Source organism: Numida meleagris, chromosome 1 (genome assembly GCF_002078875.1).
Source record: "Numida meleagris isolate 19003 breed g44 Domestic line chromosome 1, NumMel1.0, whole genome shotgun sequence".
Lineage (NCBI taxonomy): Eukaryota > Metazoa > Chordata > Aves > Galliformes > Numididae > Numida > Numida meleagris.
The window spans coordinates 84,044,405-84,116,493 of record NC_034409.1 but is presented as its reverse complement, the minus strand read 5'-3'; the positions used below and the strand labels follow the sequence as shown (position 1 = coordinate 84,116,493).

The 72,089-nt window shown below is 38.2% G+C and overlaps 1 long non-coding RNA gene across 2 annotated transcripts; it reads right to left on the bottom strand.

Annotated features, from left to right (window-relative positions):
- On the bottom strand, positions 42,740 to 60,943 carry LOC110392506. Of its 2 annotated transcripts, XR_002434438.1 has the most exons (5): positions 60,599 to 60,943; positions 52,347 to 52,438; positions 49,461 to 49,659; positions 46,358 to 46,435; positions 42,740 to 45,476 (listed from the first exon to the last, which is right to left on the bottom strand). It is a non-coding gene; the product is annotated as an uncharacterized LOC110392506 (long non-coding RNA). The 2 variants fall into 2 exon arrangements; XR_002434439.1 differs by lacking the exon at positions 49,461 to 49,659.

Here is a 72,089-nt window from a genome sequence, read left to right as displayed (position 1 = left end):
GTTGATATTGAAAACTGTTAAATCATGGCCTAGCTCCTACTGCTAGTGTCTATCACACAACAGGGAAGCCTACTGAAAGAAATCAGCACATGAGATTCTTGCAGCGTAGTTCAACACAAAAACAGAAGCTGGTCAGCAGAGTATATATGTCTGATAATGACCCTAGCCAAGTGTTGTCACATAAAGTCTTTCCGCTGTTTCAATCAACAGTAGACAGAAAAGAACATTTGTTTCAGAAGAATTAAAACTGAAAAAAAAATTACCCTGTCAGTATAAACATGGCCTTTAATTCTGTTTACAGTTTACCTAGTTCCTGAAAACCTCTCTTAAAAAATGCATCAATTTCCAAGTAAAATCATCTACATTTCTTTCTTTTCCTCGGCTTGCAAATATTTTCTGATTTTAGGATATATAGATATAATGCACTGATCAGTAAAAAATACTACCAGAAAAATATCATCAGTACCACTGTTGATCTAGGTATAGCTGCTTCCTTACCCTCTTCTGTGCCCAGAAACTACAGATTTTCAGAAGTACTATAGCACTCACAGAGAGCCATACTGAACGTGGGTGGGCAGAAAAGAGGTTCAAGAGGGATACAGTGCCAAGGACACAGCTCCCAGTAGCATGCCCACTGCATTCTCAAACACTGTATGTACAGTGACTTTAGAATCATATTCTGACATAACACTACAGCTCTGATTCAATGGCTACAACCTTGCACACTGTTTGCAAAAAAACTTTCCCTCTTTTGGATCAGAAAGTTAGATAAACAGATATGCAGGTAACCTAGAACTAAATTCTAGATACAGGTCAGAAATAGTACAAAAGACCAAAAACTGAACAGTCACATTCAGTGCTCTCATTTTCATTTATCTCAAAGCCATAGCAAAAATTTTGGAGAAAAAAGTAAAAGGCTAAAATTAAAGAAGACAAGGCCAGGAAAGATTTGCATTCTTATTTTCAATGCTAAGGCCTCCTGGTGCTTCTCTCTATCAGATCATAAACATTCCTAATCATTGTATTGGAAAGCATGATCACTCTGTTTAATAAGAGGGTTGCTCCAAAAGTAATGTATCCTTTTTTATTATGTTGGCCCACAATGTCAGAGGCAGATGTTGGTGGTATGGCAGTAGAGGTTGAACCTTCCCACCAGCACTCCGTTACTTGTTGTCGTCGTGTGACAGATGGCAACAGTGGAGCAGTCTGACAAAATGCGTGCACATGAAGTGCAGATGAAGCAAAAGTATGCAAATGAATGGCTCCAAGCAGAAAAAATGGTACTGTTTGATATTCACCAACGCTTAATGAGTGTTGATGGAGATCAAACAGTGGATGTGAGCACAGTGAGCTGGTGGGTGGTGTGTTTCAGCAGTGGTGGCAGTGACAGTGGGTCAACTCCACTGGTGTAGATTTTTATGAGTGCAGCATGCAGGCTCTTGTTCATCACTGGTGAAATTGCACAGCTAGTGGTGGTGACTATGTAGAAAAATAGTGTGTAGCTGAGAATTTGTTCTATCAAATAGTGTTTTAGTGCTTTTGTATCTGTTGTAGTTTCCATGGAAATAAATAGGAGGCATCACTTTTGGAGAAACCTATTTATATTCAGGAAAATAAAAGACAAGAAAGGGAAGATTTTTCTATAGCCAGTCAAGAAAGGACACAGCACTGTTTATCAGAATGTGTTGCTAAGCTTTTAACTCGCTATTTGCACTAGGACATGAAGAAGAATTTGTGGATATTTTCTACAGCATGTGCTCCTCAGCTTGCTATTCAGAAATTCTGGCTAGAAATGTGGATTTCTTTTCTCTTGGAAAAGAGATATTTTAGGAAATTTCCTGTGAGACCACAGAAAGGGGAATCATTTCCTCCAACCATTATGGAGGATAACAGCTTCCTCACTAGCAGAGTAAATGTTTCAGTTTCTGTTTATAAGCCTAGTTGTTCCTAACGTAACTTTAGCACAAGTTTTCTTAACAAATGCAGACTGGGAATTATTCTGAGAAGGGTGTTAGTAGAATCATTCAGGTGTGGCAAATATATTAAATAAAATCTTTATTGAAATAGATTCATGAGATGAAAAGCTACAATAGTACCTATCTCACTGAGAGGTTAACAGCTCAGTGTTTACAGGCAGGAAACAGGAGTGGGTGAGAACAGCTGATGGATTGAGAGATGCCACACCTGAACCTTTCTGTACACTGGACTCGCATAACTTCTATTTCCAGGCAGTACGAAAGTGATGCATTGTCTTTTGAGAAACCAGTTTCTCTCCACTTATAATATGGGCAACTAGGAAGTCAAGACCTTTTTTTGGGCACATAGTATCCTGAGCCCTATCTGCAGCCTTTCAAGTTTACAGGTCTTAGCACTAGCATCAAACCATGTCTTGAATTTACTTTGCTTACATTTCACTCCTATTATTCCAGATGCTTCCTAAACCACTGCTTCTAAGTGGTTTAGTTTAGACAGTGCTGATAGTGGAGAGAAAAAAAAAAAGGAAAAAAACCCCAAACTCTCACTTGTTTTGCACACAGCTTTTGTGCTAGTTTCTATTTTGGCCTAACAGAAAGACAAGGGTCTTGAGACTGGGAGACATAATACAGGGGAGGAGGTCTTAATATCAACAGGGAACAACCCTTCCAGAGTATTCCAGATAGGTCAATTGTTGCATGAATTAAATAAGAGCAAAATTTATACAGGTACAAACTACACTATAAAAGGGATAAACAAGGACACTACAATTCTGGCTCATTTTATTTCATTCTTCTCTTTTTAGGGAACTAAGGTAGTTAATCCCATCACTCACAGTACTCAAAAAGCTATGTAGGAGAGACAGATTCAAATTTTGACTCCAGTGACTTGCTTTGTACACACACAGCTCTAAGAAAATGTCTAAATACTAACCTCAAAGCAGTCAGTACATTAGGGAAGCACTAAAAGATGCAGGAGTCAGAGAATGAGTATTGAAACCTGAACTCCTTATACTGTAAATCTCAACTCTGATTAGAATTATTTTCTTTTAAAATTTCTAGAAGCATTATGGGAGTGGAAAGCAACTTCTGGCCCAGCCCACCTAGAAGCTAACACAGTCCTCGTACTTCTAATGTCTGTGTGCAGGGGATGTGAGAAATTGGAACGCTCCTACCAGCAATGTTCTTTGCAGGTCAGTATGGTTTCGTATCACAGATGGCCTCTGTGGCTTCCCTAAAATCAACAGCTGCAAGGCTATTTGTCATGAGGAGCTGATGTTCCCAAAATGGCACATGGTAAAATTTACAGGATTGTATGTAGCATCTCTGAGATTTCCAAGCATTACTCAAATTTGATGATAAAGAGAATTCTGCTTTCCATAGATACTGTCATTAATAGCAGCAATAGCATTAAAAAGTTAAAGAAAAAGAAAAGCTAAGTGAACAGATTTTTTAAAAAAGAACTTATATTGACAGAGATGGCATTGATTCTGTAAAATTTGAACAGAGGGGCACTGAGCACCAAGAGAGACAAAGAGACTGTAAGTAGAATAAAATATAAATAGAAAAAAAAGTGGCTGAGCTGGGAATTTTCCCACTGAACCTTCTTTCCCAACAACAGCAGCATTTAAAAAAACTATCACAGCTTTCCAGAGCACCATACACATTGTTAATTAGCAGTATAATTTGTCCTTCCTTTAATGATGGCTTATTCTGCTCTGGCTGTCAGGAGAAGAAAACAAAAAGGGCATTTGGAAACCTTATGAAAAAAACCCACAGTTTTAGGGGATTCAGGCTTGAAAAATATACAGCTGTTGATGGATTAAAACACACACACACACACCACTCCCATAAACATTCAAGGAATAATAGATGGAAGGAAAATAGATAATAAGAGTGAAAGATTTTGTTTATAGACTTGACTGGTTGACTAGGGTATAATTATGGGATCTGGTTCCAATCCATCCTATGTAAAATAATTGGTGTGTACGGGAGACAGATTTGCTTATAATAAATGGATCTCCTCATGATGGAACAGAATGATATTGGTGTGAATACACTAGAATGACAGCATAATTTAACAGGAGTGATGCTGGAGGGTGGACGTTATTAGCTTCAGCAATTCTGAAGGCACGTTGTACTTGCAGGCACATCTTACTTTCACACAGAAGGTGCACAAGGTAAAAGAAGCAGCAGTTTTATAGATCAGAAGTTTTAATTGAGTTAATTAGATTGCACTCATCTTTCAGCTGTACTGCTGCCAAGTTGTGCTAGGTGCTGCAGAAAGGTTCAGGCAAAGTTGTCCAGCCTTGGTTCAGGCAAATTTGCTCATGTCTGCTTGGTGAGAAACAGATAGAGAGAACAAAGTCAACCTCATGCCCAGACTGCTTAGCCAACCAAAGTAGGTGACAATAACAGAGAGTGCAAGAACTTGCTCCGAGTAACTGTAAGCAAGCATATACCACTATATGTTAAAACTTTCTCATGGACAGTCTTCATGAAAAGCTATCCCACTGATCCTACCAAAAACCACATATCACCAAATGTAGATCACCTACCAAATATCACCTTACATCACCTACCAAAAATCATACAGTGGCAGATTAGCAGTCCAGTACTACTATCACTACCAGTTTTTTTGTTTACTTGTTTTCTTCTAGCTCTGGGCAAAGCTATTGAAAACAGAAACAGACCATTAGGTCTGACTGCCCAACTTAGAGAACAGAACACTACTCTCAGTGAACAGAAACCTTTAAGTCAAGACTCCTGGACTGTGCAACCTACTAGTTAGCCTTTGTTTGCTTATCACTGTATGACAGAATCCATCTTGCCTGTCTTTTTTGGGTTTTGCAGATCAAACTAAATAGACACTATCATTATTTTATTATATTCACTGATACATTAGTAGACGCGGTACCAATGTGTTCTAAAATAAATGAAAAAGTTAACTATTCTGCAGTGTACAATAAATAGTAGTACTATTATTAGTAGTGACAATTAGTTGCTGAGCAGAGAGCTGATAAGAGTTACTTCAGGGAAATATAATGTAATCTATACCTATATTCAGTAGAAAGAAATAACAAAGTATCTCTGTGGAAAAGCCATTTAAAAATATATACTGCACACAAGAAAATGTGGTGAATGATTTATGTAATACTAAAGATATAAAATGCATAAGTGTAATATATTTATTTTTCATTAAATACCTGTTAATTTCATTTTGCATGTCTTTATAACCTACTTCCAATGCTAGGTTGACAAATCCTCTATAGGCCGGCATAGATCAAAGTAATAAGTTATATTTCAGTTATCCACACTCCAAGATACTTGCTCCAATTTGAATTTATTAAGAATAATTAAGTGTACGTCAGAAGGGAAAAGACATAAAACACACCACAGCTAAGTCACAAGCGTTGCCAAACATTAAATAAAAACATTCTCTTCCACCAGCTTTGCATGGAAGAGAAGCCAAATCTCTCTCTGGAGTAACTCCACTGAAGTCAATAGAATGGCACAGGGAATACATTTGGCTAGTGCTACCTGGCATATGGCCTTCTAGGAAACATTGTGATTTATTAAAAGTTGGCCACGTTACTGTCTTCAGTCTCTCAAGTGCATCACATCTATTGTGCAATATACATTTCTTCACTGTACGATCCTACTCACTTTAACAGAAAATCAGCAAAGATGCATGGTGGCAGCTATTGCCAGATTTCAGTCAGAGGATTTACTCGTTTCCTTGCATATCACTGTTTTATTTTTCCTTGTTTGGAAGATTTGTTTGGAAGAGCCAAAATTTACACTGACATGGCTGTTGGTTTTAGGTAAACTCTGGGCTCTTGTCAACAAGCAGAAACAGGTATGCAGGTGGGCATGTCACAAAACAGACCTATTTTTGCTGCACAGATGCCAGAACAGCTTGTGCTACAGCTCCTGAGTCATGGCAGCTTACAGCCTGGCATATTGGGTCAACACAAAACCAGTGGGTGTTCACTGGGCTGACACCTGACAGCAACAGTTGAAGTAACACACAATTGTCAGTGCAACAATGTAGATTTTCCTTTTTCAGAGCTTCTTTTGCCTGGGTTATTAACATAAATATCACCTCCTGGCTGAAGTGGGACACCCAGCTCATGTACTTCCTATTCATCTATCTCAATACAGATGCTTCACTGTGATCCGCTGGAGGGGAGTCCGTGTCATCAGAAGGTCTTCAGGAATGGCCATGAGCAAAGATGTCCCACCTCATGCCTACTTGCATACAGCAGTTATGGGCAGCCAAGGTGCCTAAGGTTTTGCAGCCATAAGGGGCGCAAGCAAATCTAGTATCAAGGGCAGTTTATCTTATTCATGACATACTGGCTATCCACTGAAAATCATCCTGAAGCTTCTTCTCCTTTTAGTCACTTGAAGGAGCAAAAAAAATAAAGGGACAAACAGTGAATGGTAAAACATAGAGCAGAAAAGAGGTTAGAGCTCTCCAGAAAAAAATGTGTTTTTTTTCTACTGCTGCTGACATATAAATATTGTAAAATATAGATTAAGTAGGAAAGTGTTCTACTAATTCAGATTTAAAAAATGATTCAAAGATAGATATGCAGGTGGGGTAAGATGGATTCTACCCTGCAGATTACTACGCGCAGTACGCTCTACTTAAAATTTGAACAAGAAACAAAAGCATTAGTTAAAGTGTTCTTCTTTCATTGCAGACCAAGTTTCCAAAGCAGATAAACACTCATGATACATGAGTAAACTCACAGTTACTTGAAAATTGCACTTAGCTGTCTTTGAGTCACATGAATGTGGGTGTAAGAGAAAAGGACATATGTTCTGAAAAGCCTCAAAAAGAATGAAATTTGAAGTCAAAAGCCTACATATTAGCCTTTACTGAGGAAGTGAACAGCAAGTTAAAGCCGAAGAAAATTAGGTAGGCAGCAAAAAAATTAAGGCTGTTATCAATTAAAGTTGTAAAATCACGTGTTAAACTATTTTTCCTATAGGTGATTCTTCTACTCTACTCAGTATTATCCATAGCTGACCCTTGGAGCAGTCTGAAAATGTGATGAAACACTTTGCAGATGATGTTTACTGTGAAGCTGTCCATAGATTCCTTGTGAAAAGTTGTCTATATGGACATTGCCATTGATACCCATTATCACTTCTTCGCATCATCTTTATTTCCAGGAAATAAAATGGAAAGAATTATGGAAAAATAAAAAACCTAGATCAACACATAAATACAACAGGAAATGCAAAGAAAGATAGCAGCTGACTCTCCACTGCTTCATAATCTATATACTCATTTAGGTCTATGCAGCATGATCTGAAAATCCAGCTGTGCTCTTTCAATTACACTGTCATCAATAATAAAAATTCTGCATTCAGAATTTATCTCAATTTTGTTGCCGATAGATGAAACAGCAGTGTACAGCTTGTTTTGCCTTTCTATCAAGCATACATAATATGCAAAATCTGAAGCATAGGCTCAAAGAAGAGAGATTTGCCAAATAAAAAGAGCCTTTAAATATATATATTTTTTTAAATAACTGGAACTTGTTTGGTTTTTGTCCTTGTGATTTGATTGTTTAGATAAGCTAAAAAGACAAAGGGCTGTAACAATCACTGCTTACACTAAAAGTAAAGGAAGTCCACAAGTACGCCGCACACACAAGAACAACCATAACAGTGGGAGGTATTGTTACCATTCCTGAAATTTTTTGATTAAGCAGGAGGCAGATTTCCCACACAGAAATATTATCAGAGCTCTGCAGAAAAAAAAAAGCTCATACAGCGTAGCTCAAACAAAGGGCTGAGAATGCACCAGCAGGTGGGAACATGGGAGGAGACAACTGCCTGTAAATAAGCAAAGGTATGGAGAATGACTTGGGAAAAAAAGGAACCTGCAGCATGACTCAGACAAAATTGGCTGAGTGTAGCACACACAGCCCAGGAAAGAAACATCTAATAGAAGGCATGGAGAGCTGTGTCATTTGCTCAGCCAACTAAATAGGTTGAGCAAATACCAGATGTGTCAACTGCCATGGAGCTGAGACCCAAGAGGCGATAGCAGGATCAACTTCTGCTAATAAAGAGCAGGCTGGGGCAGGGAAAACACAAGTGAACGTGAATCAATTACACTGACTGACCTGGGAGTGTACGTCCTGGACAAGTCACAGACCCTGTGCTGAATCCTATCCCACAAGAGTTAGCTGTGCTACCTGGTGCCATGCTTTGATATGCATCCATTATCTAGAATCACAGGTTTTTACTGCAATATGGTCTTTGTAAGCTAGTGAAAACCCATTATTAACAAGGGAGGGTTGATAATATTCCCTTCCCATCTCTTTTAACAGGGCACTGCAGGAGATGTTCTCCACTAGCAGATTACATGCTAAGGAGGAGAAAGCAGGGGGTCGCACTGTGATACATGATATGGGTGGCTCATAAGACTCCTGTGCAACCTTGTGGTTTCTCTCCAGCTCTTGTTTGAGGGCACATCATCCATAAATAAATCCCTTCCTCTGCCCATGGGTGAAGGAATAGTGTCTTTATGATCATAAATTGACTACACTGGTTATGAAAATTTTCATAATAATTCTTGATCATGGTAGGTCATTAACTATGAACTCTGGCAGATCATGGTTTACTGCAATTTTTTTTTTTGTCATTTCTTCTGCAGTGGCAGGTATATGCTACACTTTACTTTCACCTGCATGGCACCAGCCAGCTGTTACACTATGCTAATATTCCTTCATTGATGGGTAGAATGACCTCTAAAAGCCAGTTATGATTAATAATAACTGCTATTAGGCATCCTTCAACAAAGACAGTGACACTAAATCACCTAATGATTATAAAAGGCTTAAGAGAGATTTGAAGGGAGAGATACAATAGACATGCAAAATACTAAACTGAAAAGAGAACGCTGAAATAATCAGAATATTTGTTTTGAAGGCAGACATCATTTCAAGCACAGTGACTGAACAGTGGATTTCGAGAGAATTAATCTCCTACGTGTTAGTCAGCCTGATTGAATCATTCTGTAATATTTCACTTTAGCTTATAATATTCAATGTTGTAAGAACATCCGGAAATTTTCAATAAAGAAAGTTGTTTGGCAGCCCACATACTAGCTGAAATGCTAAATATAAATATATTATAAACCAATGAATGGAAAGACACTTTAAAATCCATTTAATAGCTCTTTTTTAAGCACTATAAATATCCTGTGGTTCTCTGCTGGGGGTTTTAAAAACAGCTGATCCATGATTTACAGCACTGTATCATCAGTTGCTCAGAAGCACAAACTCATTTGATATTTCCTCTCAAAATAAATCTGTATGACAATAGAAGTTAACAGGGAGGGAACCTTGTAAACAGATACCTTAAAGGAATTTACTGAAATTCTTGATTCCGTGTGTTTCAAGATTAAGTACAAAACTATCTCTATTTAAGATAACACTGGGTTTTAAACCAGAATGTACAGAAAAGCAAGATGGGTGTTAGCTGTAGAAATATCAGAGCTTTGTTTCATAAAGTTTCCACGGTATAACTTCGTAACTATAGAATAACAAACTAGCAGAGAAAGTTCCAGATAATTTAAGCATTATAGATTATGCACACAAGGCAGAATGCTCCCAGGATAGCTTATTCTTTTAGATTTAGAAATGTAGTTTGCAGGAAAGTTTTAAAAATGTACGTAGTAAGTAAAATCAACTTCCCAGACATGGGGAAGAACACAATCCCCAGTATCTTTCTCTGAAACTACTATCTTAATGGAAAAAAGGCCCAGGATATTCCCTCTTGGTGAGCAGGTGCATTGTAGTGCAGAGTTTTCAGAACTGTTTCTTCAGACTTATGCCTATAGCTTCCACTTGCCATAGGAATCACTGTTACATGCAACTACTCTCAAACACAAGCTCTAAGATAGGAATCAGTTTAGCAGCCCCTGCTATCAAGTTCTTAAGACGATACTGTTTCTCTTTGTCAAGAAGCAGTGATATATTTTAGAATTTCATCACAAAGTCATGCTTTTGGTGGTGGTAGTTGGCTGGGTTTTGATATGCTGAGGTTTTACGAAGGTAGAAAAATAAATGGCTTATCAGCTACTTACAAACCTTGGAGCCAAGAAAATCCTTTAAGAGACCTAGGTAAACTACTTTGGTGCAGCTAAGTAAATTAAGGCACATCTACAAAGACGCGCATTAAAAAGAAAGAAAAAAGAAAAAAATATTTCACAAACCTTAAATATCTATCCCTTTCACAGAATAGCCTACGGCATTATCATTACAGCATCCCTCTTCACTGGTAAGAAAGGAGACCTTTGAGGGAGATACATTGACCATGAACTCACTACAGACAGCCAGTTACAAGTTATTTAGCACAGATGTTGCTGTAATTGTGAGATTCTGGGAAAAATCAATGTTTAATGGCAGACTCCCAACTCTACCCTGGCAGTGCTCTTGAGTTGACATCAACAGGCTAGAATTTAAAACACATAGAACAAAACAGGCTGAAATAAGTCCACTAAAGTTGTCAACACTCACATCCCATGTTTTCTGATCTTTGAGTCACCTAGAGATAAATAGATTGTGATTTTTACACAAATGTAAAGTACATGTATACTTCCAAACATTGTTATTTACTGCCAGTACACGGATCAGGTTTTTGTGAAGTGCTGTATGTGCATGTAACATTCTTTGGGTTGAAACCTTCTTTCTGCTTTGTTCAACCAATATCTTCATGGTGCTTGCAGGTTCAATTTGGGGAATTATCTCAAATTCTGAGAATCTCAGTCAGCCATTATTAATGAAACACAATCCAAATGCTTCAGAGAAAGGTGAGTACAGAGAAAAACACAGTTGAACAAGTGGTATAAAATTTGGTAAAAACTGCCAAATACAGCATTCTACTCATACTAATTCTGCATAAAGAAGGATGAAATTGGTTGTGACAAGTGAAATAATTCATTCGTTGTTTCATTTAATGAGAACATCCAAAATACAATCCAACTGAGTTTCTGTTTCACGTCTCACCCTTTTACATGGCATTGTTCTCTTTCTCCCTTAATACAGGCAGAGGAGATTTATACATAAAATAGATTTTTATAAGCTCAGTGCCATTCCTACATGGCATACAGGAACCTTACCAACAATTCACAGATGTACACACCATTCAAAGAGGGTAAAATGTAATTTGTAAGGATGACTGACTGTTCTGTACCCATCTGTATATTCATCCCAGGATAAGCATTCCATCTGCTGCAGATGCTAACTACAGGGGTTTTGCAATATCAGCTTTCAAAGCAGGGAGGCATCTACAGTACACCTAAAGGACTGGATAAGAGAGAAAGTTACAAGGGTAGCTGAGCTGTACAGAAGGGCTTTAAGTGGGTCAGTCATCCAGCTGTAGAACTGCATGACATATTCCGTCTGAATTAACAACACTTAAAACCTGCATAATCAGTGAGAGTACTGAGAGGAAACACCCTCTGCAAAGGCTTCCTTTTCTTTCCTTTTCTTCCTTTTCAGGAGCAAATCTGTTTAAAACAGAGGGACTAGGATCTTTTTGTTGCTTTGTCCCCTTGCATTCTCTGCATGGAAGTGTTTATGTGCATGACCTGTCTGCCTGACCTTAGTTCTACTGAATCCCTCTCCTTTTTGCTCCCTTTGTCCTGTAAGTTAAAGAGCACACTGGTTAAAATGCTGAGGCTATCAACCAGGATTCCTATCTGCTGGCTTTAAGGCCTGCCGCTCGCCTTTGGCGACCAGGTGGTCTCTGCTGTCATTGCACGTAAGTACTTAGAGTAAACAGGAGAAAAGAAGGATAGAACTGAAATAGTGTCCTAACTACCAAAAAAGCAGCTGCAGTACTGAAACACAAAGCAGCCCAGTCTATGGAGTAACAACACAGCATTTTTACAACCTAGAACTTGAGTTCCCTCCCAACACGCCACAGCACAAAGTGAGTAATGTCTGCCGCGTGGTTTGCATTTTCTCTCACACTCACACCCACACATGCATGTATCAACTGTGTGACTTAGGGAAAGAAGAGCAAACCTGTCAATGCAAGATGTCTAAAAACTGAGGGAGAAAATATGAAACAGATAATGATCTATGACCAGAACTTATGGATTAACTAAAGAACCTATTGTGACTGCCTAGCTGCAAAGCATGTTTTGCACACTTCTTTTGGGAGGGTGTAGAAGGTACTCTTAAAGATAGGGCAAAACTCAAGGTTATTTCTATCGTGGGAGGAGTTGCATTCTTCAGCAGATGCAGTCACTGGTATAAAAAGCAATAAAATGTCATATATATCTGTAATACAATCCTTTGTGTGTAGAACCTATTCTCACAATCAGTGTCATATTCCAAAAGCTACCTCACTTACTTTTGGGGAGTATTAAAGACCTAAGATGTATTTGAACAGGCACAGTGTCACTACAATATATCTGTTACACAAATGTTTGGACAGAACCAGGCAGCAGAGTGATTAGGAAATTGCTAATTGCTGACCATTTCCCCTATGGAACTGGCTCATATAGTGAGATTTAAACTTCTTGCTTCCTTTTAGGAATAAATTGATTAACCAATTACATGATACCTCTGATGCTGTTTCAGAAAAATCCATCCAACCTTGCCAGAACTTTGCCTCCAACAAAATAGATGGTTCAGAATTATAAAAAACTCAGGAGTGAAAGATAAGATTTTGCACAGTAATTTTCCATCATCAAAGCTGGTCCTCAATGCAACAGGTTCACAGAAAGTTCTTTAAATGTTTAAGGGTGCCCACGCACTGTAAGATTCAAATGAGAAGGATAAAATGACCTCCAAATCAGTGAAAAGAAGAGACACTCTAGGTCCTTCTGTTGCTCTCATTCACTGAGCAGTACCTTACCAGCTGCCAGGATCAAAGCTTAGCAGCAGTTTCTAAAGGGGCAAGTGACTACCTAGTGTGACTGCTGATTACACCTTCCCCGGAAGCCTCAAAATGGGAACATTATTAAAACAGGATTATTTTAAGGCTGTGTTCTCGTTGTCTCTATCAAGCTAGACTCACACAGTAAAAGCTGTAGTTAACTGTACAAGTAAACCACAGGATGAGGTATACCAGATGTAGCTACCATCCGTACCTTTAATCAGAAAAATTCTAGCCTGAACATTTAGTTGCACATTACAGAGCACATACAGATATTTTGCATAATTTTCCTTTCCTTCTGCATTTGACTAAATCAAACACATGCTGCTCAGCAAGCTTATCAAAAGCAGTGGCCAAACCAGCTTGTTTGTGAAGATCAGCACAACTCTCACTGGTTGTCTAGCTGATATCAATTGTTGCTTTACATTAGGTCTACTACAAACCGCTGTGTAGAGCAAGTGGCAAAGTAACAGCATAAGCAAATGAAGGAACTCTATTTAACTGTGTCCTGAAAGAAATACTCTGAACATGTCTTGCCTGACAAAAAAAGTCTAGGCTCCCACATCTGTTCCCTCAGTAAAACTCTCTTGTTGAGGGTGAATCCTTAACAATGGGTGAATTTTAAGAAGTTTTCAGTTTCTCAGAGAGAACACAAACTAAAATGTTTCTTCCCCTCTTCTCTGACTTTCTTGTCCTTCTTGCACCTACAAGTATGAGATCCAACCCTTTGGAACAGGAATTTTCCTACTTAGCCATGAATGCTGAAAGAAGTAACTAGGTTTTATAAATTTTTTTTTGCTACCCTTCTGTCACAAGTAAAGCTAAAAGGTTTAGAGGGAAAATGTAGAAGGGAAAGAGTCCTTATTTTTTTCACAAAATACAGCAAGAATTCTTTGTTTAATGGGGAAATAAAAAATACGTGCCATACCCCATTAGACGTTACTGATATCTTACTCAAGATGTTGGGTATGATTGTGATGGTACTACTGTTCTCTATAATTAAACATTATTTTGGAAAGCTGCTTCCACCTACTGATTCTGAGGAAGAAGTGTCCTGCAGGTCTCTGAAATGTCATTTGAGTGCAAGTTTTAGCAAGGATCAAATTTGCCTACCTATTAAGATCCGATAATAATATACATTGAGATTCACAGAGTCACTGAATCTGTTCGTGGAAGAAATCTCTTACACTTTCTCTGTCTGTAGAAGTACACTGCATATCTAATACTTTTCCTCAGGTAAAGTTCTAAAATTTCAACAGAAAAATTTCCCACCACTTCACTGGGATGTTATTAGCTTCATAGATCTCAGTGTCAGGAAGTTTTTCCCATATGTATCACGTAAATTTCTACTTGACTTCATTCCACTACTTCTCTTATTAAGCTAATTAATTCTTTGCTTCACGAGTACAATCTTCCACTGTCTATACACGCACCCATCACCAAGTCTGCCATTACTTAAGCAAAATTCAGCTACTTACTGTCGTTTTCTGTTTTAAATAAATCACTCCAGTCCCCTAACTCTTCACATTCCTTTCTTTCATTAATATTTCCGTGTTACTGCTGACCAGTGAGTTTGTATGCCTTTCAGCCTGTAGGTCTTTTGAACAAAATATCAGTTTCTATAATTAAAGTATAAGATTTCAGAATTAAACTCTTCTCCAAAAAATAAACAAAAAATGACATTTTGACCCTTCTGTATGAGCTCTAGAATTATGTTTAAATTTATCGACACTTGCAAATGTTAGTGAGAAGCCAAATCAACTCCTACACACTTTTTAAATCTTTTTTTTTTTCCCTCTGCATTGACCATTTTCTGGCATAAACTATTTCAGTAACTTTTGTACTGTGAAATACAGAACTCCTCACCACTAACATGACTGAGCTCAGACTGACTGATTCAAAAAGTCATTTCTACCACTGAAGATGTCTCTGATCTTCTCTACACTAAGGAGCAAAGCTACTGTTACAATTTCATGCCTGCACTATACGTAATTCTGATAGGAGCAAACTGTACTTCTTGACCTATAGCCAAAGTCATCTCAAAACCACATGCCAAGCATACATGGCAATATATTAGCTTTGATGTTTTAAGATCAAACATAACATGCTCAGTCTGAACTGAGGGATTGCTTTGTTCTAAACCATGAACTTTGTTTTACAGTTCTGAAACAATGCTACATTTCTGAAACAATCCCTTTCCACTCCTAACTTCAGGCAATAAAGTTCAGTGCACCATGTGAGGAGTGCAGATAGTGTGAGGCTTCAGAAAGCTCAAATACATTCCAAAAGCCAGAATTAAACTAAATGCAAGACGACACTCCTGTAAAGCAGTGATTTTGTATCTGAGGTGCAGCACTACAAACCACAATGCCTTTGAGCATCTTCAACTACTATACAATTTGCAAACAAACTGAAAGCATTTGGTGTAATACAATATCCCAGCGGAACTGGGGATAAAAAAAATGGATCTCCCCAGAATCTTGAAAATTCAAGGAAAAAATCAAAATTACAGTCAACTATTAATTTTATTCAAGGACTGATGCAGAAGCAAGTTGAAGTTTTCCGTACAAATGTTCCTGTGACAGATGCCCTCATTTCTTTGGCCTGATTTTCTCAACACACCTCTCTCTGTTGGAAGGGCTCAGCTATCAGACCACATCTTCTAAATCCAGTCACAACATCAAAAATATAGTTTCATAACAAAAGGCTCTTTGCCAAAAGTAGCCATGACAGTTTGATGACATTGCTGAACAGGGTTAGCATGGGAAGTAAATGATACAAATGAATCATGGAATGGCATAGATCAGAGGGGACCTTAAAGATCATTTGGTTCCAGCTCCCCTGCCGTGGGCAGGATTGTCATCCACCAGATCAGGCTGCCCAGGGCTCCATCCAACCTGGCCTTAAACACCTCCAGGGATGGAGCGTCCTCAAATTCTCTAGGCAACCCAGTTGCCCAGTGCCTCACCATTCTCTGAGTATAAATCATCTCCCGCTCCCTGCTGGCCACCCCTCTTTTGATGCAGCCCAGGATACAGTTGGCCCTTTAGGCTGCAAGTGTACACTGCTGGCACACAACCAGCTTTTAATTCACCAGGATCACCATGTTCTTCTCCACAGAGCTGCTCAAGGAGTTCATCTCCCAGTCTGTAGTCATATCTAGGATTGTCCCAACCCAAGTGCAACACTACACTCTTGGCCTTATTCAACTTCATTAGATTCTCGTGGGCCCACTTTTCAAGCCTGTCCAGGTCCCTCTGGATGGCATCCCTTCCTTCTATTGTATCAACTGCACCACTCTTCTTAGTGCCATCTGCAAACTTACTGAGGGTACACTCAATCCCGCTGTCTATGTCAGATGATAAAGACATTAAAGAGCATCATTCTCAAAACAGACCGCTGGGGAACACCAGCTGCCATCAGCCCCCACCTGGACTTAGATTCACGGACAACAGTGACTGCCCAACCGATTCTTTTTCCACTGAGTAGTTCAACCTTCATATCTATCCAATTTAGAGATAAAAATGTGACGTGGCACCATGTCAAAGGCCTTGCACAAGTCCATGCAGACAATACTAGTTACCCTTCCTTTGTCCACTGATGCCAACACTCTACCATATAAGGCCACCAGATTGGTCAGGCATGATCTGTCCTTGGTGAAGCCATGCTGGCTGTCTCAGATCACCTCACTTCTCATGTGCCTTAACATCTCTTCCAGGAGGACCTGCTCTACAGTCTTCTCAGGCACAGACATGAGGCTCACCACCCAGCAGTTACGCAGATCTTTCTCCCTTTCTTAAGAATGGGAGTAATGAATATCCATCTATTGTGAAATAAAGAGGGACAGGAGAAAAAAGGTCCTTCTGCTTACATGAAAAACAAATCCAAATGCAGCCTGCCTGAATTTTAACAGAACATGACATTACAGTCGTGGGTCAAATCCAATTAGGCTGTGCTAGCCTACCCTTGAAACCCCAAGTCATATATCACTATTAATTAGTTACTTAATAATTCTTCCTCCTATTTGAAATTACCTTGCAATCACCTAAGTTCAGTAACAGCCACAGATTCAGATAAGTTTCGAAACACAAAGTCTTACCAAAATCCAGAAGGGTATCTGAACACCTTTTCAACCCTCAATACATCTGTTATTTTCAGCTTTCTTGTACTCAAGTAAAATTTGCCTTTACACAGTTAGGATTTCAGAAGTCATAAGCCTGAGTTTATTAAAACTCTGACAATACATGTTTTAATCATCCTCCAAGCACATACTGGGATACCTTTCTTATAAAATCTAAACATCTCCCTGGAATGTTTATTCGATGACCTTAGTGGGAACATCAAGAGATTAATCAGCTAACTCTAAATAACTCCAGACTGTCCCTGAGAGTTCCAATTTTGTGAGAAAACCTAACTATAAAGAACAAGAGAGAACTGTTTTTTTTTGTTTTGTTTTGTTTTTGAGGGCCCCTTAAAATATATCTTGGATGGCAAAAATAAGCTAATCCCAGATGTATCCAGCTACATTCATTTTGTCACCTCAGCAGCTCATTTAGCTTATATCTCTTATACATGTTTCAGTCTTTATTTCCTGTCTTCTCATCCAAATAGCAAGATGGCTAATTCACTTTAGAACAGCTTTTATTTATTACTCTCTCTCACCCTGCTTTAATTTCAGGGGGTGGGACTGGTAATGTTTCTTTTATAGGTTTCTTTTAATGGACTATGGGATGTTGTTGTAAGGTCACTGACCACACTGACAGGAGAGAAAAGATTGTGAATCTGTATTATTTTCAGGTCACTAACTGAGTGACCAGGAGAGAATGGGCTGTGACTGGGTAGTGCTGGCTTTCATTATTCTGCTTAGTTCTGAGTGACCTTTCGTTTCCACTGTCCTTCCCTACATCTGCTTTAAGAGTCTCTCCTAGTCTCGATTTTTCTCCATAGCATTCAATTTCATTTGTAAACTTTTCATTCCAATGAGAAATGCTGTCAGGAATCTGAACTGGTTTGTTTAGGGATGGCTTTGTCTGAAGCCTCTCCCCAGTACAGTTCCCAAACCACCATGCATAATTTATACAGTAGGGCTGTAACTGAGTGAAGTTTCAGCCCGTGACAAACATCCAAATGGCTCAAGCTAGCCCTGTGTGAACAATTATTGCTCATGCAGTTGCCTCAAAGTGCCACATTCACTAACACACAACAGTACAACCTGTTTTTCAAATAATATGGCTTCTTCAGGACACACAATTACTGTGAATTTTGTTTGTTTTTTAATAAAAAAATTGTATCTATGACCACTCCACCTGAAATAGAGAATGACTTAGCAGCAACAACACAGAATACTATGGTCTAGGCTAGAAGACAATGACACGTACGAGAAGATGTTCTGCTTCTGGGCATCCAGAAAATACTACTTCTACATTTTATCCATCACTACAGTTCCGCAGAGCACCTGCCCTTTCTGCAGTACTGCCAGTCTGCTCAGTGAAGGTGTAATAAATCATATTACTACAATATCATCTGATAAATAATTGAACCAGAAAAACTGGGAAGTTTTAGACAATGAAAGAATCAGAATAAAGGAGGACAGGATGGCATATGAAGCAGAGCAGAAGAGGAAAATGCCAGGAGAGGTAACTGGGGAAGTGAAAGGCAGTGAAAAAGAATGAACAATTTATTGAAATATTCTTGTAACAATATTTTAATTTTTACTCTTTATTAATTTGATGTATTCTTCCCTCAGCTCCATTATCTGTAATTCTTCTTCCCAAATGAGAGTTACATCAGAAAATGCAGTAAGATTTCTAACTTCTGATTCAAAGAATTATAAAAGAAGATATCAAGAACCACAACAGTTAACTGACATTTGGGGAGCTAAAGAATTTGAAGGTGAATATAAGCAATATACACAAACAATTGAACAACTACTTTTTGCACCTACCGTACTACACTTTGGATGCTATTAGAAAAAATAGACAATGGATGAAATTAGGTGGATCACAGGTATTAGGAAAAAAAAAATATCAAAAAATGCTTAAGATCAAGGCTTCTAGTCTGTTCTCAAACAAGACATTTAACGTCTACCTTAGCATTATTCCTTTCAAAGAGAAAAGTAAGGTTGCTCTGTGCTCCACTTAGCAGTTTCCTGTAAACCTGTTCTTTCTGAAACATGTATGGTGTTCATACTAACTTGTGCCTTTAGAGGGAAAGAAGGGTATTTGGTCTGTATAGGTGAAAGACAGTGCACCACAAAATTTTGGCTTTGCCTAAGTAATAGATATTTAGGACAGCTGAAAAAGATCAAGCGGCAAGTAGAGATAGTCTGGCAAGCACAGGCCTTACAACACCTGTACAAAAATCAGCAGGCCCAAAGACTTTGAGTAAGAGGTGAGACAGGGTAATTATCCAGGAGACAAGTCAATAGAGATTATAAGGACTCACATCACAAAGTTTTATTGTTGCAATCACTGATTGCTTACACACAATGCTATTTACTTTAATTCCACACGTTCATTAGCACATCTGTCATTGGTGAATCGGCTCATGTTTCTAAGACGCTCACATATTACATTATAGCCACTCCATTTCACACTAACAGCAATACTACATAATTCATCACTGTCACTTCAGGCAGTGTTCTTTAGCTGTCTTGACCTGTAAAAAGAAAGGCAATAAAGATGTAGAGCAATGTGGCTCTTTGAAATCCCGTGTGTCAAGCCCTGTGGCAACATGCCACTGAATTTCTTTATCAAACTCTGTCTCAAGATGATCCTTCAGTGAAAGGCAAAGGAAAAGGAGACATTTCTAATCCCCATTCTTAATCATTAAAATCACCAGTCTGTTAGAGGGTGTTAAACAGATGGATAGGTAATTCCTAGACAGAGGGCTCCACAACTTTGATGGATGTTATGAATTCTGCACAGTTCACAGACACATGACCTTCTGCATCCACCAGGTAGTGTCTGTTTTAATGGATGCACATATTTGCCTATCCAAGGTGAAATCCAACAAGACTGAACATCAGACATCCATCTGCACACACAGAGTCTGACAGCCCGTGAGGTAACCACATTTTCAATAGCAACTATTGGGATTCAAACTACTGTAATGACAATATAGTTGTTGCAGCAGATCAGGCTGTTTTGAAACTACTTGTTATTTTTTTGTCTGCATAAAGTCAGACTTTGCATGAATCAGTGTAAACTTTGAGAAGAAAATAAGAGAACAATGATAGGCGAGGAAAATACTATTGTGTGTTAAAGTATATTTTCAAGTACGTGGAAGAAATGGCTAGAGTACTTGAGCTCATCTCCTTATCACATTGCTCTTTTAGGAAACTGATTTTTTTCCTCCAGAAATAAGAGTGTAACTATTTTAAAGCTCAACGCAGCCACAGAAAGAGTTCACCAGGATACATTAAAGATCCTTTTGGATACCTTGTGTGACAACTGCAATTAATACTGCATTAATGAGGAACCAATGATGTGGAAGCAGCACAGACATATACAATCTAACTTAAACTCACATTTTAGGCATATCATATTAACCAAAATAATGCCCACAGAGGCTTTTAGGTCCATATGGTCTATATGCAAGACAGGGGGCAATCTGCTTTGTCTTTGAACTCACTAATTTAAAGAAAAACAAAACTACAAACAAATAAAAAAAGAAGAACAAGGTAAAAACTAAATTTATGATGAATCTGGCTGAAACTTCTCCAGTAAGCCAATATTACAACTCACATCATTCTCTGTTGGAAGACACAAGCGAAGCATCAGCTTATGCAAAGTCTCCTGCTAAAGTACAGTTCCTCCATTCTGAATGTTAGAGTGAAAAAACTTACAATTGCAGCTCAGGAAATGAAAATTTGGTGCAGAAAGGCTGAGGTAAGGGGACCAACCCAAACAGAATTTTTTCTTGACATCCAAAAGGAAGGAGGGAAGGAAGTCCCTCCAAGAATGGGAAAGGATGGTGGAAGCTAGGCAGAAAAACATATGTCCAAGACTAGTGGTTTGAGAATGTTTTCCTGGTAGTGGTACATTACATCAAATGCTTGGAGTTCAACACTGCAGCTGAGCAGTCTGGTAATTTTCAAACAAGCACGAATGACAAGTAACAACATGGCTGAATACTCCTGCCTTAACTTCATTCTTTTTCAGTATTTGATCAGCTAGGGAATCAGGACCACAGAAAGAAAAATAAGGTTTCCATGGGCAGAGAAATATTATGATCCCTCACTGTTGTCAGTTAGATACTAAAAAAAAATCACACTAACTGCCAGATCCTAAACCTTAAAAAACATCCCATTCCCTTGGGTAATATTCAACATGTCAACTCCTCATGCTGGAAGAAGTAAACCGCTAATTTAGTTCCGATCATAACTATTTCAAAAATGCATGGCTGACAAAGACATCATACAAACTCAATGAATGAGGAAATACTTGTCCCATACTGACTTTCCATGTCTATTTCCATTTAATCCTCAAGACCTAACCTTTTCATGACTTCTACCAAAACCATGCATTTCTACCCAGAGAGCATAAGATTAACAACTATCAGTTACAAATAACAGAAAGGATGCTATTCAAATATATATATTATATGAGTATATTATATATATAAAATCTAAATCAGATAAAACATGAAAACATCCAGATACTTTATTCCTGAGATTACCTAAATCATTACTTTTCATTACAGGAGTTAAATAAACTATTTTTTCTGGAATTAAAGCCTACATTTCTGAACTGTTTAGAAACACGATCCAAGTATATAAAAGCTAATGGGTCTTTATATCGTTTATCATCGCTAAACAGTTTAACCTGTTATAGTAACTCAACACACAAGGAAGAGAAAACAAAAACTAAACAAAAACTAAAATGAGGGATTACTAGGGAGAACAAACAAGTTTTTCTACGATGTTTTCATCTCCCTCTTAGCCACTTGGGAATGACTTGTATGCTTACCAACAAAGGCACTGAACCTTCAAGCTGGAATTGATGCACCACCTCAGAGCCTTACAAACCTAACCATACTGAAGCCTTGGATCTTGGACTTACAGAAATCTTATCTGTGGAAAGGCTGTGGGAAGAGATTTGATTCTGTACAGTCTGTGAGGATACTGATAGTAAGCAGACCTATAAAATGCAGTAAAGGATCTTTTAGGGTTGATAAGGCCAAGAGCAGAGCTCTCCGTAGAAGGGTCTGAATCTTTCTGTGGTCTAAATCAGTGTACTCTCTGCTTGAGGTGGAATGATAGGTCACTGAAGACGTTCTACCCATCATTTCTGTATAGAAGATGAAGAAATAAAACCATTCAATGGCCATAAAACCACTCCCTGCCCCCCATCCATCCCTTGATATCAGATGTAACTGAAAGCAGAATGGAGGGAAGAAAGCTCTATAGAAAGCAAAAGTGCCCTGTACTGAGGCAGCGAGGAAAATTTCACAGCACTTCTCTCCAAACTTTTCCTCCTTCAGAACTCTTGTGAGTACAAAGCACTGCTGGGTATACAGCTATGGAACATAGCTGTATATGGAACATAGCTGTATATGGAACATAGCTGTATATGGAACATAGCTGTATATGGAACATTTGGTTTTTGGAGTGAGATTCAGGGATTCAGGAGTCTGACCAAACAAGAACTAAATATAAATATAGACCCAAAGTGGTATCAAAAAAAAAAAAAAGAAAAATTAGTAAAATTTTCAGTAAACAGATATATGAGAAAAATGGTTTTTTTTTTTTTTTTTTTGCTTCACCTTTTTTCTTTTCTTTTTTTTCACAAGTTGGTTTTTCTTTGCACAAAAATAACGTCATTGAAGAAAAATGAATTGTGGGCGAAGTTCTCTAACAGCAAAAGTAGTTTGATTCAATGTTATTTCTGATGTTCGCATTCTATTCCTTCTCCAGCCTTCACATCCGGTCACCATAGCAACAAAAGGGCTGAAAAGTCCTCTGCCCATTTCATAATCATTTAATCATTTAACAGCCAAAGAATTTGGGAATGGGGGAGTGGAGTAACAAGAAATACCAAAAGGAAAATATTCTTGAGTGTCAAAACAAAAAAAAAAAGAGAAAAGAAAACCCACAAAAATATATATAAAGAGTAAGGAGAAATGATCTACAGGATCTTAGTACGGACACAGAGGTTGGTTTAAGCCTCTCGCTGTGCTCAGACACAGCATCTTTTCTGAGGGAGATCATCTGAAATGTCCTTCAAGTTACTGAAAAAAAATACAGAGAATCCACGTTAAAAGTCCAGACAATGAGCAAAGAGGAAAGGATGTCTCTAACTAATAAAAGCCAAGTTCTACAGTTTATTTTATGTCTTCTTCCATGTTAAAAAGAGGAAGGCTGGGCCTACAAGTGTATTGTCAATAGGAAGTCTCTGAAGCTCTCAACGTAAATCCACTTAAAACATGCTCCAGCAAAAGTGGTGTCTCTGTCTCCTTTAAGCAGGAGGTCGTATGCTCCCCTGATAATCACAGCAGCATTGTTGAGCAGCTGCTAGCCTGGATAAATGTGACTTCCCTCTCCAAGAAAGATAATACCATGACAGACAGCTTTCCATCCATCAAGTAGATAAGTTTCCTGCAGCACATCCTTACCCCAGTAGCCACCGAAGATGAAGTCTAGTTCATCTCTGATTAGAGTAGTAGTTAGAAATTTTGTCCCCACTAAATCTGTGCCTGGGATGGAACTGCAGAATAGATGAAACACAGAAGTTCAATCACATGAGATTTTCTGGATTCCACAACTAGACAGTGCACTAGCAATGCTGTGATGACAAAGCAACTACTGGACAAAGGCGCAGGGCTGGATCTTATCTCTAGCACACGTCTTTAATATCTAAACAGAGGATGGACTGCTCTTGCTATTATCAGTACTCCAGCTGTAAGTAAAAGGAAGACTTCAGTTTTTGGTTTCATCAACTTACAATATCCATACCTCCACCCAAAATTCTCCTCCGGTGGCTTCCTCTCCTCGCAAGCAAACATATATGAAGAACAGTCCTTTTATCAGAACATCCTAGCCAGCTTATCACCCCTCTATATAGATACTGACATGGAAGCTATCAGAGTAGGAAATGATTTAACTTCCATCTCAGCATGAGGGAAAAGTGTAAAACTGCATCTGTAGACCAAATTTCATTAAACAACAATGGCTTTAGTCAAGTCAAGGGAATATAAATTATTTTTAAACCTCGATGCTAGATGTCAACAGCTCCTGTGTCAGTCGAAGTCCATTGATCCGGGAAACTTCAAATGACCAAACGCTCTTTGATGCACTCTTGATAAAAATACTGCAGCTCAAAGGAGGTGGTGAGGAGAGGGGAGACATTTGTGTGATAATCTTGACTGCTCATGTCTGCGAGAGAAGAGCATTTAATGGATAATACTGCAAATACCTAATGAAAACTGTCTTCTGAATATGTCTCTAGCAGGAAGAAGGTAGAGATTTTTTATATGGCATTGAACTGATAAGCCCTAACATTTTTTAAATAATTGCTCGTTTTCAGTTAAAGCCAGAAGATGCGTTATTCTTAGTTGCAACAATTTGTCCAAGGTGCCATGTTACAGTAGCACCTCAGAATTAAATGCAGTTATCCAAACAGCCCTACCAGTTAGGAAAAGCTACATCACTCCCATTGTAAAGAAAGGGAACTGCAAATTTTAAATTTCTCCTTCAAAACCAACATATATAAAGGTCACCATTACTGCTAGGAACAGAGGCTTGAGCCTTGGCTCCTGTTAGCACTACTTTCATCACAAACCTCCCCTTTCTTGTGTAATGGAGGGATGGTGAGCGTTCATCAACCTCAGAGCTTATCCCAGAAGGATCTTTTTCATTTATGCTTTTTCTTTAGTTTAGGAAAGTGGATATTGCCCAGAAAAATGAAATGCTGAAAAGGAAAACTCCAAAACTAGGGATCCTTGCCTTTAATCCCTAACCTCAAGTAAACAACCAGAGAAGACTTTGATGTGTATAAAGGTGACTAAGACTTTTCTTTAGTACCTATCCTTGCTCTGAAGCATAGAGCTCCAGCACCAGCTTAGATAGATGAGCCATGTTGTACAAGAAATGCAAATAACCCTCCAAGTAATGTTCCCCTGCAACCCCGCCCCCCTTCATACTTCCAGACCTCACAGAAGAATTTCAGCCAGAACTTGTCTCTGTTCTTCCAAAGCCCCAAGATAATGCCACCAGATCGTTAATATTCATTTTTACGCCAGTCTGCACCAAGACCTAATTGATAACTTCCCCAAGTAGGCAAATAAAGCGCAATCTGAGAGTTGCAAATTCTTATTAAATCCAAGTCTGTGTTTCCCTTCACGATGTCTAACCAAAGGACTGTGCAGATAAAACAGATAAGGGAAGGATCCAGCTGAGCTCTGAAATTTTCATGCCAACATTTCAGTGTGGTAATTTAGGCTGGGTTCACCAATGCCAGCATGAGATGAGATGTAATTTTTACAAATCTAGGCCTCGTAACCAAATCATAACATTATACTCCATATGCCTGTGCTGCAGAGCAGTGGGAAACTACACCACTCAAGCCTCAGTTATTTAATTTTTTAGTAGAGTATATTATCCCATGCTGAACTTCAAGATGTGGGGTCTAAACTATTACCAATACCTGAGCTAGATTCTTTAAAGTGGTTTCATATCTTTCTGTACCACACTACACTGTGGTATACACATTCCTTACCTTACCTTATACACATGCAAGCATTTATTTAGTCACTAAAATTTCTGTTCTAATTTTTCTTTTATTTTTTACCTTTCACTCTCACTTTGAGTTTTCTAAAAGCTGTTCCCACTACTTTTTGCCATTTCCTTTTCTAATTCCTTCTCTACTGGCTCATGTATGCGAGAAGGAAAAGGCAGAACCCAGAAAGGAAAATACACTCCAGTAAGAACAATCACTCATAATGCTCAAAATAAATGAACAAACCTTACCTTTTTATTTGTCTTTTGCACATTAAAAGTACACCTAAACTGAAGTTTAGAGAATTTCCACCCACAATCCCCAAGCAAAAAAAAAATTACTATAACACATAAATTACCTTACCTAATTTCTTGAGTTCACAGCTATCGGTAAACTACTAGATTGTGCAACTCTTGGGCTAAAGTCACAAAGAAAAAGTCAAGGAGGAATACTCTACACCTAATTCTGGGGCACTAGAGAAAGAGGTCAATTTGAGGGTAAAGATAGATTATGAAGCACGTGGTTAAAATCAGCCCCTTAATTCTTTCACCTGCTCCCATCTTTCTCTTCCTTCCAACTGTGTTGTGGAGCAGAGAGAGCACAAAAACCAAGAGGGATTAACCTTAATTGAAAGACACAAATACACTTTATTATGAACTCAATGTACTAAAAGTATTTTCTCAAGACTCCTGTTAGACACAGGCTATTGGGCTATTCAGACCTTTCACAAACCCAATGCATATTGAGTCACCTACATGTTGTCATATCCAGTCTTACAAACCTACATGGACTCTGGATTACCATTATACTGATTTTACTATGAATGTAAACTGATCACATTGAGCTAACTACTACACAGAAAAACAAAAAAATAACTTCTGCTTCAAAGAATTGTACTCTCTAGCTGGCATCTAGCTCTGTTTTTATTCTGTAGTTTAAATAAAAGTTGGGGGACAATATCTTATTTGTATTGTAGGCAAATGTCATCTTCAAGGTAACAACAGTGAAATTTTACAAGTTAAATGCAGACAGAGGGGGATACCCTTTCCCATACGCATAAATCACAACCCATCTTTTGTTCTTCTAAAGCAGAATTCACCACTAAATCCCACTGAGAGAGTAGTGTGTCATCATTTCTTATGCAGGTGGACTTTGTAAGATGCAGAAAGAGATTAAAAAAAAAGTTTATGTGGACTTATTTTTCTGTGAAAAGTTTATCAGTTCCAATATCATGCTTATATGATTATCTCCTGTTCTCTCAGATACCTGATGTAAATCCCCACAAATCCAGGAATTTAACAGTTAGCATACTGAAGCATCTTTATTACTGGAGAGGAGCTGGCTGTATTGTAACACAGCTGCTTATTGCTCCAGTGGGATAAAAAAAATAATTATAAGCAAAATACCTGATATTTAACTAGTGCTGTATTTAAATAACTCGCTATCACTATTTTGTGGTAAGACAATTGTCTACTAAAATATATGCAGCCTTTTCAAGTAAAAAGTATGATTCCTCCTTGTAATTAAAAATTACTCTTCAAAATTTAAACACTACCTTTATTTCAGAAGGATCGCAAAATGTTGTGAAAAGCAGTTTGTTGAAAACCCCTTACTTTTAAATTTAACCACAAAGAGATGTAGCCACTTCCACATGAGATCCACTCTATAGTGGGTCAGACTATGGAACAGGCAGCTGGAGAGAAGGTATGAATTTATTCATTTGAAACTATAAGAGAAATCATATTCAGTGCAAAAACTGGAGTCTCTCCAAGACATTGGACCTAAAATTCTTTAAGCAAATGAAAAATGACAACCTTTATTTTGTTAATAGTCATAATCATTTGCTTTTTATATGTTACATTAATTATGTATTAAGTTAATTCACCTAGATGGGGAACAGAGCTCTAGTATTTATATTCATTTTTTTTTTCAGGGGAAATTTTATTTAAAACCAGTTGCAACAAATTCCACACTATTTAATCTCTTACTGTATAAAGAAACTCAACACCTGTATATGTTCATGTGTCGGGGACATTTAGAAATAAAAGATGAAGGTGATAAATGCGCTTTGTTTTAGTTTCTTTTAAGCTAGGCAAGCCTTCAGTAGAGAAAAGTTTTCCAGTTTTATGGATCATGGCTGTGACAGATGAAATGTCTGTGCAGCACAGAATTTATTTTTCTAGCAGAAATAATTTTCTACCAGTTGTGCCAGGAGATGGCAAGCTCTATGGGCTTATTTCAATTGAAAACATCTGCACTGGATAATGTAAGCCGCTGGGTCACATGTTAAATAACAGTATTATATGTGACTGCATACAATGGCTGCTTTGCATCCTCATTATAATGGTTTGTAGCTAAGCAGAATTGTCTGAGGTCATCAATTGAAGTTACCGTAACATTAACTCTTAACGCATTTATACTTCTCAGTTTTTCAATTAAGACCTGGCTCAGCAAAGTACTTGAAGATAAGCCATTACCACAAATACAACTCAGGCACCTACATTTTAATTCAAGTACTAAAGGCATTCTTAAAGCACTCGATGCCACCTCAAATTTCAGATCCCCACAAATTATTTAATACAAGCCTTTCCAAACTGTCCAGTTTTCTGTTTCTGAATACATCAGTGCTAAAGGGCTCCTTGTCAAAAACTGTGTGCCTTTTCTTAGAAATGGAGGGTTGTCTAACCAGCTTTTGCAAACCTGACTTGCAAAAGCAGTCCAGATCCTGGATGAATTCTGCTAGAGTGGTGAAACTGTATGCAAAACCCACTCTCACCAGCATCAGGATGATTGTTTGCAACCTTCCACTTAGGCACATGCTTGAGAAACTCACTGGTACCTTGGTAACCTTGTTTGTTATTCAGCCAGGTTTTTCAGTGTTTGACTTGAAATCTGACATGCATGAAAATCATGCTCTTTGGTCTTATGAATTAGGACACAGTAGAATACTAATAAAAAATTAGCATGCACCTTATTACATTTAGAATCCGTAGATGTAAATGATACACAAATCAAGTGTGGAATGAGGGAGGATGTTTCATGTCCTTTTCATCCTAAGATTTCTGAAAGTTCACAATTACATTCTAGTTATACCAATTAGTGGCTTGCTGAAAGCTGTCTCTCTTTGGCTTCCTGATTCTCCCATCCTCATGAAGTAATTTTTCTAGTTAAGGGTAACCTCAGTGGAAGATTTTGGGCCCTATTCCCAAATACCTGTAACTCTGGAAACCAACACATTCCATCACATGATAACAAATTAATGGGTGGAAAAAAAATGCAAACATCTTAGAAAGCAATGTGACTTCTATAAACACCTGGCTAGAACTTGTGGGAGTGGGTTTCAAAAAGATGGATGCAATCTTACTCAACTCACAGTATTAACCAAGAATCTTCTCATCATGGTACATGTACAGCTGATATTCTTCTGCTAAATGAAGACATTGATGATCTGGTCCTTGATGACACAGTTTCCCAGAAGTCTGTATTGAAGCTGATAAAGGCTAATGATTGGAAGCTATTTCAGATAGCCCTACCCGACTTCTCTGCAGGGCTGCTAGGAGCAGAGATAATAGATTGTCTTGTGCTTCATCAGTCCAGATGGGTTTTATTCTAACAATTGCTGCACAGAAATGAGAGGTGTGGAACAAGGAAACGGGGTATATTATTTTTATATCAGCAGTCTGAAATAAACTGTGTATCTGATACCTACTAAATTCATTTGCAGACTGTTCCAGTAGTTTTAGTTCAGCTTCCTTACTTCCATCAGGACTGCAGAACTGACATATTTATGTGTATTGCTTGCTATCAGGATTTAAGCTCTTTTTTTTTCTTTTTTTTTTTCTTTTTTTTTTTTTTTAAAAAAAATTTAATTTTTTTTTCTTTTTTTTTTTTTTTAACAGCATTATAAGTTCCACAGGCAAGACTTTATTCATTTATTTTGACATTCATATGGGTTACTGTTGTAATTGTTTCACTATCTCAATATCCATCATAATGGAATCTCAGCAGGGTTTTCTCCTGGTAATCTCACTTTATAATTAGGAGTATCATATCCAGACTTCTAATCAAACTGGAAGAGGTACAGTGGTTGCATGTAAAGGATTTTATTGAGTTCCTAGCAACCTGTGAAGCCCAGATCCAATGAGTGCTCAAATGTATTTGAAATCAATGAACTACTGCTAGTAGCTTCATCATATCTATCAGATAGGTTATCTGATACAACAAAAGCAAGTCTTCCCTTTTTCTAAGTGACAAAAAAGGTTTTGTTTACAACTCACGATGTGGTTCTCCATTTTGGCCACTCCTCCCAAGTCATTTTGCATAAAACAATATTGACTTTTTACTAAACACAGTACTATGTAACCAATGAGCCAAAACGTAACCTGTCATCACTGAATACAACAAAAGGGAAATATTGGAAAACATTTCTAAAAACTCATTTATTTCAGGTTGGCTATTTGCTGCTGATTGAGGTGGATCCTAATTCCAAGTTAAGTGTGGGCAGCAAACTTAAATAGTAAAACAAAAATAAGTGCCTTTGCCAAGACAACCTTCCTCAAAACAGACAGTTCACTGTCAGATCCTCACACAATTACTGAGCTATCTATTGCTAGGATTTTTGTTTAATGCACTTTCTACAGTGATAGAATGTGCATGCATTATGCTTTCTTTCTTATCAGTTGATTCAATAAGAAATACAAGAGTCCAGTAAACAGGGCAGTAAAACGATGTTGTGTAAAATGCTACTTAGGAATGAGATTTCCTGTAACATTTGTGGGATCCCTGAAATGAACCAAATAAGAACAGAGTTGCAGCCATGGCCAGAAACAGCTAAACGAGACTGATTTAACAAGTGCCATTACACAGAGGAAGAGGTCTCCAATGATAGTAAGGAGAGATTCCTAGTGTTTTTAACACAGATGTCTTCTAAATTCAGAAATGCCACAGAATAACTATAGATGAGGAAAAGGTTGGTATCTGTCCCTGGGAGGAACAAGCAAGCTGTCGCAACAAAGCATGGAGTCAGCAAAGAACTATCCTGGGTGGTGACAAGAGGACAAGGGAAGGACAACACGATTATGGGGAGTCAAATGCTGTTCTACTAACAAAATCTTGGCCTTGAGTACTGACCTTTTACCACATCACAGTGATTTAAGGCGAATAAATTGTGCCACCTAATTAGAAACAACACAGATAATACCAAAGGACAGAGGCAGAGTTAAAGCTGATGCTGTAGAGCTGCAATTTGCAACGAAAATCTGGAAATCAAAAGCGTGATGGCATGGCACCCAACGAATTTACTGAGGTGACAAATACACGTGCCGTCAAGAGTGTGCAAGTGCACCAGCTAGCGTTATAGTCTGCTGCTCTATTGAAACAAGTTTCCAGGGTTATGAATGATGTCAGTGCTCAACAGTGAAACAATTTTTGATGATTAATCAAAATTAAAACTTTGCAGGCAAAGGATTCCGTTTCTACAAAGATCCCCATTTATATATATATGCATATATATACACGCATATATATAATTTTTTACTGTTCAGATATTCTGGCTCAAAAACACTGCTTTGAAACACTGAACCAGTGAGAATTTCAGCCTGAAAAGGACAGGACATTCTGAATGGCTATGAAATTAATGTAAAAATTCTCTTGATCCAATCCTTTCTCCTCCAGCCTCGGTTAATAATTTAGAAACATTTTTGAAACCTTCATTGTTATGTCCCCGTTCAGAACAGGAGTCAGTATATTACCTTTTGAGATAGGAAGCCCAAGTTTTATTTTGTTTCACTAAGCAACTTCCACTGTTGCCAGAGAGTCTGTCTTGACACGCTGTTGTTTTCTTTGCAGCCTGAGTGAGAAGTTTGCCCACACATCGACAGGAGGCAACTCTGTCAGAGTGAGTTTTGAAAAAGGACCATCTGATTAGAGCTGTTGTTATCACTTAGATCAGAACAGAAATTTGTTTTCTTGTCTCTCTGTCCTCCCTCTTTTATTTTTTCACAGAGAAAAAGCTTAAACAGGCCAGGCAAGCAGGAGAGGATAAGGATTCTCTTCTCATGATCCAAATCTTTCCTAAACTGTAACACTTTGAATAAGACTGAATATTTTAGCCATTGCCTTATCTCTTCTGAAGAGAATGAGAGAATTTACCTTGTACCTTACAAATACTGCACTTGCTTACACACCCTATATGATGATCTTTTCACAATAGCATCAGATTGCTAATACAGTAATTCTACCACTTGCTATAGCTCTATATTTCTTTTTGCTCATAACAGGACACTGATAGCTCGTGCAGCCATGAGACAGAATTTGACACCCCAAAACTTTATGGATGATGCCTGAGAGAAGAAGAAAAAAAAAAAAGTAAAAAGAAAGGATTAACTTTTATGTCTCTGGTATAAAAGCAACACACTCTTACACTGAAATAGAACAAGTGAGGTACAAAATCCCTGAGCTGCATTACAATGGAAAACCCCAAGATATCATTTTTTGGAAAATCACTTTTCAGAGAAAAACTGTGAAGCAAGAGAATTTATAAGTCTAGCAATTCTGTCTTTGATAGTGTAATTGCCATTACTATTCAGATTCCTAGAGGGTCTGATCTTGCAGAGATGCTGAGCAGCTGCAGTTTCTATTGATTTCTGGTGAAACTACAAATGATCAGGACTTGAAAAATCCATACCCACTGTAATCTAATCCTTACAAAAAACAGTATTCTATTTCATATTACTTGAAAGTTATTTATTTCCCTCAATAGGTATTTTCAATGCAATTCTTCAATAAATAATAAATCACACACAAAGAACATCTTTCAAAACATCTGATTTCTAGCAAATGCTTTGCATGTCTAGAAAGTACCTAGATTTTGATGTTTCAGAGAGATTTTTCAATACCAGCTGGTCAAAAATTTGTTCTAGGACACAAGCTCTCTCTGTATAATCTTGGCAGATAATAGCACGTGATCTAAACCAGCTACAGTACTCAAAGTTCATAAGAATCACCAGCTGAGAGCTCAGCAGGCTACACAATACATGAATACCTGAATTCTGTAAGCAACAGGTATTTCTTTAATACTTGCATTTTAGAAATGGAAATTTGGGTCTAAGCAGCTCCTGATTTTTTTGTGTGTTTGGACAGTGAAGTGAAGTTCTGATGTAGGGGAATTAAACCTGCCTCATTTCTCTCACTGGCAAAACTGTCATGGTGCTGCTAAACGTTAACTGCAAGAAAAGCAGAAATGAACACAATAGGCCATCATTTGAATAATGCCCGTCTTGAATGAATAATTAGACACAAAACAACAGGAGAAAGTAAATGTAAACAATAAAATGGACCTCAATGGAGTACTAAATCAATGCCATCATATAAAAGGGGATGCACTAATACAATTATAAACATATATTTACATATATTACATGCTCTCATTAAATGAAATCTGCCATTTACGGATAGCTGATTTATAGCAATTTATTTGATCAATGAGCTGAAATTTTCTTTGTGACAAAGTTACTAAGTAGTCACAGAAAGAGTTGTGAGGCCAGATGTGTGCTCTGTTATAGATTCTGCAAACAAGTGCACTGGACTGAAGAATGTTATCAGATTGAATTCTAATTATTATTTTTTTTAATAGTTAAATTATGCTGGCTTTCCAGCCAAACTGCTTAAAGCTTGTTATATGTCTAGTTGTTCAAAATAAATAATGAATAATCTCAAAGGAAACAGTCTGCAAAAAAATCTTAAACATTAAGTTATTCATTTAATCTATCTAGAGACTACTGACAAATAAAAATGGTGTTCCAAAAAAAATTGGGACTAATTCATGAATGATTCACAAACAGAAGAAACAGTTGAATTCATAATTAATATTATTTACTTCAATTGTTCAATAAATAAATAAATAACCCTTTATGAATGAAAAGTAGCAACCTGAGCTGCTTACCAAGTAGCCACAGGACTCTATATAACGTTCCACAGCATCCCAATGAAAAGCTACTGAAAAGACAGGAAGGGACACTTTAACAGAGAACACAGCGATGGGACAAAGAGTAATTATTTTAAACTAAATGAGAGTAGATTTACATTACATATTTAGAAAGAAATTATTTACTATGATGGTGATCAAACACTGGACCAGGCTGCCCAGAGAAGGTGTGGATGTGCCATCCCTGGAAATGTTCAAGGCCAGGCTGGATGGGGCTTTGTGCAGCCTGATCTAGTGGGAGGTGTCCCCGCCCATAGCAGGGGGTTGGAACAGGGGTCTTCAAGGTCCCTTCCAACTAAATCATTCTATAATTCCATTTTAACAAGTTCCATTTTAACATATTCAGTCTTAGAAATAAATGGCCTGGTTACTGAGTTGTATTTCAACATTAAACTCTATTTTCCTATTCTTAAGCCAGTTTGGCCTCCACTCTCCATAGCGGGCAGACAGGACCAAAACAAAGCCACTGACAGCATACATTAGCCAAGGTTAGTCTGATGATTCCAGAAATACCCTAGAGAATATATGCTCAACAAAAAAATCCAGCTTGCTGAAAAAACTAAGGTCTATAAAGGTAGAATTTATCTATCTATCTATATATAAAAGAATGTTATTTTATTACATATTTATTTAGTATTGATCTGAAGCAAAATAATTTAGATGAGCGTCAAAACAAAATCAATATTCTGATTCAGGTCAACTAACATGAAATAAAACAGCAATTTTAATTTTAATTCTCTGTCAGAAAAATATGACACTTAAAAAAATGCTATCATGCTTTTTCTTCGCTCTGGAAATTACACTTCACAGTGGAATATCATCTGGGTGAAAAATTCCCAACTACCTCTAACCAAAATCCATGTCCAGGTACTTAAATATGTTTCCTGATTTCACAGAGACAGAATGTTCTGTGCTTCCACCAGAATGGATTTTTTCATAATGTAGCCAGAAGGGACAGTCTCATTCATTAGTCTGATGTACTGTATGGCACAGTCAATAGAGATTCCCTGAATTATGCTTGAACTAGGTAAAATAAATAAATAAATAAAATTGCAGAGATGAAAAATCCACCACACTTCTTGGCAAGTTTAAGATCTTCAAAAGGTTAAATATCCTCACTGCTAAATATTTATACCCGATTTCTAGTCTAAATTTACCCTGTTTCCATTTCTAGACATTAGCTTTCTTATGCACTGATCTGCTAGACTCATGAACTTTTTATGACTGTGATCAAGTCCCACCCAAGCCTTGTCTTAGGATAAACAGTGTGCAGTCTTTGACCATAATGCATGTTTCTGATTGCTTTAGTAATTCTTGTGTCAATTACTTGGTGACAGCATACTGCTGTTAACAGACTGAGAGCAGTAGATCCATAATTTCATCACAATTTTGAGTACAATGCCTGCTACAGTGCCCCTCAAGCTTAATGGAAAGCTTCCAGCAGGACAGGAGGGGTTTGGATCTATACTGCAGAGTACATGCTCTTTTGTGAGAGCAGAGTACCAGCGGGGATACTGACTGCTCACCTGCCTGCCTGGGTTTCACCTCAACTCCCAACTAAGAGATTCTCTGCAGCTATTTAGATAGTTGGTGTCCCACTGAGACTTTGACCTTAACAGCATGCCTATTAGGCACAAATAAAAGCAAAAAAGAAAACATGTAAACTGAGCAGTCTCCAATGTGAAGTTTGTGAATGTTCTTTTCATTGCTATGATTTAGGTGGAAGAAGGATTTGGAAATCAAGACTGAGAAACTCTCTTCCCCTATAGTCCTTTATGGGGGAGACAATGGGTGCTCATTACCTAAATGGTTTTGATGATCAAATGCTAAACATTACTGCTGGTGGAAAAAAAAGTATTTAACATGTTTCTCAGTTATTTAAAAGTCTTTATATTGGTTATACAGATTCTGGGAAACAGCTACCTTTAAAATAAAAGATTCACTTATTAAAAAAAAAAAAGTCTTATGCTTGTGGCACAAACATTTCATCTCCAAGTGAGTTTCACAGTTTCAGTGACTGGTTCCTTGAAATACAGACAAAGTTCATTCACGTCATTTTCATTCAAGATGCTGACAGCTGTATTACTGTTTTCTTTCTGGATTTCACAGTGCCTTCTCTACAAAGGACTTCAAAGAAATTGAATTATTAGGCTGCTTGTCACTGACAAGGGTTGATTTGCTACCAGTGAGGAGACAACCTTACTGGCCAAATGATAACAACCTGAGCCAGTCTCTAAGTGAAACATCCTCACTGCATGGAATGACCTATTGGATAGAAAACAATATTTCATACACTTTTTTTTAGTTTGTGGGACAGCCAGCTTCAATGATATGAGAGCCAAAATATGATATTTTGAACCAAAATCTGGAATAGTATCCTCTTATAACCCAGACAGAAAATGTAGATATTGCTCTCTGCATTTTTGCTACTGTGCTTTCAGAAAATAATTGCTGCAGTTTTTGTGCCAAGAATCACAGGGCATGCATGTGCTCATCTTCTTCAAGTCAACAAGCTATCTGAGCTAATCAATTCCCTTGGGGCCCCACTCTTGGAAACTGTCTTTTCCACAAGTCACAGTTGTGACATCAGCATTTTCATCTGTCGGCTGTTGAAATATGCATTTTAAAGCAGAAGGAGAGTATTTAAAACTCTTTCTGTTGTTTGATAGCTCTGCAGTAGTTTAGCTGTTCATCATGAAGCAGCACGAGGTCATCTCACCATATTCTAAGTCCAGTATGTTCATGTGATCTGCTCTTCTCTCCAGCTGTCTCTGTAAATGCAGTCAAACAGCTGATCAGGCCTCATGTTCACAATGGATTTATGACATTTGGGTATGTTAATCTTAAAGGTACTCATTTTACTTTAATTTCTCAAGGTATCAAATTGAATATTGCTTTATCATAACACACGGCATTCCCACCACTTCACTGTTGGATGTTCTTATTGATAACTTCCATTTCAAACACACAGCAGTAAACAATTTCTTTGAAGTGCTTTTGGCGGCTAGGTTTCCTTGGCTATAAAGGTGGATGGGAAAAGGAAATCCTGCCCCAGAAGATTTTCATATTTTGAAATCTTTTTGCCTTCAGAAACAAGCTCTGTGAAAAGATGCTCTGAATATCTACCAGTAAGTGAAATAACCCACTGCTTATTCAAAAGCCCTGAAATTGCCAATGCAATAGCAACTTTTTTGCAGACTACTGAGGAGGGAGAAGCTGGCAAGAAACTACTCCTTGCTGAAACAAAACCTTATCTGTGATAGATTTTAACTTCAGTGAGTGAGAAAATTCCAACACAAGTTGTTCACTCATAATGTTGCCAGCTAGCTCAATTTGGCAACTTGACAAGTTGAAAGGGCCCTTTAATGAATACTTTGATTATTTCAATTTTCTCTGTAGTGTTTTAGATTTTAGTCAGCAACTTTACTTCCCCTGCTATACAACAAACAACATGAGTATAAAACAGTTCTTAATGTGTTTTTTTCAAGATACCACTCTGTACAACATAGAGAAGGAAAGAAGAAGTCGGACGAGGAAACTCCTTTCTATGCCTAAAACTCCCCAGTGTTTAACACAAGTCCCCCAAAAAACTAAGTTTATTTTGTGAAGTAGCAGAAATGACACCTGTTCTTGTTAAGTATTAAAAAATTTAGTCCTTTTGCCAGAGTCTGCAGCTAAAGATTCCACTTACATAGATACACTGGCTCAGGGCATAAGATTTTTAACATGCTGATCTACCTGTGCTATATGGTGTAGGCACAGACAGAAAAGAGCCTCTGTTGTTTTATCTCAGTTAAGGAGTAGGTCCGGCTACCTAGTCAGGTGCAGCTAATTTGTCAATACATAGTCTTAGTGAGCGTTGTATTGCAGTTATCATAGAATCTTTTGAGTTGGAAGGGAACCTTAAAGGTCATCTAGTCCAGCTCCCCTGCAATGAACAAGTACATCTACAGCTTGGTCAGGCTGCTCAGAGCCTGGTCCAGCCTCACCTTGACTGTCTCCAAAGATGGGGCTTCCATCATATCTCTGGGCAACTTGTGTCTACCACGTGTACAGGTATGTAAATATCAGTACCAATACATTTCAAATAACTTCTCTTCCTCGCAAAAACTTATAAAACTTTTAAAGGCCTCATATCTGGAAGAAAAAGAGAAGGATAAGGATCTATATACACTTCAGATAGAAATGTCTTCAAATACACTTACACATGACAATTTAACCTTCAAAGAAGTATCCTGCCTAAAATCTCCCATCTCACCCTCTAGCATGGGTAGCCAAAAAAAGGAATTCACATTTTTCAATCAAATGGTGAAATTCAGCATGAGGCAGAAACATTGATTGTCACCCAGAAACCTGATGCAAATTGGTTAAAGCCCTGGAAAATACAATAAGAGAATGAAAACACCGGATGGCTATTTTTCAGCCACTTGAATATTTGTCAGTGTAAGGTGTCCTGCTGTCTTATTACAGTGAATTTGAAGGATCTGAGATAGGACTCCAATGTGCCCAAACATCTTACTGTTACTTCCAAGGTTTGAACAAAACTCCATAACGTTTTACTCGTTTGGAGAAATACCAACAATGTTGCTTCAGAGATGCAAGACATGACTGAATAATATGGAGTTGAAAACCAATACTCTTTTGTGAATGCTGCTACAGAACGTAGGGGATTATTAAGTTACTTTAGCAATCAGCAGCAAAAGTGAGCCTTACCTTACAATGTATTTTAATGGCAGTGGATTGATGGCAAGTATGAAGCTGACAAGTTGTATTTATTTGGAAAACTCACAGAAGAGGATAAACACATTTGAAATAACAATTTAAGTTAACATACAAAGGATACAATACTTAATACACTGAAAGAGAGAGGAACAAAAGTGAATGAAGAATTGTGTCATAGTCTGTGAAAAAAAAAAGAATTTCTGGGTATCTAATTGAGCAAATAAATTTCATGCTTCAGCCGAGCCAAGATGTACAAAGAAGTGTCAGACAGGTGGGGCTATGTGTAGAAAATAATACAAGAAAACACCTCTTTGTTAATGCTGCAGAACAGATGAAGGCTAAGCATGTGTACTGTTCCAAAGAGTAAGGAGTGACACTAGCAACTAAATCCATCAATATATGTTTTCAGTGTAATTTTCTTCATAGTCAAGACACACAGCCACAGAGAGCATGAAGACGAATGCCAGCTAGGAATGAGAGCTGCAGACTTGTGTCACTGCTCAGATGAGTATCACCGCTTGCAGCAGCTCTTGAGGAAAGAAGTATGACTAAAATGAAGTTATTCTCCTTCTCCCTAAAAGTGCACTGGGTTTAGATCGATGGAGTTACTGTAGTTGGGTAAACTGAGTTTGTCCTACTCTAGAGTACTGAGCCATTTTGGTGTGAGGACAAAAAAATCAGCATTCTATTTATTTCTGGTTTTGGAGAAGGGGTTTACATATTGTCAAGAACTATGCATGTCACATTAACGTGCAAGGGCCTTGGCTATGACCTGTACACAGGGAGCTCTATGGAAACAAGCTTAGAGTTACACTTTGTCCAAAAGGGCTTAGCATTTAACCAGACATAGCTAATGGAATAAGAATATATTACCTCTGTTTAAGGAAAATAGCAAAACTGAATCTTCAGCTCACTTGTCCAAAGTTATGAAGAAAAACTGAGACAGAATGAGAAATAAACCTAAGTATTTTGATCCTAATTTACTCCCTCTATTCTCTCCACTAGTTTTCACCTTTGTTTTTTGTCAAAACATTTTTCCCTCCAAAAATGCTATCTCATGTATTTGTTATCCAGCTAAATCCCTTCTTCCCTTCTTCCCCACAGAAAAGTGACTCCGCATGCATTTTGACACCAAATCTATTGCTACTAACATCAGTTTTGTTATTAAGGCAATGAATTGCCTTTGCTTGTTAGTGAAAATGAGGTGAAACTGGCTCTTTCTCATTAGATGATACACTTCTAATTGGACCATGTTCAGTAAGGCTGTTAAATACTGTAGCCTGCATAGTGTATTTGATGAAAAGCAGGAAACATATTCATGAAATAAATAGTTGTGTGATTAAAACAGAATCATATATAGTAGGGTAATGTCTGATGAAATTCTCAGACATTTTAGCATTATTATGTAAGTAAAGAGCTTGATGTCATTGCTACCTGCTCAGTCAGCACATTTTCCTAATTTATTTGTTGCATTTTACCACTATCCAAACAGCTCACAGTAGTAATTATTCTAGAAAACTCATGGAGGTTGCAAATACAGTACCCAAGTAGAATGGGTATGCAAGGTACAAAACCGAATGTATTTGGACTATATGAACATCTCACAGACCATAATGTACCAATCCATGAAACAGTGTCCTCATTTTATCAACAGGAAACTAAAGCCACAGAAGGTGTGAAAAATGCCCTTACAACACCTAGTTTCAAAGTACAAGTCGGCTAATTTAGTCTCCTTACTTTCCTTCTTCGAGACAATGTAGAATACAGAGCAATAGCATTGCAAAAGTACATAGAAAGTCTACAGCAGAAGAAAACAATGAATACACGCCCATAAGAACAAAACAGACACTATACATATGCCAGAAGTAAGCCCTCATCCAGGATGATTTTTTTGCCTATAGATGCAGATAGGGCCTGGTTGCACATGTGAGTTGCACATATACATCTAGAGATATAAATTAAAATATTTAGATAGAATAGAGCTGCATCCACACCATAACCCGAATCATGTAACCCATTCACTTCTTCCTTCTCCCTCTCTCACAAATTCTCCTCTGAAGTAGTATAAACTAGAAATGGGACTAGATTCAGGATGTTCTCATTCCTGGAGAAATTTCATTACCGCTAGGCTGTAGAGTTGATACTCTCACATCTGGACATTAGGAAATACTACTTTTCTGAAAGAGTGGTCAGGCGCTGGAACGGGCTGCCCAGGGAGGTGGTGGAGTCACCGTCCCTGGAGATGTTCAAGAAATGTTTAGATATAGCGTTGGGAGACATAGTTTAGTGGGGTTGTTGGTGGTAGGTGGATGGTTGGACTAGGTGATCTTGCAGGTCTTTTCCAACCTAGCTAATTCTATGATTCTATGATTTTCCCAGCAAGCTCATAGCTATGTTAAGCAATATGAAGCAGCTCCAAAAGGAAAATCTAAGAGTCCCTTCACTTCACAATACATTTGAAAGCTGAGCTAGAGTGGTCTTCTACTAGAAATTATATATATCCTTGAATACATAGTCAGGAAATGAAGGAGCAATACAGGCATAGAGCCACAAATCTATTGGATGACAAGCAATTGCAGAGGAGGAATTTTCTTTGCCATCTTTGGAAGAAAAGCCCAAATCTTCCTCAGATTTTAGCCTGGTTTACATTGTGCCTGTGGAAATGATCTCACACATATTGTGCCCTGGCTTATCCATTTCCTTCTTCATAACTATTTGAATGAGGCCAATTTCTGTCAAATTTGATAAGTTGTCAGTGATCTCAAAGGTATCAAGTTCCTACAGGTTTCATGCTAATGCAGATAAGAAAAAGCACATTTGTTCTCATAGAGAAAGACACTGCAGATTGGGCTCATTCTCTGCTGGACACCAAAGAACCCATACTAATGTGTTATTATCATAAAGAGGCTATTGATGCCCCAGCTGTAAGAAAAGTGGCAAAGGAGTGCACTCATTATTAATTGTCAGAGTTTCTGGTTAGAAGACTCCAAGGTGGGGAAAGACCTGCTTGCATTTTGCCCTGGGGAACTTTATGTTTCATGAAATGACTTTGGTGCTCAGCTCCAGCTCTCAATTTAGGCTTAGAACTGAGAGCTCTTGGTGAAGGAAGGCACCTACCCGCAGGCAGAATGAGGCCCCTCTGCCTCAGAGAAGAGTGGGATTTTGCACATGGCTTTTCAGGAACAGATTTCTGTTACTTTTGCTTTAGAGGCAGGTGGCAAGAAAGGAAAGGTAAAAGGAAAGAGGAAAGCAGGTAAACAGATTAGCTCCAGAAAAGCAGTGATGTAATCCCCACCAGACAGACTATCATAATATGTCATTAAAAACCACTGGGATGTTTAAGGGAATTAATTAGTTTACAGTTTCTATAAATATATTCTTGAGTGGCAGGTGTTCTGGCATCCATATGCAAAGCTGACTGCCCAAATACAATTGTGAAACCACCCGCCAGGAAAAAAAGCCATGTTTATCTGCTGAGAAAATAGATATGTTGCAGCAATCTGTTCTTCTCAGAGCAGCATGCTTGGCAAGTCTTTTAACCCTGTCATGTCCATGGAGTCACAGAGCAAAACATGAAAGAAGAGCTAGCACTCTGCATGGTTGAAGACATTTTTTTTTTTTTCCACTAGTATTCTTGGCATCGAATATTTATTCTTCAAAAAATTGTTATAATTTACTTGCTCATTCTAAGACTCTGTAGAGAAGACTCCGTCCTCTACACTCACTTAGTTTTTAACTGAGGTGAGGGAAAAGTGATTCAGATCCCCAGTTAAATGTTTGCACATCTTTTCCTGAGTGTAATCCACCGTTATTCGTGCTTGTATACTTTTTTGATTCGGATACAATATTCTAAATTTAAACTAATGTAGAGTTCAAAAGTCTACCCTTTAGTATTTAAGCCTGCAAACATCCACAACTAATGTGCAATGCAAAAGTCTGCATTCCCTTCTAAGACACTATGTTTACTTGATTTCAGAATCGTGAGATAATTAAGGTTGGATGAGGTGTTTGGAGATGATCCATTCCAACTATCCTCATTCGAGCAGAGTCAGTCATGGCAAGCTGCTTAGGACCGTGTCCTGCTGGGTTTTGATTATCTCCAAGAAAGGAGCCTCCACAACCTCTCTGGGCACTATTTTTCACTGTTCAGCCAAAATAGTTTGATTAGATCATTCATTCTTCTTCAAGTTAGAGTAAAAATTAATTGATTTTTTTCCATAAGAATATTAATATTCAGCAATAATTACTATAGATTAGTTTCCATTAACTGCATCTGAAGCATGTTCAGCTGGACAGCTGAAATCATACAGTGACTGAACCGTTTCTTTGCCTTACTAATAAACTGTTCACAGACCACTAGCAAATTTTGAAGGGTACAAGGATACCTGTGCATATATGTGACACAATTTGTAATGAGAATTTTCCAACTATCTGAGCAATATTTAGGCTACAGGAAGTTCCAAGTGTTTCCAGAGTGGTGATGTTCACCAAAACCAGTAGCTCCTGGATTCCATTATTGATCTAATCACCCATGCAACACTGTTTGCTGACAACTTGATTTTATATGGTGTGTCCATATTTATATATGCGCACTGGACAGTACAAGGAAGTAGGAATAATGCAGAATTGAAACAATGTGAATAAACAAACCTATCATATTTATTTAAAAGGAGAGTAATTTATCATGCAAAATAAAAGAGCATACAACTATAACACGGATGTCTGGCTTAATCCCAGCTGAAAGCACACTTTGTTCTCACATGGTTTGGTTCTAAAGCTTCCCTCAGGATAGACCTGTAGGGGTGAGATGAGCCACCACCTGAGCCATGGAAATTCATCTCTGTAGCCACATCTCTTGGTTTACGGAAATCCCAACAATTCTGCCTAAAAGATCTCATATGAGAACCTGCCCCTCATTTTCAAAGCAAAGGAATTCTGTTCTGACAAATACTACCTAAGCAAACAACTGTCTCTGCGTGCTGCTCTCTTCTGTATCATGTGACTTTCTTTTCCATCCAGAGAGGGCTGGAAAAAAACATCCTTGTTCTAAACATGGTGCCCTCAGCCCATCACTCAGGGACAACACTTTGTTATGAGGCACTAGACATTACAGGGGTTTTTCAGAGTACTGGAGGTCCACCTCTGTAGTGACAGCTGATGTGACCATTTGTGGGGGTAGAAGTAAATGCATGGGTAAATAAGATTGAGCTAAGCTAAACTAATACCAATTTGTCACTCTACAGAAATCAAAATGTACATTTTACAAAAGAGTATTTGTCTCGATGGTGAGATCAGAGAAAAACAGTGCTTCGAAATCTGTTACAAACCCTCATATGCCTGTAGCTAGGAGGCAGTGTTGTGATGACTCATTTCTCCTCTTGTCAATTACACAAACCACTGCAGCACCTGTAGAATTTATTTAGAATTAAAATGACACCCCTCTCCCCCATATCCATGACTGTAGATCCCTAATAGCATCATCATTAATTTATACAATACAATGAAATACAGAGGCCTTAATCTAATCATTTACGTGGGAATGCAACAATGAACAGAAATTACTTCCTTCCTCACCACTGCTGTGAGAAGTTGGCTCTCAGCTTTCTCCAAACACTCTCAAACAGTTGGCTTTTACAGTAGCCTGAAAAGTCACCACAGAAAGGCAATTTTTGACACTAGGACAGGCAGTAATTTCAGTTTGTTCACAGCCATCAAAGCTCCTCCCCTCTTTCATATTGAGAAAGCTCCAGTTTAAGGATTACAGCAGCTACAGCACAGCCCAGAGAAGAAATCTCTCTGTGTATCAAGTCCCAAGTCAAAGCCAGTGACTTCAATTTCAGCTCAAACCGCCCACAATTCCAAGATCACATTTGCCTGTACAAAATGTTCCCTCTAATGAATAGCTGCATTTCTCACTAGTTGCAGTTTCCCAATGATTTAAAGCTTCAGCACTTTTGTAAAGGATGGCGCAAACATCTTAAAATGACAGAAACAGGGGAAACAGCGCTAAGGGCCAAATCCAAAAGGAAAAGTTGCAGTCATCTATCCAGATGAAATTGGTAGGCATAAAATGGAAGTAGAAATGGCAACATGCACAGCATAAGCATTACTGTAAAGCACATCCATTGAGTGTAAGCAGTTAGTATAAAAAGACTACTCTTGAAAATAAACATCAGGCTAAAGGACTTGAGCACCACTTTTTCTTCTTTTTGTTCAAGGAAGATTAACCTTTGCAAGGTCACTTTAACCAAGTATTATGCAAAGTCTTAAGCTGCATAAGCACTGTCATTTCCATCAGAATCCAGGCAATTTTTTGTCCTCTTGCCTTCCAGAACTACCATTGAGAAGCTGCATTCAGAAGTCCCAGGACAGCATTTTAAACACATTGCTCATGGTTTAGAAAATTACAAAATACATGTTTTTGGAGCACTCAGAAAGCACAGGTCCTCTTTCCTGAATATTTGCATTTAAAAATCCCACCCTAGCATGCTCAGCTGAGACAAAAAACAGCATTTGAGTTCCCTTTTTCTTGCCTAAATACAAGCAGGGATGGCAGTTGGTTCCTATAGCACTATTAATTTTTATCTATTAGTATGGAGTTCCAAGATACTAACTTTCTACTGCATATAGAAAAAACATTCCCTTTCATTATAGCCTGACCACCCCCATGCCATCATGGTAATCACTCCTGATTTAAGAAAAATAACAACAGAAAACCCTAGTGCCATAATTGGACACAGGTTCTTCCCTCTTTTGTTAATAACATGATGGAGCTTTATCAAATAGCCTCAGAGAACTTGCTTGCACGCTTTTTCTACATTTTTCATTTCCCTCTTGCATCCAGGAAGGCAACAGACAGACATGGGTCAAAGGATTCAAGTATTTTCTTTCTGTCTTCAGGATGTATCCTTTCTTTCTCTGTTCACCTCTTTTTTACATTTATATCTTTCTGGCTTCTACTGTGCACCAGCAGCTGTCTTCGGCGGGTAAGTTATCAAATAGATATCATTCTGTCACAGATAAAGCCTTTCCCACAAGATCTCCTTTGGTTAAATGCAGGTCTCATGGCAAACAATGTATGATATCTGCTGGAGGACAGATCAGTCTTCTTCTTGTAATGAGGAAAGCTGGCGTGTCCATTCATACTGGTTTTTACCATCACATCTACAGTTAAAGAATGAAAGCTTATTCCTATTCTGTGATATGTATCAGTCTTAGAAAAAAATTGGGGGGGAAGAAGATATAATTTTTACATTTATAGGGGAACAAAATTTATTCCACAGCTTAACAAACAAAAATCTGGTTAATTAGGAGACAAGAATACAAAGAACAAGTGAGCTCTGCTTACTATTCTAATACAGGCCTTCAGCTCATCTATATTGTTAATTAAGAAATTAGCATTGCTCAATTGTAAATCTGTATGGAATAGAAGAGCACAGTACATATTCCTGCCATATTGCATAACTTCAGAGATACCAAATAACAGGGAGAATAGGAGATTCAGGAGACTCCATGGAGTGTTTCAAAACCACAGGTAGATTTGAACCACTGGAAAGGGAAACTTAGATACTATTTGCATCTGCTTGAATTTTGGTGAGATTGGCCATAGTATACTTCTCCAGCAACATCCCAGCCAATGAAGCCTGACAGATAAGCAAAGAGAGGACACAGAAAAAAAATGGTGAAGAGGAGTAATGCATCATATCCAGGCCAAATGGTAATCAAAGCCATCCTTATCCATGCCCATTCTTCATTTGACAGAAAGTCACAATGTCCCTGAGGCTACTGCAGCTGATGTACTTCTACATGTATGTCTGTGACTCTTCAGTGTTCAGATTTTAGGAAACAGTTGCTGGAACTCAAGACTTTGGAACTTGCTGATTACTAAAGGACAAAGAATGACGATGCATAAAGAAGGAGGAGCAGATTTGGAACAGCAGCTGACTGACAGCACACACAGGGGACTCTGCAGGGGAGAAGTTTCTACAGAGTTTCTATTGATGGCCTAGAATAATGCATGGGCTGCATTGAGTTGAAAGACTTACCTAAAAATAGAACTAGTCTTTCTTCTGCACTGATCAGCAGACACAGGCATACCAAGGATTTTAAGGAGGATGACGCATCTGGCAACAACAGAAAGAGAAAGGTTTGTTTTGTCTAAAAGAATGCAGTGGATAAATTGCATAGGAGCAAGAAACACATTGAAAAATGCTATTGCTGAAATGTTGCTAAGATCAGTACCTGCATGGGCTCTTCAATCTGTCACTCACAGTTAATTCTGGCCACATAAATTAAAGCCATCCAGGAGCTAACTGAACTAGCCTTCAGGTTTCTCTTGAACATTATCTGAGGTTTTTACTCTATTCTTGCTGTTATGCATTGAGAATGCCAATACTAGTGGAGAAAAAAAAAAGTCATCCCCTGTCATTACTGATGCAGAATTATTGATAGAGGCAGCCACAACATGAAGGATAAGGAGGAGGAGGAGGGAGAGGGAGCCATAGAGTTTCTCTGCTATCTTGCGACATGGGTCTCAAGACTTAGCTTTTACCTGGGGATGCTTCAGGGCCTTTAGTGACCTGGTAAATCAACTGCTGAGAATCCCCACTTGAAACTAAAAGTGAGTTATTTAAGAGGGCAGGATCCAATGACCTTACACAAGTCTACAGTCCCTGTTTCACTGCACACCTGCATCCATGCTGAGAAACCGATGTTGCCCAAACATCATTTTCCTGAGAAACATGGTAATATATTATTTTCAGTGCTGTGTATCTCCCAAATGGTATGCAGGGAGAACATCACCTACTGCTGTGATGAAACATGGCAGCTGCTAAACAGAAGACAGCTATAGATGAGGTCAGGAAAAGACAATGATCCTGGGTCACACAGGGTCTCTGTTATACCTATGAAACACCACAGTAGTTATCCTAGATTTAGACAAATTTAAACAGGAGTTTCTTCAAAGCCACTGCATACAACGTTACAAAAGGAACTGTAAACAACTGGAACACAATTACCTGTGTTACAAATTGCTCTGTCTGCCTCTTCCTTAACGGATTGATAATGCTTGCATATACCTGTTTCCGGGGGACCTCACATCAAACTTCTCAATGACCTTACACAGGTAATCAAAGGCTAACTGGGACTTGCATAGAAATAATTATTGCGATTTAACATAAAATGCACTGACTGTTGCAGTGGAAGTGTCTGTGAGGGCCAAGGTTGTTAGATGCTTGGCACACCATTATTAAATTGAGAGAGCAAACTGCAAACAGGGTATGAGCAGCACTATTTATCAATGAAGATGGCATCCTGCAATCACAAGATATTCTACAATCTAAAAAAAAAAACAAACCCACATTATTTCAAAAAAAGCAATTAAAGGAATCCACAGAATAAAAATCCAAGAAGTACTTTTCAATACAGAAATAAATACCTCTACACAGGAATGCATGGCCTAGAGATAGCTGATAAATGGGAGTATATCCCAGAGAGGTATAATAACACGTTCATCCTAACCTTCCAGTTTTCCCAGTTATTCAATGTTTATCACTGCCAGAGACAGGATTCTGAGCTGGACTGACTTTTGGTACAGTTATTCTTCAGTTCTTCAAAGAAGGAAAAATGTGCATTTACTGTTATTATACATAACACATTTACTCTATACAAGTGACAAAGAAGATGCAGTATCATGTAAAAGTATGCACCATTATGGGAAAAAAAACCTGATCATTAAATCAATATCTCTACAGTAATTAAATTTGCCACCGTATTATAAGGAAAATAATTTTGCAGGTCTAGTGCAGAAATGTTGTTTATAATATCTTTAACAATGCACACCACATTTCTACTGTGCTTAGTACTTTCTTGCAGTCTAACTAAAACAACACTTTAAACAACTCTCAAATATTGATTTCTGTTCCTCCCTCCTCCTGTGTACTGAAAAATTCTAAAGCAGTGTAGAATTAAACCACTGCCTTAACTCAGCAAAATGCAGAAATGCTCCACGTGGTACTGAAGCTTCAGATTTTTGCTCCCAGCATCTGATAATGAGGGGGTCCAAAGCAATTACAGAATTTTGCTTCTTGGCTATCTTTACTGTAAACTGTAACTACAAGTTATTCACACACTCCTTTTTATTTTCAATATATAGAAAGATTAATTGTATATAAATGCCTGAGTAGATTTTATATTTTATAATTTCTAGCTAGCGTACTGAACAACTTACAAACACAATTGATAGCTCAGTAGTTCTATGATTCACTTGTGGAAGAAGGCCCAAACTCTAATCTTGCAGTTAATTAAGCATAGAAGGCTTTACTCATGCATATATCCATGCTGTGTTTATGAAAATTATCTGCATTAGTGTTAGTCAGTCTGGATTTAACTGGTTAGATGAACAGTGCTTAAACTTGCCATACATAAAGCTAGTACCCTGTTACATTTCCCATTCTGAGTAAATAATACAAGGCAAAAAACTACCTGTACTAAAAGGTACATGTAATAGACTTTTATTTAGTCCTCTAAAAAATAAAAATCTTTATGACTTATGAAAATTGATATGTATTAGCTACGAGTCTTATGTGGTTTCTACAACTGCTCTCTGTAAAATTTGCCAAGTCTTTTTTTTAACTGAAGCTGTGTATTTTATGTTAAAATTAGAAACTCTTCCTTTGTGGCCTTTTCAACTTAATTATACCTCACAATTGTTCCTGATTTTAAAGCTATCACAGATTTAACCTCAGAGCTCTCTCTATTACTAGCTAACTCTTTAGTGTCTAGCATAATAATGAAAATCCTAGACAAAGAAACAGCAGAGGCAACTCCAAAGTTTCCAGCTCAAAAGCATTAAAGAAGATCTTTTCTTCTTAAAATACATAGCTAGACCTAGCAGTGAAGATTAGGATTTCAGCACTGCAACCCCTTTTGAGTTAGAACTGAACATCTAACTGATTAGACACTCTTACTTTCACCTAATTGTATTGCCTCAATTTATGCAAACTTTGAACAAATCCAGTGAAGTCAAAGCAGTTATAGAATAAAGCCAGTGTAAGGATCAATTTGTTCTTGGCCCTCCCTACATGTGCTATACTTTTAAAGAAAGACTCAACTCTTTCCCAGTGCGTAGCAGCCTGCCATGCAACTTACAACAGTGCTGGTGCTTCTTGCTGGTGCTTACTTCATGCATCTTTAACCAGAAGGACCCCAGCTATGTCTGAAAGTCAAACAGTAACCTAAAGAAAGGGGGTGAGTCACCTGGAATATATATTTCAATAATGCAAATGAGTGCCAGGTGGAAAGGTTACCAGCCAAATGGTTAGCAGTCCAGCTGCATCCTTTGTACCTGCTGGAGAAACAAACCCATTAATAGAATTTTCCTTAAAGTGGCTGCTAAGGAGTTACTGAGGGTGCTGGTGTCAGTGTGACCTTTCATTCTGGTTGACAAATGAAAAGTAGTATGTCACTGGAAATTATACAGAATAGCTACAAAAGAACAATCCTCTGCCACTGTGCCAGAAATGCCCTTTATCATGTATCAGTTGCAAGACCCCTCCTTCAATCTACTGAGTGCATCACCTACTATTAGGTTTGCCTCCCAGGAAGCTGTAGACAAGGATTTGAATGGATGACTATACATGGTGGCCTGGTAGACCCCGCAAGTTACACAAAAGGTAGATTCCAACAAGGGACACAATGTTTTGCTTGTTGGTTTTTTTTTTTTTTTTTTTTTTAATGCTCTTTGTTTTTTTTTTGTTTTTTTTTTAGAGTATAGCATATTTCCTGCATTTTCCTTTCCAAGAGCAATTGTGTAACATGTCTCTTGGGAAATGAGGCACCACTGCGGTGGCTTTATGTCTTTCCATATCACCATAACAGGCTGCCAGCCCTCTGCTGCATCTTTCCCACTAATACCATGCAGGCGGTAAGCAGGACCTGTAGATCTGACACATCTGCCTGTAACGGACAAGGAGCCAAGACACCAGACTTTCACCTTCTGATCTACTTAGCCTAGGTGCTTACATCTAGGATGAATATATCTGCACTAATTCCACGGTGCCTTCAACATTAGAGACCAAAATTTTGTGCCGGAGCTGACATAACACAAATATTAAAGGTTTTCTTTTCCTGGCAGCAATCTCAGTAGCATTACCTTGACCCTTCTCAACTAGAAATGTAACTCTCACAAAAAATGCTTTACTCCAACAAAACCACCAGGTACAATACATCTACAATCTCTTTTCTTTTCCCACATAGGAAAGGATGGCTGACAGGAAGTTCCCTACGAAACCCTCGCAAACATGAAATAGCTTGGATTTAATAACTTTTTGAATGTGATCCAAATAGCTGATATAATTAGCAAAAACAGATAAGTTTCCAGGTACTCAAACAATTCTTCAGGTCTGAAACAGGATCTATGGGAGATAATCAAATTTGCCTCCCTCCTGAGTCAGTCAGGTTTCTGTTTGCCTTTCTTTTCTCCTAATACTGCCTGTTGCTGTATAAAAAGTTAATACTTCTTACAATGTTTCTGGAGTAAAACCTCTTTGAGCATCTCCTTTGAAGTTGGTGTACAAACCTTGGAAAGTGAAGGGAAGAAGTGACTGGTTGGACAACTGGCATAGATTCTAAAACTGCTAACAATTTCAATTTATTAGCTGCATGATTAATCATGTTGGGATGTCAAGAATCAATGAATCTAAATAAATAAGTAAATAAAACATATTACTAAGTACAGTCTAATCCAAGTGAGGTTTGAAATCTGATTATCCAAGGTGAAGCAACAAGTCTTTCAAATCTTTCCAAGATATCTCTTTTGCAAATGCCTATAGTTAAGGAATGGACAATGATTGATGATCATTCTCTACAAAGCTAATCTTTCCACTTGGGTAATTCATCCTTTTTTTTTTTTTTTTTTGGCAGATAAATCTTGTTAGTTCTACCTCTGATTCATTCAGTTCAGAAACTAAGGGGGTGGACCTCCTGTTGAGAGAATCTTCTTGCTACTCTGCTTTTTTAACTTACATTTGAGTACTCTTCCAGAAAACTAGAGAAAGAAATATTTTTCTTACTGACATACACTCTGTGAACAATCAGCAAATATTTTGTTCCGAGCTTTGGTGATTAATGGTCCCAAGGCACTCTTCATAACATCAGGGGTTTCTTCTAAATGTCCTTGGGCAAAAGGTAGCTCAAATGTTTTTTCACAAATGGTGGTAACATTCAGAGTTGTTTGGTTGCTATCTACTGCCTGAGAAGTAGTTGCTTTTCCCTTGTGGTGGGCATACAGAGGTTCTGAGAAATATTCTTTGGGATAGGAAAGCTATGCAGAAACATCAGATCAACCTTTCTGGCTTTGTTTTTCTTCTGTTTTCTTGTTGATTTTACAGAACAGTAGAAGCAGCTCTGGATTATGATAACATTGGAGAGAACAAAATATACGTCACCTTCATACTCCTTTGACAGCTCAATAACAAAAAGTCAGGTCTGGCTTGAAACAAATACAGCATCTGCTGAGATGCTCTGAAGGTGCTGGGCAGCGGCGATGTCTATCAGGGAGCTCACACAAATGAGCACTTCCCACCCCAGAAGCTTGCCGTTAATCCTTCATTGCTGTCACAGAAAGAGTTAATGCAGCAAAGCTACACTCTGAGCCTCTATTGAGAGGGTGTCTGAGGCAGAGAGGAAAAACAACAAATAAAAACCCAGGAATAATTCAGGCTACCAACACCAGGTAACTGAAGTTCAAGGGCAACTCTTCTAAAGAGTTATACAACTATATTTCGTTTATCTCTTTTCACCTCTCTGGTTTGCAAAACACCCTAAATTCACCCATTTTTCATAATCTCTCACACAATTTTCTTTCCAGAGAAGCGAGAATCTACTGTTATCTGCTTTGAACAAATGCAGAATTGAGGAGCTAAGTAACCTTCTAAAAACCAAGCACCAGCCTTGAGATGGAAGAAATAATTGAACTCGTATCTCCAAAATCACAAATTTTTATCCAGATCCCCTCCCCATCATTCCTCTACTTACCATTATAGTCTCTGGGTAGATGTTACGTGTAGTTGCTTTTCGAATGAAGTGGAGCCATGCAGCAGCATGTCCTCCTGCAGTCTCTCACAAGCCTATCAGTAGTAAAAAAGTTCAACATCAAGCCAGAAGGAAGGATAAGTTATGAAATTAGGGGGCATTACATTCCTCTCAGAATAATTCCATTTATCCCAGCTGCACTGAAATACAGAGCAAAATACATTGCACTTTCAGCCGATGGTGTTTTCTTCTCCTGGCTTCTACTCTGAGAAGGAATGCATGATGGGAAAACCAGTATGGCCCTAAGAATCCAGTTAATTCTAACTTTCTGGAACCTTCTATTTTCTTTCTATGCTTATTTAGGTAATCACACTTCACTCTAGGGCATAGATTTGGAGTGTACAATTCAAGCTGTGCTATATTGCATTATGCTGCATTCTGAGGCACACTACTGCCAACACATGACTAAATTAAGATTCTGAAACACAAGTAATGACAAAATCATAAAATCAGGCAGTACTGATGTGAACATAACTCAGAAAAAGGTAGAAGAAAAAAACAACAAAACCAACAACAACAACAAAAAAACCTACAAGAGTGAAGGACAGGGCAGAAGTTATAAATGCTGTTGACAGTTCTAAATACAAAGCTTTTTGAAAGACATTTCTTGAACTTCCTTCAAATTTTATCGCAGATGATTCTAAAGAGAAAATTAAGTCTTTTTTTTCCCCCTGCCTACCCTGCTATTTCTGCATAGTATCTAATTTCAGTATCTCTAACAAAGGCACAATCAGAGTCATGATTACAGATGTGGGACATCTACTCCCACTATATTTCAAGTTGAAACTTTAAGACCCGCTTTTCAGACTACTGTAAGTACTTTTATTCTGTATATATCCTTCTCTATTCAAAATCTTAAGTTGCTTATAAATGTTTAACTATAATATGATACAAAAAAAGCTGGATAATAAGCTAACTAAAAATGAAAGTCACAAACAAAATAGAGAAACAGGTTCTAAGATAATAAAAATAATAATTAAAAAAACCTAACACCACAACTAACTGCATTCCCAGTTGGCTAATGGCAATTAAATCACTTTAAGATAGGTCTCAGTGAATAGAGATACCTGTTGAGCCTTTTATAACCTTTCTCTCAATGGATAAATTGGTGCATGGAATCACTGCTGAGACAGGTGGCTTATATCGTTCCCCCACACCCATGTAGCCAAGCATGCAGTGGGTAATTGGCTTCTGTCACATTACTACATTTTAGCTCCAAAAACCTGTGTTGTCCTAATAGGAATAAATGAATAGCAGCTACTGAGAATAAACACTGCTACCATCTAAGAAAATTGCTCAAAATTGGACCAGCCTGAATCAACAAATTCAGGGAGACACTGAGTTTGGGTTTGACTAATTCCTTTGTATGGTTTAATTCGAGGCTGTCACCTACAGTACATTGAAATCATTGTATCTGCAGTTCCCACAGAGGAAATTCTGGAATGGGTTATATCTCAGCCAGAGACCTGTCAATCTCCCAGCTTCTTGCTGAACACTTGAAGACTGAAAATATAGAAGGAAGGGAGGCATTCATTAGCAAATGCAGGCAGCTGTAAGATTAGCCTCAGAATGCTCACCAAGTCCCCCACTCTTACACTTGCCAAAATATACAGGTACAATACATACTGATATACTGCTTTGCTGCTACTACGTTGATGCATCACTTTGTGGAACTGAGTTAATTTCTTAACCTGCCACAGATTGTATTGATTTTGTTCAATAAAACATCATGTAATAGACGAGTCAGAAGCAGTTTCGGACCAGTCTGGTTCCTACTGTGTGCAATTCTGAAGGAGTAATTTTCAGATTATTATTGTTGCAAGCCTTATCTGTACTTTTTTGGATCATCTAATTGACATCACATGCTGCAAGGAAATGATATATCCAGAAATGGATCAAAGGTTGAGGGCATGCAAATGTCTTCCATTTTACTCTCCTGCTGTGTCTCAGAAACAAAGTAAAAATGATTTGTCCGGTTTCTGCCTACAATATCTAGCTTGCTTAGCAATCTTACACACGTGTAAACTGTCTGCTCTGAATTTGCAACTCTTTGGCTCTTAAAACAATTAAACACTAGATTTAATGAGATTGATATGCAAAGAATGAAGAAGTGCTAAACTCTACTCTTGCTCTTTGGAGGAACTCTAGGAAGTAGCAATCAGAGCATGTGGGTGAAGAAAAAATTACATTATGTAATCCAACATCAAATTAATGAATTCTTATCACACAAAACCTGTACAAGGTGCCTATCTCTTCTGGATGTAATGTTGAAATGGTCGCTTTTTCCATCCAAAGACTGACCATGACAAGAAAGCAAATCCTGTGTTTTGCAAGCTGTCTGGGTTACTGAGAATTAACAGGGAGCAGGTATTGGCTAAAGGAACACTTTTATTTATGTCAAAATTTGTAAACTTCAAAATATTTATCACAAATCCAGTTGGACCAGAATTTCTAAAATGTCTTCTCATAACTATGTGAATATAACAAATGCAGTAAAACACAGCTTCTTTGTATAAAATGAATACACAGAAAAATATCTACATTCATATCCAACTTGATTAGTTCCCACGTGAATGGTCAGGACGAGACATTTAAGAAAGACCAAATACTATGTTCTTTCTGGCAAATGACGTGATCTCTCCAAATCACTCCAAGGTTTTGACAAAGTTGCTTAATTGCTTTGCCTTATTTTTTCCACGTGCTGAATGAGAATAGTACAATGCTTTCTGTAATTTGTCATAAAAGTATTTAGAAAATTCTGCATTGTATTCATTTCCTAAAATATCTATACAAATTCTTTGAATTTAAAGGCTAGTTTCTACTATTATTTCCACCGCTTCTTCTCATTTACATTGTAATTTTAGATAAGAACATCTATTCTAATTTACTTGTTGTTTACCGTTCACATAGATGCTTAATCTTTATCTTTTGATCACCAAAGATTTATCATCTCTGAAATTCAACAGTAATCACAGATCTTAAGATTAAAGAAAGCTTCTGACACTAGTGGAATACTCCACAGTATTTTAGATGTCTTCTATTACTCATGTTTTGCATATGTAGTCTTTCTGGGGAAGTTTACAGAAGTAAATGTATTAGGTAACTAATCAGACATCACAATCAGTCATTAGTAATCCTTGGAGATATCAGACTGAACTGAAAGGAGTTACTATTAGAATGAGCAGAATTTGATTCTTTTTTCTAGAGGATTTGGAGACTGATGAATGCTATGTGAGCACTTAATATCACTCATGGTAAAAGGAAAGCTTAGCAGCCCTAGTACTACTTGAGCATGTGCTTAAAACTAGGCATGTTCTTTGGGCATATGGGTGATTATGGACCCCAAACAGTTGTGCAGTCCTGTATAAGCATGGAGGGAAAATATCCTTCCTGACCCCCTGCGGGCAATCATCTCACCTCCTGAAGCATGAAATTAGAGTGGCCTTATCTTTGCTTGCATACTGTAACTACAAATGTTATTAGTGATCATAAATTTAACAAGCCCTATTTTAAAATCCATCCACAGCACTACTGCATGACTTTTGAAGACAGTCGTTTTCGAGAACTTACAACTTTTTCCCTTCCATCTTTTAATTTCATTTGGGTGAACTGGGGAAGGAAGGTCACCATCAAACCCGCTGAAAGGCAAATATTAACAGTAGTGCTTAGCTCCATTTCAGCTACCTTAGAACAAACAGCCACTTCCTGATGTGTAGAAATAACATAAAAATAGGCACTGCTCTGTCCTTTTCTGGAGTCACTGCAAAAACTTCAGAGCTTTATACTCAGAGCAGAGGGAACTTTAGCTCCCAAATCGTGAAATACTCTGGTCTACCCAAATATGCCACCTGGCCAACTCAGCATCAGTCAATCCCATAAACAGGGTTTGTTTATCTGTTTGTTTCTTCCTTAATGGGAAAACCCACTGCAGCTCAGCAGAAATGATTAATCACCAGTACAGGTGAAATTACAGGCAAAGATAATTTCTGTTCAGAGGGGGATTCATTGCAGGCATTACCACTATGTTGGAGAGAGAAGGTGAATGACCATGCTACCTCCCACACATGGTATATCCATACATCCATCTCTCATGCACAATAAACAACATGTGTTTTTCAGTCCAGACGACTTCGTACTTCAGCTTGAGGAAAAACAACAAAGACACAATGAAAATATGCCCTCTGTGACCTGGGGTGGAGCAGAGTACATTTCTCACTTGACCTTATTTGAAACCCTTCCCCTTGGCAGATGAGTTCCCACTGAGACTTAAACCAGGAATTGCAAATAAACAGATGTTAATAGCATCTTTGATGAAACACTGTGCTGGTCCTGAACTTCTGCTGAAAACGCTACTGGGCTTTGTCCTCCTTCATGTAGGCAGCTATGCTGAAAGAAGTATTGTGAAAATATTGCAATTTGGCTGCAGGCTCATGAAATAGGGAGAGCAGAGTTATGAGGGGGAAAGCCTTTCAAATAAGCCTACATAACAGTCACATGGGAAAAGAATGATCTCTGTTTTCCTTCTAGCTTCCAAGCCCATTCTAGGGTGAATACACCAAGATTTACATCATATTCAAACCTTCCTCACTAAGTCCACAATTTACCCTCCCAGCAACCCCTTGCTTTCATTCTGTTCCCGATCTCTGAGTCTTTGATAACACTTACTTAAGTTAAATCTTAACATCAGAAAGACACTCAAGTAATTGACAAAGATCTTATCGTGCTTCTGAGTATTTTCAACAGTAAAAATTATCCTGGGTGCAAAGTACCTGATATGATATCTTCACAGAAACCTCTTTGGAGCAGCCACCTTGTCCAAGGAATGAAGTAGGGACTTTTAGACCCAAGTACTGGATGCTTAAACTAATGAGTACTGTAACAACATTCATTCTGTCTGCAGAACAGTCACAGAAGAACTTACATCAACATGTCACGGTTACTATGCCAAAATTTACATTTGTACCTTTGCTCTGAAAAAAATCTGTGGAGCATCAAGGGGAATGTGATAGCATCTGTGGATACTCAGCAGGTGGAACTATTTTTGTTTTTAGATTTGTGTTCTGGTATGTGAGTTTCTAGGTCAAAGAAAAGAATCACAAGTTGTCTCTTTTTAGTTGGATGCTATTTGCATGTATTCATGAATGCAGTGAGGACTTGAAAGTTGTTTTCTAGAAAACTAGATGTAAAAAATTTCTCATCCAGCGCAGAGTACAAGTGAAGCAAAAGGACCTAATGGGGCTTCTCTGATCCAACCGGCAGACGTTGGTCAAAAAACATAGGAAAAAAATAGTCATGCAAGAAAGTGACAATAAAAGGTACATAAAAAGGAATGGGAAACCTAGAAAAAGTTCAAATTTCAATTAAGTTTCTAATTCCTGTGGACTGGAGTGAATAGAGTTGAAGAAAATGATGACATGCACATAAACAATGTCAAAGTTAACTGTTACACTACAGATAGAAAATGACATAGAAGAACAGAGGCAACTTCACTTCCAATGGATCAGCTTCCACATCAAACAACATGGAGTGGCCCTGAATACATCTCTAGATGTATCTATTTCTATACTTTGGAGTGGGAGTACAATGCAATTTCCTTTTTTTTTAAAAAAAAAAAAATGTATATGTTCTTTCCTCTTTGTAACAGAATGTCTTCCTAATGTGGTAGAAATGGAGGTGCAATAATGGTTCCTAAATGTGCTAAAATGAGGTCTACAGTCAGTAAGCGGGTAAAAGCTTCTCTTATTTCCGCCCTTGCCAAAGTTTCTGAGCATAAATAAAAAACAAACACATTTGAAGTGTGTGAATGCAGTTATGCGCAATGGGCTATTGCATCTCCTTTTTGTTTTGTTGCCCTTCCTTGCTCCTAATAAGACCAATGATAAGAACAAATTATTTTTATCTGTAAGGTGCTTACATTAATGGAAGCTCCCTTTCAGCTGAATTCAAAATCCTCTTTGCTATGAATACCAAGGGAGAATAGAACCAACATTAACACTACCTGGATGGTTTCCTTTATTCAGGCATCAGTGACATTAAAATGTGCAAGAAATTACTTCACATCTTTAAACACTTGAAAGAAAGAGAGCTGGGGGTCAAGAGAGACAAGACATCTACTGGCTAGAAAGAAAAAATGGGAACATTTCCACTGCTTTTTGAGAAGCATGATGCCAAAAGGACATCAGGTTGGCAAATCTAAAATCTATACAGACTTTGTAGTGGCTTCTAAGCTTCAAAAGCTTTCATAAAAAGATTTCACTCCATATTAAGAGCTTTATATGGTGCTTCACTAAGTTCATTTCACACTCTGGGATGATCTATATTGCTGTGATTATTATTATTACTGTTTTTAATACTACAAGGGCTGCTCTAATGCTTTGTGTTGGCCCACAACGTCAGAGGCAGATGGTTGATGGTATGGCAGTAGAGGTGGAACCTTCCAGACAATACTCCCTTACATTTTATTGCTGTGTGACAGATGGTAGCAGAGGGGCAGTCTGACAAAATGGCGTCTGACATGGAAGTGCAGGTGAAGCAAAGGAGTTTCATTGAATTCCTCCTGTCATGGTTTTATGATTTTTGGTTATTGGTATTCTACATCATAACAAAATGTAGCGTATGTACCTGGTTCTCAGAAGAGAACAACTACTACATTCCGCAGGAGACTTTGCTCCTCTGTTACCATTTCCAGTCAGAGGGAAAGATGAAAACTTGCAGATCACAAGACCTTGTTCTCTTTCCGCCCGTCTCTCATCCTGGCAGCATCTCACTCCCCAGCCATCTTATCGTCGGTATTAGAGTAAGGCCTACCTTGATTTTGGGACATTCTCTCTCTGTGTATTGGATTTATCAGCTTAAATTGTAATTATATTGTATTACAGCGTGTTGTTTTGCATTCCGATATCTTATTTAGTAAATTAGTTTGTTTCTCTTCAGATTGCTGCCACTATTTTTGCTCTCAGGCCCATTGCCTTACCCTTTTTTCCCTTTCCCAGGGCATGGGTCCGTGGGTCCCCCGTCCCATTCGTCATGGAACTGGTATGAACGCCCGTAAACCATTGACACCTCCATGCAGAAAAAAATGGCATCCATTGGTATTCATCAACACTTGCTGAATGTTTATGGAGACCAAACAGTGGATGTGAGCACAGTGAGGCAGTGGGTGATTTGATAGTGGGTCACCTCTGCTGGTGCAGAGTGCAGCACACAAGCTCTTCCTTATCACTGTCAAGAATGCACAGCTAATGGTGGGGACTATGTTGAAAAACAGTGTTTTGTAGCTGAGAATTTGCTCTATCAAATATCATTATTGTGCTCAAGCTGTTGTAGTTTCCATGGAAATAAATAGGAAGCATTACTTTAGGGGCAACTTATGTAATAACAAAACTTGTCATTCCATTTGAGCACAGAGGCCAAAGGAGTAGAAGTCACTTCAGAGCTAAACACCTGCACCTAAAGATGAGAAAGTGTCAAAAGCATGCTGTTTTGCCCAAGTGGAGCTCATTTAACAGTACTTTGGGGCTGAGAGCGTTGATGCATAGACTCCCATCACCTCCTGTCGTCAGGCTATCTCTTGCTAGCAAAATGTACTGATCAGAAAGCTGCTGGCGTGATCTTTGGCAGAAGTTCAAAGCATGAATTAGATCCTGAGGGAATGCTTCTATCATATGTTAAAATGGGAAAGTAAACTTCTTTAATTTGAAGATTAAGTATCAAGGTTATTTGGTTTTTGGTCAAATGTGTACATCCCCTTTTTACACAGGAATACATAGAAAATCATCTTCAAAAACTGAATAAGCTGAGAAGTTTTGCTTCTTCTCTTCCAAATGTATATCACTCAACAGTATAAAAATAAAAACTACACAAAACAAAAATGGCAAAACAGGAATAGAGCAGAAAATTACACTCATAGTATATGCAGCTCCAACTCAACAAAATACTTGCTTGTGATAAAACTTAGGTAAGATGCGACAAAGATAATTTATAGCTTATAAAACAAAATCATTGATCTTAATGCTACATCTATACATAAGTTGCCACTAGGCTGAAATCATTATCCCCATATTTTCTGCACGTGGCTGAAGTTTGATGGTAGGAGACCTCATAGACGCATCTTGAAGAAGATCAGTAAAAACCCTTTTCCATGGTATGAAGCACCACAAAGGTAAATCATGGAAAAGAACTAGAGAAAACCTTACCTGAGTGGTCTTTCCAACAGATCATTGCTCATTACACTGTGAAAACGGCTCCTCCACCTTTGGCTGAAATGGAAGTAGAGCTTCTGTAATGCTGAGTAGCAGTTTCAAGGTGCTTTCTGTGACCAGTACTGAGCAGACAGTTCTCGCTGTATGGAAATATCTGCAGACCAGAAACAGGACATCCTAGTTTACAAGCGCAACATGATTGTAACACCATAGAAAGTGCAACAAGGCAGCAGAGCAGCAAGATCCCAGCCTGCAGCAAGCAAGGAGCTGCTCAGACATGGCAGCAGTGGGTGCAGAAATAAGGGGAAAAGGCTGCTAACATCCAGAAGGCCTCAGATACACAAGAATGTCCAGAGAAATACTCTCACCTGCACTGCCAACCCCTAAATGAAGTCTGGGAAGGGGTATATCCTGGCTCCACCTCTTCCAGTCAATCAGGAGCATTGCATGTGCCTGTACTCCCCTGGGTTAGGCCTGCCTTCTCACCAGATGCTCAATCACTGCTTCAAGCCATGACTCAGCATTTCCACTACAATGAGAAATGCACTTCTACTGTTTATAATTACATATTCTATGTATAAAATGGCAATTTCATAAACTTCTGGTTGAATTCTAGCCTTGCATGACTATGTATTTACCTATGGGAAAACATGCATTTCCTACTGACCATAACCAACACTCACTAGAATAGACTATCTAGTTATATACACATAGTGGAAAATGTTAATACCTCTAGTAAGGACATGGGTAAGGCAGAGTAAGTGCTCAAGATGTATTCCACTTAGACTGGAATGAGGAACTTACCCAACCCTAAAACCTTAATTTCCTCACTGCCTATTTTTAAAACAAAAGCTATTAACCAGTTCCTGTCTAAGGACAGCTTTCAAGGGCTGAGACATGGTAGGATACTGTTTCATAGTCTCCAGCAGGATTCTTGCATATGAATGCAGCTGAGCAATAAGGATCCTACTGCAGGGGAGGCTCTCTAGGATTCCTTTGTAGTTAGCAGAAAAAAAGCAAAGGAAATGCAAAAGTCAATTAGAGGCCTTACCAAACTATATGGAGGAGAAAAAAAGAGTGTAGGGAAATAGAGAATGAAGGTGGTAAGGTTGAAAGAAACAGAACTTCCTATTATGAGGAACTGGACTTGATCTGAGACTCCATTTAAGACAAGAACAGACCAAAAATAAAAAATGGAGAAAAAATGTTAGGATGGATCAAAGTATGGCATGCAAACCAAACCAGTAACACAAGAATAAATCACATCCCTGCTACCTGAAAAAAATCACAATATTTTTCTTGGGCTCAAGGGTGTGAAATCAGAAGATAATGCTGCACAGGTCTACACTGTAATGAGTATTTACACACATGCACACTTTGGTGGTGCTGCTGCCTCTTATGAGGCTGAAGGGAGGCCAGTGCAACAAAAAAAGGCAGAATAAATAGGAATATTCCCTCTATTTTCTCCTGTGGACAGGACTACAGTGGACTTAGATTGTTCCCTGACCTCTAAAAGAGCGTACTGGCCAAAGAGGAACTTCGGCATGAGAAGAGGTATCACTGCACGAAGGGAAGGCAAAATATGCTTTCTCTCCCTTTCTCCTGTATAATTTCCAGAAGATGTGACTCTTGAGGAACACTGAGGTCTACTTCACCTGTACCATTTGACTTTCCAGATGCTTGTCCTTCTCTGCTGTGCTACACACTAGTTGATCTCATTTCTAACAACCATGTCTGTGAAGGCACAATGTATGGGAGGACAGGAGAACCTCTCTAGTTCCTTCTTTATCAAAGTCTTTCTTAGACTTATAGAATTGCTCAGGTTGGAAAGGACCTTCAAGATCATCAAGCCCAACCACAACCTAACCATACTACCCTAACAGCCCACCGCTAAATCATGTCCCTGAGCACCACATCCAAACGGTTTTTAAATACATTCAGGGATGGTGACTCACATACCTCCCTGGGGAGCCTGTTCCAGTGCTTAATAACCCTTTCTGTAAAGAAGTTTTTCCTGATATCTGACCCAAACCTCCCCTGGCGAAACTTGAGGCCATTTCCCCTTGTCCTGTCACCTGTCACCAGTAAGAAGAGACCAACCCTGCTCTCACTGCAATCACCTTTCAGGTATTTGCAGAGGGCAATAAGGTCTCCCCTCAGCCTCCTCTTCCCCAGACTAAACAGCCCCAGTTCCTTTAGTCTCTCCTCGTAGGGCATATTCTTGAAGCCCTTCACAAGCCTTGCTGCCCTTCTTTGGACCTACTCCAGCACCTCAATGACCTTTCTGTACTGAGGCGCCCAAAACTGAACACAGTACTTGAGGTGGGGCCTCACCAGTGCTGAGTACAGGGGCAGGATGACTTCCCTAGTCCTGCTCACCACACCACTCCTGACACAAGCCAGGATGCCACTTGCCTTCTTGGCCACCTGGGCACACTGCTGGTTCATATTCAGCTGACTGTTCAACAGCACACCAAGGTCCCTTTCCATCAGGCAGCTTTCCAGCCACTCTTCCCCAAGCCTGTAGGGCTGCCTGGGGATGTTGTGACCAACGTGCAGGACCCGACACTTGGCCCTGTTGAAACTCATACAGTTTACCTTGGCCCATTGATCCAATCTATCCAGCTCCCTTTCTACCCTCCAGCAGATCAACATTCCCTCCCAACTTGGTGTTGTCTGTTCTTGTTTAACATGAACACAATTAATTACCCCACACATGCTTGCAGGACTACCTTATATTTCCTTTATTTCTTCAAAAGGATTAACAATATTGGAAATGAACATCAAGAGAATAGAAGATAGTTAACCAGCATCCTGCTCTGAAACTCTACTCTGATGAAGGTAGGGAACACCTACGCTACTGTATTTTAAATAGACATTTGGATGTAGCATTGACAAGATGATGATGTAGTCCTTTTGACTCCATCACATCAAAGCAAAGCTACCTGGAAATTTTCAGAAAAAAAGGTTTTGCTGAAAAATACCAATATGTTGACCCCGATCTATTTTGTTTTTAACAACAAGGCTCTAGCAGAGCAAAGCAACATTTGTAAGATCCCAGATAGATTTGTCCCAGCTTCTGAGTCACTGGGGACTCTTCTTGCCAACTTCTGTCATCAGCTGCAGAATAACAGCATTCTGATTGCTTTTTTTTTTTTTTTTTTAAATTGGCCTTGGACTGCCAAGAACCGATGGAAAAAGATGAAAAACATCTCATTCCCCAAAGCAACCAACCAACACCCTCACGTACATATGGTCAAAGCAAAACTTTCTATTGTGAGTTGACCTTGATTTCTTCATCTCTCAGCAGGAAAGTATGACTACACTGTCAGTTTTCGATGTTACTGATCTGAGATCACTTGGGCTTCTTCTACATAGAGAATTTACATACATTTTCCCACTGAGCCGTAAGTAGCAGGAGTAACAATAGCAGTTGCAGTGAATAAACTCTAGAGGCAAGATATATTTTAAATATATTTTATTTGTCTTTCCAAATGATTTATCAGCTTTCTCAGCTGTTAGAATTCTTTTCTCATGAAAGAGAAGGGAGGACAAATCACTGATACTGCTACCTCCACTAAATCCAGCCCAATCTCTCACTTGGGATAAATTGGCACAAACACACCGAAAGCAATAAATTAATATTTATTCACAACCAACCTGGGGATCTGCATTTTCATACATGAATACAAGCCCATAGAGAGCGTAGAACCAGGCAACAACTGACGCTAGATTGATTTTCTCATTTTCTGGGTTTGGCACTATGTTACACATCCCAGAAGCAGATTTGCCACTGGCCTAATACTTTCCTACATATATAATATTTCAGATGATGCTGCTGAAGTCTGTGCCTTTACTAATTTAAATATTTGCCCATTTCACAAAGCTCTTCCTTCGTTTCCCTACCGTTCTATGGCACACAGTGGCTTACTGCAAATGAAAAATACCAACCCTGCAAACTGGCAGATGCAAAAAAAAGCCACATTATTTTTTTTTCTTAAAATTGGGTTCACCCAGCCACATTCATGTGCATTAGCTCAAAGTTTTACAGCACTTTTAATGGCATCTATCCTTCCTGGAAACCAGTAGCTGCCACACTGTTTTCCTACAGTGTACACCTACATGAGTGTGAGTATCTTTTCTCTGACAAGAACTTGCATTATTCTGATAATTTGTCAGTAGTCCTTGCTCCTAGACACCACACCGTCAGAATGGAATACAAAAATACTTGTGAAATTATTGGACATGTCCTATGAAATCTAAAGCTTCCTTACTTGTGTTGCTCAAAGGGAAACCATTTCTATTTGCAAATGACATGAAGAAGCAGGGTTGAGCTACTTGATTACTAACTACATGCTGCTCCAGTGTGCTTGAAGGATAATAATTCAATTTAAAAGTATATACGAGAAGCACATGTTACAGTTGGTTCTGTGCACTTCTAATTGACTTAACAACTAGGTTTACAGAGAGGAGGTGAAACCCTTGTTGAGATGTCCACTCAATACAGAATGACACAACACCACGTATTGTCAGTTATCCCAAATAAATCAGAAATGTGCCTTTCTTTCTTAGTGTTCTTTTCTAAGCCAAAATATTCCCTTTGCTCTTGTATCAATCCCGTCAAGTACTAAAGGAAGCAAACTTATCCCATGGGATTTCACAGTGTGTCACAAAAGCTTAAAAATAAATAAAAAAAAGCAGAAAACATCACTCATTTCTGACATTTAACACAACTTATGTTCCCAAAGCTCTCTATTACTGAAGTTTTTCAGAAGTTTTTTATCAACCATTTTATGTCTATCGTAATTCAGTCATCATCAATAACAATAGTACAGCCATGCTTGTTATCTCACTAATCTGGCATTACTCACCCTCCTCATGAAAAGTGCAAAACTGTTATTATAACCTCACTGCTTTTTTAATTGCTATCAAAAAGCATGAAAATAGAAGTTCTCTCACCATTTTGGCAGCAGTTTATGAGCTTTCTATCTGAGTGCTTTTCACCTGGTTTCACTTCAGGGTTCATAATTTCCCTCTGGCTGGCAACACCAATCGTTGTAGCTGCATTTCTATTGGGGTAACACGTGCATTCAGGGTGGACACTCACACGCTGGGATGACTTGGCCAGATATTAAGACTTTCTTTTTTCCCCTTCACAGTTTGTGTCTTTCTAGGAAATGTACAGTAGCAGCATATGTTTCAGCTGGGCACCCTGCTTTTTAAATGCTTTCCAAGACGTATTTATTTTTTCTTACAGTGAGCTGTTTGAAGCTGTGGGATGTGATGGAAGTCCCATCACCATTCAGGATCTTCTTTCTGGAAGTGGAAAAATGTAGTATCTTGTATTACTCCCTCAGGATATCAGACTTGGGCCTTATCCATCTTTTAAAATCTTTGAACAGCAAGTAAACCTTGGTTTTATGCTTTCTCTGCATCAAACTCAATATACCTGATGGCTAAAGGAAAAATAACACCCCCAAAGCCTCAATATATGTCTACATTGAACTTAAAATAATAAGACATCTCCTTTAGTGTTCAAATTTTACGTTTGAGAGCAACACATATGGAGTTCTATGACTGGAAAAAAAGTTTCTAATTTTTTATTTTCTTGAAGTCTATGAAATTCTGAATGTTTCCTCTGAACTGTCCTGGTTTCACCAGGGGCAGAGTTGGTTTTCTTCAGTGTCTGGTATGCTGTTATGTTTTGGCTTTAGGAGAAAAACAGTGTTGATAACACACCGATGTTTTAGATGTTGCTGAGCAATACTGTACAGAGCAGTGTGAGGGGGGCAGGGGGGCACAGGGAGCTGGGAGGGGACACAACCGGGAGAGCTGATCTAAACTGGCCAAAGGGATATTCCATACCATATGACATCCTGTGGAAAAACTATAGAACTGAGAGGAGTTGGCTGGGGGTGGCCATAGCTGTTAGGGCACTGACTGGGCATCGGTCAGCAGGTGGTGAGTAACTGCTTTGTGCATTACTTATTTTGTGTATATGTATATGCACACATCTATATTATTAATATTGTTATTTCTCTCATCCTTTTCTTTCCTAGTAAATAGTTTTTATCTTGGCCTATGAGTTCTACTTTTTTCCCCAATTCTCTCTCTCATCCTGCTGGGAGAGGGAGAGTTGAGCAACAGGCTGTTTGGTGTTCAGCTGCCTGCTGGGTTAAACCATAGGATGAACTTATGGAGTGATCCTATGCTGTGTCCTCTAAACTCCATGGTAAGTTGAAAACTTGAATTGCAATTAGTAAGTCATTATTGTAAAAGGTGATGTAAATTACTTCAAAATGTTCAAGGGTTTTGGCAATAGCAAATCAGAGTTCGTGTTTATCTCTGAAAATGCAGATACAATGGCTTACATGGAAATACTTTCCTACCTTTGAATTATAAATCAAAGAATCCTGAAACTTACAACCACGGTCCTGTGAAGAAGCTTTGTGGTAGATGTAGCAGAGATGCTTTGTGAGATATGGGTGCAAACCAGTTCCCTAGATCTAAGTATTGAAGGTAAATAGAACTTGGTAATCGTAGTCTAAATCCATATCTGAAAAAACGTAACAGACACTACAGTGGAGGAAGCCATTCTGAATAACTGAACAAACACTCCTTTGGATCATTAGGAGTCTATACTCCTTACTTTTCATACTTTCTAAGATGTTCTGTAGGTATACAGTTATTTCAAAGGAAGATAGAAGCGTTCAGCTCTGAAAAATCACATCCAAAACTGTAAGGAATGCATAGCAATACAGGTGCAGATATTATTACTCTCTGCCTTGGGGGTTTTTAGAAAGACAATCCACAATCTGTTTCAGATTCCAGCCAACATTTCAGATTCCATCCGGTACAATCACATTAGTTATGTAAGCCACTTTCTCAAAAAACATTAGTAGTTAATAATTTTAGTAGTTAAAGATGCAGATCTTCTACTGTTTTAAAGTGTTATTAGGTGAATTGTGGGGGCTCAAGCAGGAAAAGTAGTTTCCAGCATTTTACACATGAAAAATGTTAAATAAAATAGAGAAATATTAAAGTTTAATGCTGAACATTCATCATTGTATTTTCATGATTTTACTCCAGTTTTCTCAATTCAGTTGTTGCCATCAGTTAAAAAGCTAACCTGTCCATTTCTGTCAATCAAAGAATGTGCCTGCAGAGCTTACCAGTTGATACATGTAGATTGCCAGCATTGTCATACCTTTCATCATCTGAATGACTACAATTACTTGCAAAGCCATTTCCTTATTTAACAATCCTCTGTGAGATGATAGCAACAATTCCTAAACTTCTACTGTCATTAGATAGGATGATTGTCAATGACACACAAGTTAGAAAGGCGGGGAACAGAGAGACTGGCCTTCAGTGGGTGGTTCTTCCGAAACATGCAGGAAAACAGAAAATCCAAGTTTCATACTGGAATCATTTTTGGCTTCTGTACATTTCTAGATGACCTAGTTCCTTGTACCAAGCAAATGGGAAATAAGGGAGCAGCATCATAAGTCAGGCATGCCAGCAAAGTGCCTGCACTCAAGGAAAAGAAAAACGCACCCACTCACAGACCAAAGCAGGTGGCACAAGGGAGCCAGGCCCAGGAGACATTTTCCTTTTCTTTCCTTCCAGATATTCTTCTAACCATCTCTATCAGGCATATTTTTCCAGATTGTAATATCTTTTCATGCCCAGGGATCAAACTGCCTGTAGGATTCTGCGTTATGAAGAAGTGCAAAGGGTTGTAGATTTCACCCAAAGCAGTATATTTTTTTATATATGATCATGAATCTGTCCTGCAGTCACCGATCATAGATTCATTGTAAACCACTACACTTCTTACTTGAAGGAATGATTATATTAGCATTTTGCTTCATCATCTCCCTTCATCAGAGTGACTCGTGTTACCTCATTTTCATCCCCACCACTATCTGAGTTATACTATGTTATCTAAATAAGCAATTTACATTTCTTGACACCTGTTATCCTATTTTCCCTCTTTCAAGTTCTGAGAAGGTCTCCTCACCTACATAAAAACAGGTAATAGAATGCTGCATTCTCCTCAACTAGCTAGGCAAATATTTGTATTTCTTTGCATAAGTGGTTTTAAGAAACAAAAGAAAATGTTTTGGGAAGGATGACTGTCAACAAGCAAAGAGTTTTAGAGTTTTACAGTTGCCTACTTCTCCAGTGTTGTGCCAGTAGCTATGCATGCCACCATCATGTATTTAGCTTGCCGTATCTACCCTTCAGCCCTTTTTTACACTGTGTGTGGGTTCCCAATCATGCCAATACTTTCCATTAATTCCCATTTAGCAACATGTAGAAATCAACTGAACGTTGCAGAAATACAGGAGCCTGAGCTGCCTTATCCAAATACAAGATTGACATTTAAATGGAAATCATACTGCAACCTTAATTACATGGCCTGCTTGGCACAACCATTAATAATGAATTCTTGCTTAGTTACCCATGGAAATTATTGTTCAAACAAGGGGCTTCTGCTACTGTGAAATAAATTTTCAAAACAGAAACACATCTTACCTGTTATTTTTTTAACTTAAAAATTAACAGCCCAAGCCACCAAATGTTTACATGATGACAATTTAATCCTTTGGGAAAAAAAAAAAAAAAAAGTAATTCAAAAAATTCAATGTATCTGTGAAACTCAGGACTAGAGTTCATTTGAAACAGTTTAAAAGTTGACTTGAAAAGTACCTTCCTATTCCTACGTACTATGGATGTAACTCCTAAAGCTAAAGCTATGGGATTTCTTTGCTTGTTTAAAATTAAAAACAAACAAACAAACAAACAAAAAAAACAAAAAAAAAACACATTTGTAGATATTTCCAGCAAGTTTAGAATTCTGTGTAGCATACAAAGCATAGTAAGTAATACAGCATGATGAAAAATGCTTTTATTGAACACATGGCCTTTTAGTGCATAGAACTCATCCAGCTTTTGAGTTTAGATGTGGACACAATCTTTTCTGCATGATGTGATCCAAATATCATATTGTAGTGAAAAAGGAGAAATATACTGATATTGCCTTGTAACTTTAAAGATACATTTCATTATGCAGGTTCCTATTTCCTTATGGGTTTTAAAACAAGGTTATCAGAAATCTTTAGAAACATAAGACCTTCTTTCAGCTTTTAAAATTTCTGGCTTATTTCCTGACTTAGGAATAGGCAATTCAGGTACAAGTGAAACTGCTAACAGTCTGCTGCACTCCTTATACTCAACCAAATACATAAACTGACTCCAGCTTTCTACTGTTATGATTTGGATTTCATAACAGTAATAAGACATTTCAGATGTAATACTCTTTAGGGGTTATTACTGAACATCCTGGGTGGTTACAGCTGCACAGCCTCTGGCTCTCTTGGTCCACACAGACTAAGCAGTACTATGCAGTGTTCTTAGTAAGTATTTCTTTTACACGGATCACACCAAATAGTGTTGGGCAACGTGGATGGTCCACAAAAGCAGGTTTCCTATTTGTCTCTTCCCCAAGAAGCTGGCTGCATACTTCTGGCATCACATCACACTGAACTGTTGTCATCCAGCTTCCTTCCATCCCACCATGAGATCAATTCAAAACCACATCAGTGGAAATGCTGTCAGTCTCAAAGGATTTTTTTTTCTTCTCTGCTTAGAGGTAGTTCTCTCTATTTTAAAAGAGATGAATATGAGTGTTTCAAAAAGTAAACCAGGATGATTTATCACGTGAATAGAGTTTATGTGTCTTTGCAATTGAAACAGATGGAAAATATTGCTCAAGATATTTCCACACAAAGTAACTTCACTTTGTTTTAGGCAGCGAGAACTGAGTAATTCCAGTTTGTATGATGCTAAATTGGAATTGCCACGTGGTCAAAGTCCTTTTCTGAGAGGAAAGGTACTCAGAAATCTTAGCTCGTGCAAATTTGCCTCTGTTCAATCCTATCTCAAGGTGAAAGGCAGCTTAAATGTAGTCTGACCCATGCTCAAAACAACATAGTAATTGCATTTTTTATTATCCCTCTCCTGTTTGATAAGGCTCATTTATATGACTTCTCTCAACTGACATGCGTTTAAAAAGTCTCCTGGATTTAAGTATCGATAGTTGTTTACCAGGAGGATTCTTCAATTGGTTCCTCCATCACAAGGCATTTCTAGTCATTTTGCTCACATCTGTGAAAAAGTAAATGCATTTTGTCAAAATCTCAGAGTTAACTATTCCAGCCAGGTCACCTGGAGGTCATGCAGCAACAGAATAATATTAAAGGGGCATTTGTTTATCACTGTGAGTGGCCCATGCTTTTATAAAATGATTACAAGCTCTGATTCATGACAGTTGCAGGCAGCTGGGTTAATTTTCTCCCTTTCTCAGCTTGATTGTGCCCAAGAGAAAGAATTTCTTTCTTGCATTCTCTTATCTCCAGCTAAATAAGATGAGATATTTCTCAGTCAGAACAAATAAGAATTACATCTCTCTGCAAGAAGACATGCTACTGCAGCCAGGTTGAGCCCATACCCTTTCAAAAATTCCTAATGAATATTACCTATTTCAGAGGCTCTCCCATCTTTTTCCTTAATTTTGTCTTCAGACTGAGGGGAATTTTTGTTGGCATTTTAAGAAAGTGAGATAGTTCAAGTGAGTGTATCATGAGCATGTATTTCTTCCATTCATCCAGAATCACTGCTGTAATTTCCAAAATACCAAACAGAACACAAATTATCCTACTTGTAGCAAGACACTTTGAATTCTCTACTTTATGTAACAGATTCATAATGGGTTTTCACGTATGTACATCAACAAGTCAATATTTAAAGGCAGATACTACAGATACTACAGGTTAGATGAATTCCAATTACTAGTGTCTATCTGGAAATGCTAACCACAAATATAGTAAAATGGAGAAATAACATCCTGATGCCTATAGGAATTCCTTTTAAAGTCATCGGTTTAGCCTCAGTACCATGTGCCCTTAACGTGGTTTTCAGGTAGCTCAGTCACGAAAAAAAAAAAAAATCCTGGAAATGCTCAGTAGTTTCTTTTTCAGAAAAAGTTGAAAATCAAATTGGGAAAAGCTTTCTGGGAAAATATTTGCAAACTCATGACTGGAAGTGCAGAAATCGATCAATAATAATACTATAAATGTAACTTGTTTTGTTTAGAAGAGTAAAAGTGACTTGGAAAGATAAAATTGTCATAGATCTGTTGTATAAAACCAAATTAAAGTAAGCCAATGAATCTCACACACTTGCAAATGGCGGAACAAAAAGTGGGAAAAAAAACCTGAAACAGTACTTCTTCCAAGCTTTCCATAAGTTGACAGAATTTCAGGCCTGAGATTTCTCTTTGTACTTCATCTGTCTATATACAATTCCATTCTATTGAAGTATGTTCAAATAGCTATTATTCTTCTCAGTAACAAGGAAGAAAACAGCATCAGAGAGAACTTCCCAGAAAACCAAACAAATCACATCACACCTGCTTCCA